The 72,089-nt window shown below is 40.0% G+C and overlaps 1 protein-coding gene across 1 annotated transcript; it reads left to right on the top strand.

The window, feature by feature from the left end:
• The first annotated feature begins 16,793 nt into the window (after positions 1-16,793).
• LOC137267555 (uncharacterized) lies at positions 16,794-70,132 on the top strand. The gene is made up of 2 exons (XM_067802031.1): positions 16,794-18,367; positions 65,738-70,132. The coding sequence occupies exons 1-2, from the start codon at positions 16,794-16,796 to the stop codon at positions 65,862-65,864; spliced, it is 1,701 nt and encodes a 566-aa protein (XP_067658132.1). The 3' UTR covers positions 65,865-70,132.
• Positions 70,133-72,089: the final 1,957 nt, after the last annotated feature.

Raw genomic sequence — 72,089 nt, 5'->3', positions numbered from 1 at the left:
TTACAACTGCGTCCCACAAATTTAAACTGTTCACTTAGCACGTTAACATCGACCGGTAGGCTCTAGGTTTTTCATAAATCTTCAGCACATTTGTTTGATCATTGTGTTCCTGGAGCACTTACACGTAACCTTATTACAGAAAACATCAACTGTTCCAGCTTGGCTGAAATGATTGGATCAAAGGATACACGCCTTATTTAAATCATCAATAATTCAAACCTGTGTTCCCATTCCGTGGCTAAATTCCAAGTGATATTCCATATGTGACACTATCACGCTATATTTAACCCGTAGTTTCAACAATGATTACACTCATTATTGTTGTCATGTTGTCAGCAACCACGTATGTTGCTTTGATCTCTGTTGTTCAAAGATCGTCTGTAATATAATTGTCTTGTATTTACATAATGTTCAAACAGCAAATTAAAGCAATTGAACACACTTCAACATTATAACATTAAAAATAACAGTTTTTCGTGGGGTAGACGAGTGAGCGAGTGAGTGAGTTGAGATTTACGCTGCTGATGTATCTGAACCTACTCAATCTGAACTGGAAAGGCACATGCGATCGGATTCCAGCTGTTATATCATCTTTTACCAAAGAAATTTTGAAATTTGAAGAAGAAATGTTGTGGCATCATGAGAGACGGTGGTTGGGTGTCACATGTATTCCATTTAAAGACGATTATAACGGGTAATGGTAAGTTCAAATTAAAATCAAATATAATGTATGATGGCTTTTGTAAATGGCAATGCAATGGTCGGGAATGACCCACAGGAGATTCCTACAGTTTCTCCTTTAATTGTTTTATGTCGAATGGTTCTAATTTGTTGCTTTGACCTTATTATATTTCTAACTTACAGGTTGTAATTTATCTAATTCAGATCTAGCTTATGGAGATAATGCACCTTGGTCAAGGGTTATCTTATGCTAAATGATTAATTTCAGATTTACATTTTTATCACTAAACAACTTTAAAAGTTACCCAGTGGACTGTACGACCCTGCAGCCTTCCACCTGTAATCATCACTTAGTCTATTAAACTGTTCTTTGAAAACTTTATGCAATAATCTAGAAAACACGTTTTCCTTTAAATGGGTGGGTGGGTTAAAAGTTTTACGCTCAATCTGACAATATTCGAACAACTTTATGATTAGGAACACCACGTGTTTATTATGGGAGCAAAATATCCTATGCGATCAAGGTATGATGTCACACAAGTGACAAATCATAACCACCAGATCCATTCACTACCTCCTTCGTCCAATGTTTGTTGCTAGCACCACGCCTACCATGCAGTGCCCACGGAGGCACAGAATAAAAGCAATGGAAATGAATGCTGTTAAACGCAATATACATCTGGAAAACGTCTTAATTGTCGAAAGACTGTTCCTCCATACATGGCAATGAAAACATGGAAGGAGCGCAAATGTAATGAGTAATTGTTAATCCAAACGGGAAACCAGTCTTGTGATATGGTGACCATTGCATGGGGTTAACTGACGCGGTCGGTATTGGAATAACCATTTATGTCTTCTTTGACCAGTGTGTAATGCCTGCTGATTAGACGGATAAAGGTGATGTTAAACCTGCATGTAACTCATAGCTGGAGCTAAAATAGCTACGGTCTCATTAGCCAGAAAAATGTATTATGTCACTTTGGCATGGCAATACATCCTGCATGGTGGCTAATAGAAATAAATGTCTTCGACGACGTTGAGTTTGGTCCCTGTTCCACAGTAACAGGATGCAGATGAAAGGCTTGAGGGTGTGTAGCCATTGTTATGATGCTCTATGCTCTATGATGCTCACTTGCGTCTGTCCCTGAGACCTTATCTTTTATGCATGTCTCTAGGCATTGAGTTTGCTGATTAACACATTCCATCGTGAGATCGGCTGAATACCTTCCCTAGACAATTACATTTGGACCTCATCAAAATTAAGGGGTTTTCGATCACAAGGAAACTTTCAGAATTCTCCATGGGATTTCTGGTACGAATATAATATAATCCTGTAAGGTTAACTCTTCTGGAAGAGGATGACCTCATCAAATGAAACAGATGATCCCGGTAAGGGTAAATGAGTGAGGTTGCTTTTATGCCGCTTTTAGTATAATGCCTGCAATATGTGCTTCGCATAAATGCATCCCGTATTCTTACTTATTTTTTCATAACGATAATTAGAATATTATATTATGCCGTAATCGGCACATGGAGGTCCATGTTCGTGATATGGTGCGTCTTCAGTTTGTCGTTGTAGACGGCAGTCACCAGTATTACTGCTATATCAAGACAACATGTATTGGATCGAATCTGGACCAGAGAGACAAAACTTATTCACATCATCAGAGCGGTTCCTATGACACAAGTCCACGAACCTATTGATTCATGATTCATTGTCTTCGACCCACCACAAATCTGGTTGTGGTATGGCTCGGCTCTTAACTGATTCCTTCTTCGAGATGCTCACAATACATCATACCTGTCGATTAATGCAATAATGAAGATGCTGTTGGGGAGCGTCTTGGCATTTATCATCATTATCACATAGAACCCATCTCGTGAACATCAAGTCCTCAGCTTTGGACGTTACAGTCTACCTCAGCTGTTTCAGGAGTGAACTCTATGTACTCTCATTCACGGACAGATACAACCCATTTCTCTCATTCTCTCTTTTTGTCTCTCTCTCTCTCTCTCTCTCTCTCTGTGTGTGTGTGTGTGTTAGGGGTGGATGGTAGTAGGTAGATGTTTATCAAATTTGAAACACAGTGGCTTCTGTGCACTAAACTAACAGCATAACAATTTCAATTGAAACTTATCAGAATTTTTTTTTCCATTTTGTTAAAATATAATTCATTATATATTCTACTCAATAGGAGTGACAAAACACTTTCACAAGACTATAGTATTCTGGCAAGCTAAATGTTTGCTATGAAAAATTAAGATTAGAAATGCGAAGGAATCTTGTGTTCCTTTGAGAGAGGTGTAAAAAATAGTGAGTGAGTTTAGTCTTATGCCTTACTCTGGCTAGACAATCCAGTGATCCAAAACATGGGCATCGGACAACGCATTTACGTACGATGACATGTCAACCAAGTCAGCAAGCCTGATCATCTAGTCGCCACTAAGACAAACATGGGTTACTGAAGATAAGTTCGAACTTGGATATTCAAGGGTCTTGTAAAAGCGATGCCAGCCGACTCTTAAACTGAAATGGAACATGCTACGCTACAAAATGATGCATACAGTTTTAAAATCTACAACTAAAATGACTAAGGACCACCTGACTCTTTCACATTAGTATAGTTAATCTGTCTTGGCACAAGAACCTCCCTATTCTCCCCTACCACTAAATACTACCCATATTTCCATGATAGAGTCGCCCCGGCAACACTGCAACCACATCGTGACTGTGATTATATATATACTGTAATAATAAATAACGTTTTTCCCCCGATCTGTCAGTACAGTAAACAACCAGGCTATTGTAGGCAGAAATTTGAAACTAGTATTTTAGCATTAAAACATTTATTGCAATAGAGGATTATACAATATAAAACCAAGGCTATAGGCCATAACAACTGAAGGTAGATCACCATTCTAGTGGTAAAACTGGCGTGCTATAAATGTCAGATGCAATCGGAAGACTAAAGTGTTGTATGTTTAACTAACAGGTATGCGTGACGACAGTACTAGTGATACAGGACGAACAATACATCAAATATCTGTGAGCATTGTGAGCATTTTATACACCATTGTTTGAGGAGGCATTCTTGATAAATGACCCGTCCCCAGCGGAAGTGTAGGCATTCGTCTTTGTTACTGCACCGTGGTCGATCCATCTGTCACGTGATCCAATCTGGGAACTAGTTTTTTCGATACTGGAATGAAAAAAACATTCCTAAGTCAATGAGGGAATACGTTCGAAAGCTGGACACAATAAGTTGACAACTCGGGCTTTCACGTTATAAGGGTAATTAACTGATGTAAACGCCATATATATTTGGAATCATAAGAAATACAAAAGCAAAGGTGTACATTATGTCATTGTGACTTGTCGGTAGTTTAGCTTTCAATCTAAATATCGTCTCTGGAGATTTCAAAATGTAATGCTGAACCCAACACAGTGCCAGGAATTAACAGAACAGCAGCATGAAATTAGCATCGTGATTTAGACATGAGTGTTAATCTTACATGAAGATATGGCGATTTTGTCATGGCACTGTGGCACAAAATTTCTACAAAGTAAATTTGGGTATGAGATGCGGAAGGGTTAGTTTTTTAGAATAATCGCTGCTTTGAATGTGAATATATAAACTGAATTGTCGCGTTGTGTCAGTTGAACTGCCACCGAGAAGACCAATATGACGATGATGCCGTTTCCTATGGCAAAGTTAGTGGTGCTGACCCTCGGCGAGGGATCTCGTTGGCGGTCACAAAATGTGGGAGATCTTCTGGAACGTATGTACGTCACTTTTAAAAACTTACTATTCATATCCAGTGGACTCCCCACGCCCATTAAAAGATAAGACAATGAAACAAATAAATTTGTAATCAATGAAAACCACAGTATTTGCTGGACTGTTTGACCTTTGTGAAAGCAACATTGGCTGAAGATGTTGGAAAACACCGCCCCAAAGATATGTTATCTTTAATAATGTGTTCTGCGAAGACTTTTCTGAAAAGAAATACTTGTTGTTTGATGCACTCAGCAATATTCCAGGCGACGGTCTGTAAATAGTCGAGTCTGGGCCAGAGAATCCAGTAATCAACACCCCGAGCAATGATCCATGCAATTGGAATACGATTGCTTGTGTCTGTCAAGTCAGTGAGCCTGTTGGTCGCCTCTTACGACAAGTAATTGTTGCTAAAGGTAAAAGGGTGTATCGCAGAAACTTAACGATGAGGCAAAAGAACGCTCATGATGACGGAGAGGTACGTAACAATGACGCAAATATACACGAACGATGACGCACAAGTCCCGCACTGTGAGCCAAGTCTACATTAAAATAACGCAGTAGTTCAGAAACAATGACGATAATGTACGTGGACAACGACGGAAATTTATAATGACGATGAGGCAGACAGACTTAACGATGATTTACTTTCGACGACGGTACACTACAGTAACGTACAGAAAGATACACGACACGGGCTATCAGCGGCGAAGTGCACGCGATCGCACGGAGCCAGCGCATCATCTCAGAAGCCTTGCACAAAGCGGTTTGTGTCGTTGACCTACAAGAATGCCACCTACTCGTCCCAGAAACAAGGACTCCAGCGACCATCGTGTCTACCCATGCGACGTAAGTTGACATCACACGAACGTACGTCCAACTTCCAGAATCACCAAGTCAGCCACTTATGTTATTGAGAAACAACGCGAACAACAGAAGTCTATGGGCCGTGTGTCGATACTGCCCGACTGTTTGATCAAGGCTGTAATCTCCAAAGCGAGTTTCAATTGAACTGCTAGCCTTATGTTCAATCCAATATGTCCTATTGTAACGGTTGATTTCACAAGATCGTTTCGAGAGTGTACAATTGCCGTCCTGTGCCTTCAACCGTTAACAACGCCGGGTCGATACAAACTTATTGAAATCTGTCCTCCTGGAGACGATCGTTATGACCAAATTGGGCTCTACTGGGATGTGTTTCTCGTCGTTTCAATCGAATGTGGTTAAATAAATACACATGTAGGAGAAACCTATAGCAAATAAAACCCCATGTTACAGCAATCTAAACCGGGCATTTGATTTGACGGTTTGAAATGTAGATGCGCTACCGCCATATAGGGTCATAAGGGAAATGGTATTGAGGAAAAGAGCACCATCGTGTTTAATAGCTAGCAGTGGAAGGAGGATGTTCTTTTGTGGCAGAAACCTTTCCAGTCACTGCCTCAGAAACGTTTTCGTTGAGGATTTCTAACTTTGGCATGTGTTTTTTTTTAAACTTTAAATTCATTTTTTTGAAATTATCAATTTGAGATAATAGTTTTCTCACAGGTATCACTGTGGACGGAGAAAACGTTTGAGAACTCTGGGGTTTTATACAAAAGAATATATGGGAAAGATAAATCCAAACCATGAGGATTGATAGTGTTGAAGAGTGTGATATGCGCGTTTTGAGCATACACAAGAGAGTCAAGAAAACTAATAATATCAGATGATCACAGAGGAAATTGAAACTGTCATCTTCGTTTGATGTAAAATACTAAACATGCCTGGAGACCGAGGAAATGAAAGCGACAAAACGTATTTAAAATCATAAAGAAATGTTAACTGCAGTGCCCGAGGTACGTTTCTGTTTGTTTGTTGATAAACGTTGCACCAAGCAGTCTTCCAAAGAAATGACGGTGGTCTGTAGGTAATCAATCCATGATCAGACAACCCAGTGTTCGACATCATGAGCACCGATCTATGCAACTGGTATTAGGAGGATACACCAATCTACTCTTACCACTCGATCCCTCAGTTGCCACTTTAGCAAGTCAAACATTGATTACACACCAGTCTCGTTTCCTAATGACTGGGATCCGTCCTATTTCGCAACTTAGTGCAATAACCCGTCCAGAACGTTTAGATTAATTCACGTAACTGGATACACGAATCTTACTCAGTATGATATGATAGATCTAAGCACTTATATATTGCAACACTACGCTCCTGGTCCTTGCATACACATCGTACAGTGTGCTCTGTCGTACAGCGAGCTCTGACAAACGGAAACCTGGATATTCTGGAAATCTGAAAACAAAGCTCTGCCGCTAAAAAGGTTTGGAGGTCTGGAACGGAACGGATATTATATCAGTCTCATAGAATATGCTCAAACAACAGGTGACAGGTGTAACTAGAGAGACATAATTATGAGACAGAGTCATTGTCTGAATAGACCCGTGAAGGTCCGGGGTAGAATAGACCTTCAGCAACCCATGCTTGCCAGAAAAGGCGACTATGCTTGTCGTAAGAGGCGACTATGCTTGTCGTTAGAGGCGACTAACGGGATCGGGTGGTCGCTGAATTGGTTGACACATGTCATCGGTTCTCATTGCGCAGATCGATGCTCATGTTGTTGATCACGGGATTGTCTGGTCCAGACTCGATTATTTACAGACTGCCGCCATATAGCTGGAATACTGCGAAGGCGACATAAAACTAAACTCACTCACTCACTCATTGTCTGAATAAGTTAATGAGATTCATATTTCGGTATGGGTTGCTCTGTGGGTTTCTTCTACCCACTCCAAATTCCAAGTAGTGATAATAAAATGTGTCTGCGAGAGAGACAATAAAATATCAACATATCATTTCCATGTAATCGAAATGCCAAATTAGTTCAAACGCTTTCAAGTTAAGCTGTCATAGATACGTACTCATATCGTTTATCTCGATGATATCAACAGCTGTAATATAACATGTTGATTTCAAGATCGAAACGCAAACATTTTCTTTGAGTTCCAATCAGCGGACTCTGATAACGATTAAGCAACAATCTTACAATGTATACTTCCACAGAAGACGCCAAAAAGCGATTTTCATTCTACGTCTGGCATATTCGTCTTTCGATATTAAACCATTAGCATAAATGATTATAGGTAACAGTTCACTAGCAACATTCAAACAATATCATTGTGGAGGACATCAGGATTGGGTACGATTCGTACTAGTATTAGGAATAGAACATAAGTATTCTCCGAGCGAACGCTTTAACGTCATGGATGCCACAGCGCTCTCCAGTACGAGAATATACAGATGAAGGTATTCTGCTTGCCGTTGGCACTTGCCTAATGAAGGCCCGAGGTGAGTCGACATCAAAAGCGATTCGCAGCGGCCGATATTTAGTCTCCGTTGGCATCTCTACACGATTCTGATATCTCTCGCCACATTATTGCTAACAGTACAATCAAAAGAAACACGCAAAACTTAAAGCGACAAACATGTAAGAACTGGTATAAGCAAACTCATCAGATGCCAGAGATCTCATTACATAGATAATTATATAGTAGGGTTGAAAACAATACTTGAAGTCATTGGATTTTTAATAGGTCGAATTCACCATTTAGCCGGAGGGAGATGAAGAAAGATAATGATAGATCCTAGATTTGACTTCGCTCCAAGAGGTCGAGCAGCTGATTTGACAATGATATGTTGGTTCCTTCCTCCGGTCCTCTAGTAGTCGATTACATCTAGGAGGGTTGATCTGATTGCTTACGCGTGACACGGTCAACATGTGCTTGGACACGACCAGACCCGAGGGCCTGAGGAAATGAAATTCTGGGTCTAACGAAGCCACTTCTTTGCAGGGTCGAACAGGCTCAACTCAGCATGGCTTGATTGGCCTCTTATGACCGTGGGTCATTGTTTTCAGACACGCTGAATGTGTTTACGTTCCATTTATACCACCCACTCCTCGCTGGAATATTTTGTCGATCGTCTAGTCCTTACACAAACGTATAAACCTTTGTCTGTGCTTTGGACAAGCTGTTTGTGCATTTTTGTAAGTTGCATGAGTTGTAGATGTGTTAAAGATTAATCTGAAATTAAATGAGTGTGAGTGAGTTTAGTTTTATGCCGCACTTAGCAATATTCCAGCTATATGGCGGCAGTCTGTAAATAATCGAGTCTGGACCAGACAATCCAGTGATCAACAACATGAGCATCGATCTGCACAATTGGGAACCGATAACATGTGTCAACCAAGTCAGCGAGTCTGACCACCCGATCCCGTTAGTCGCCTCTTACGACAAGCATAGTCGCCTTTTATGGCACGCATGGGTTGCTGAAACCCTATTCTACCCCGGGACCTTCATGGGTCGAAATTAAATGAGCGATGCGAATAATAGTTTACTTATATATCATTGTGTAGGAAATATGCGAAACGAAGAAGCTGACGTTCGTACAAGGCTGAATATATAACATCAGTGGATTTGGAGCATATATAAGAAGATTGAATGAGTGGGATTGGGGCAACTGTAGCAGTATTCTAACCGCTCGTGTTCCCCGGATAGAAAGATCTGAGTAGATGAGTTACAACTGAGAAGCGGATCCAGATATAAACTTAGCTACACCAGATACCTGGAACCCCAGAACTACACAACTGCCTAGATACAGTGAGTGAGTGAGTTTAGTTTTACGCCGCACTCAGCAATATTCCAGCCATAAGAGGGCGGTCTGTAAATAATCGAGTCTGGACCAGATAATCCAGTGATCAACACAATGGGCATTGATCTGCGCAATTCGGAACCGATAACATGGGTCATGCAAATCAGCGAGTCTGACCACCCGATCCCGTTAGTCGCCTCTTGCGACAAGCATAGTCGTCTTTTATGGCAAGCATGGGTTGCTGAAGCCCTGTTCTACTCCAGATCCTCACGGGTCCTGAACGCAGAGCTTTACTTCCAACAATATATACAGAATTAGAATACTTGAGATTCTTTTGAATTTTGGTATTCTATAAATATGAAATTCCAGCTATATCTATGAAGTTGAAGTTATTTGTGAAAGTCATGGTCAAGAGTGACCAAACTCTAGTGACATAAAGACTGTGCTGGGACACATCAATGAAAAGTGTTGTGAGATCTTTAAACTGTATCGTTTGGGTAATTAAGGAAAGAACTCAAAATACTGTCACCTTCTGTCCAGGACGTCACGCATTACCAGTCGTTAGCTAATGGCCTTGTAAAAACCCTCACAAAGGAAACACAAAGCACAAAAAATGTGCTTCTTTCTAGGTGACACACGGTATGTTGTCAAATTTAAAGTTTACGTTGTTGAATACTTTCTATCGCCTCTTCCGACAAGCTTAGATACAGTACACAATGTTAACAAAGGCAGCGGGTCTACAGAAATACAGGATTTCTAAATAACAGAGCTACCACATTGGGGCGGGTCCACTGAGCTATGTAGTGGATTAAACACACCACATAGTAGCGAATCCACAGACCTACATTATGTTTTAAGCACATTGCTGCCATGGAGTAGTGGGTCAGCAGAGCTGCACACTGCTACCACGAGTAGTGGATCCGCATAGCTACACAGAGGCTTAAACACACTGGTGCCACAGAGTAGTGGGTCCAAAGACTCACAGAGGGGCTAAAGACATTGGAGCGGGTCCACAGAACAACAAAGCGGACGAAGCTTGCTGCCACGGGGAACCGGAACACCAGTTCTGCTTGGTAGTTTTAGCACAGAGCTAAAACCTGCTGGCAATCTCATCGCCTCTGAAGCGGTCATAAAAAGTCATATCAGTGTACACATTTGGAACTTGTCATTAAAAAAGGGGTTTTTCACATAGAATGCATGTTCACGCGTCCTCATTAACGAAGCACTAAATATTTTATCGAGGGGCCAGCCTTGGCAGTGAAAAGGAAATTATATTTCAACATGGATATCAGCAAAAAAGAAACACGTTTGTCATCCAGCGTACTGTCATGCTGAAATCCAGAATAACACTCATATAAACAGGGCTAGCTATCCGGCATACTAAAATTCGAAACCCATTCATTGTAAATATCATGAGTGTACATGACTGATTCAGTTTGTATCTGTCAATTAAATGTCATTTCATGTCATCGCCACACCGAAAGTGACATGCCGTTTCTTTGTTTGCACGTGCGACAAGGATGGCAGTTGACAGGGCCCGCCCTTAACATGTGTCAGTCTATTTACACATGGCGCTAGAGGGAGACAAGACTAATTTGCGAAAGAGCACCTGCTGCTTCAAAATATCTCGAGATACCCTTGGTTTTCAATGGAAGAACCAACATCTATGGTCATGTCACTCTAATTTACTTGCGGTAGTGTGTGGTCTTGTGCTCAGGTCGCAAGGTCGCAAATCAGTTGAAGTTAGGCAACGTTGGTCTTTGATGGGTAACCGTGTTTGGCAGCTTGGATCGAGGCAAGTCATACTGCAAGTTTCAGTTCACAGTGAGTGGGTACCCGGTGGGATAGGTGGTATTATGACTGTTAACCTTTTGGCACTTTAAAGGCAGGTTGTGGTAATAAGATGATCGTGTGCTTGCGCCTTGACCATGTACACGTTCGTGGATAAGGCGCTTTATACACTTTATCATAATCATTAGGCAAAACAGATGGCTTACTTTCCACTCCTTATAGTATATGGCATTCACGAGTGATACACACACCGGCAGGTAGGATCGCTTGGCGATTATTTCCATCGAATTAGCAATCTTCCACGTCTGTTGATACCTTGTCAGACAGGAGAGTTTCAGAAGTATGATTTTAAGCGGGTATTAGCAATATCATGGCGGAGACATGAGTAACGGGTTTCAAACAGTGCGTGGATTCGACCTTGGGTCTAGGGCACGGCTAGCGAGTACTACAACCACTAAGTAACCCCATCGACACCATACGCCGAGAAAGATGAATTTTGTAGCTATGTTTCTAATTAAGATGATGACCTTTAATGTTTGTTTGTTTCTTTCTTTTTTTGTTTTGTTTTGTTTGTTTTTTTGTTTTGTGTTTTTGTGTTTTTTTTGTTTTTTTGTTATGGTGAAACAATCCATTTCAATATCATATCAAACTGTCATTTGCATTATCGTCCAGGTACCTTATTATCATGGTAAAATCAATATATAATATAAGGAACTGAAAGTAAACTTTTAAACTGCTGCGTGTTTCAACAATGTTCTGCAACAGTATATTCATTTGTAGTCACACATTGTAGGTGATATAACACTGTTCATATTTGCTAATTCTGTCGTACTATATACATGTATACTGAAAACACCACAAGAGTAACCCTGACAACACCTACTGGTATTTGTTTGTCTGTCGTTATGCTCCAATTTTGGTTACCCTGATGAGTTACAGCGTCACGACTTGTGTGTACTAATGTCCTATAGGAAAAAAAACGGTTACTAGAGCGAATAAAAAATATGTGTCATACATTTACCTGACTGGAACATCGCGTGATGACTCATTGTTCAAACCACAATGCTGGTTCTCACGTAAAGGGACGCTGAGATAGCACAGTGGTTAAAGTGTTTGCTCTTAATGCACCGGTTTGAATCCCCGAATCGTTTCAATGTGCAGTTTATTTCTGGTGTCCTCCCAGCGTGATCGTATAGAAATATCACCCAAAAGCGGCCTAAAACAACGCTCATTTTCCAGATTTCCCTCCCGCGTATACATCTGAACAAATCCGCCAGCTTACAGTAGGATCTACTAATCATGCTTACTGTCTGGAAATAACCGCCATACAAGAAACATATGCAAATCCTATTTGGGTGTAAGTTAACATTTGCGATCAAGCAAATTAGATTTATTTGCACTAATCTCTCCATCCCTCCATCAGTGCAAAGGATAAACGTAATTTCCTCACCTTCTCGGAACCAATAGAGGTTAATTCCGTCTAACCGACTCGGTAGATGTGACCTGGAAGCCTCTTAATGTGACCTCATTACTTTGGGTTCTTAGTGAAAAATGTGTAAATTGATAATTACTTCATAGCCAACAGGGCGATTTACAGATAAAAAGTCTACGAGACCACTTTCCCTGTAACAAATGAAATTAGCCAGTCACTTGGACAGCCAAATTGTCCATTTGAATGGAGGACCATCAAGATAATTGACCGAAATTTATCATGCTTAGCCGTTTCGATTTTCGGGACCGAATTAACGGAAACAACCGGAATTGTCCGGAAATTCTGTTTTAGATACACAACTAAACCATGCTGCACAAACTGATGCTTATCTCATGCTGGTTGTTTGCATCTCGAAGTAATGGTTTTAATTCTGAGTGGGAGGATTTTTCAAACCATCCAAAACTGGAACTTAAGTGTCACACCAACCGTCAGCGGAATATGTTTTTTAGAGCAAAAAATACTTTCCCATCTAAACAGATAAAAATTGGGCGATTTCTTATATATATATTCCATTAGTTTTTCCCATCGGCATGAACATTCTTTAACTTTTTGGTAACAGTCTAAGATATCCTTAATTTTCAATAACCCTAAACAACATTCCTGTTTGTATGTGTGATGAACATGTGAAGATCCAGGTTAGAATGGATCTTCAGTAACCCACGCTTGTCGGAAGACGCGACTAAGGAGGCCGTCACAGGCTTGCTGACTTGGTTGACACATGTCACTGAATCTCAATTGCGTAGATCGATGCTCATGATGTTGATCACTAGAGTGTGTGGTCCAGACTCTATTATTTACAGAACGCTGCCTTATTGCTGAGAGCGGCGTTAAACAAAGACAAAAACAAATACACACAACCCCAAAGCTCAGCTCACTCGTACCTGTGACGAAATAATAGTGAGTGAGTTTGGTTTTACGCCGCTTAGCAATATTCCAGCAATAGCACGGCGGGGGACACCAGAAAATAGGCCTCACGCATTGTACCCATGTGGGCAATCGAAACCGGGTCTTCGGCGTGACGAGCGAACGCTTTAACCACTAGGCTACCCCCCGCCCCGACTAAAAAATAACGAAAAGCAAACGGATGTGACCGACGTATGTAATCCATAAGTCACTGATGCAGGATTATGATTTGTTGTAAAACGATACCATCGTTTTGCTGTGATGATAAATACACGGTGTATCCCCTATATCCTTACTGCCAGTGTTTCGGCTGTTTTCGTTGTTTTTCACAGATGGAAACTGTATATTTCGTGTCTTAGTTTAATTTACCCTTAAATCTGTTAACATCACAGGTCCGGTTAAACGGGATCTTCACAGAGAACGTGATCCGTGACGATCCGACTTTGAATTGATCTTCAGCAACCTTGTCGTAGACAGCAAATTATCCGGATTGTCTGGTTCAGACTCCAAACTCCAATGGCCCTGTCAAATATCTGGAATGCGTCATAAAACAAAGAAACACCCGTGAAGATCCAGGTTAGAACTGGTCTTCAGCAAACCATGCTTGTCGTAAGATGCGACTACGGGAATTGGGTGGTCAAGTTTGCTGACTTGGTTGATTCATATCATCATATCCCGATTGCGTCGACCGATGCGCATGTTGCTGATCACTGGATTGTCTGGTCCAGACTCGATTATTACAGACCGCCGCCATATTAATGGAATATTGCTGAGTGCGGCGTTAAACAACAAGACAATAAAAAACCAGGAATGTGTGCAAATAAATATGAAAATAATGTCATTGTCTAAATTATGTATCTAAACATACAAAGACGTTTGTGTATCAGAACATGAAAGCATTACGTGCAAGCTCTCCTTATCACACTAAGTGGTCGAGTAGCTGATATATTTTTCCCCCGTCATTTGCATACACGATTCCTTAACTCATAATCGTTTTTCCGTCTCTCGTGAAGCTTAGATGTTGCTACAATTCCATTACCATTCTCATTACACCAGAACGATGATTTATTTAAAGAGGTTTTCTGTCCTGATAATCTGTTTTCAGTTTCCAACGACGGTAGTCCATAATGTATGGTATTCGTTTCCTATTTTCGTTTCGTATTTTAGAGTCAAGGCAAGTATACTTTTATGCCTGAGGTCAGATACAATCAGATACACACCATCATACATCTAATTCATTTGCGGTTCGCCAATTCCGACGAAATATGTACCCCTGCACCTATTCACAGGAGTGTAACACACACACCCCTCCCCGACCCCACGTTGAAGGCGTGTTACCCAGCTACCCTGACTTACTTTTCCACCTCACTTGAAATTCCTTCGGTGTATACACAAACACTAATTATGTTTTATATCTTGACGGTGCGTCTGAAAGGTATTCTCATGTTCATTTATATTACCAATAATTACCAGAATATCATGTAAGAATTGTAGGTCTAAGAATATGATTAGTGTCAATGGAATGAGTACAAACAGATGATGCTTTACAGGGAGCTTTGTGCGTGTGATCTGAAGGTAGAATATTTCCCTTATTGGCTTAATAAGCTCATGCTTGTAGTTAGCCACTTGAAGAGAAATTCTTAATATAGAAAGCAACGTTCGTTAAAAATTCAGTGCTATATGTTTCTGCCCAAGTGGAGGCATACACCTATATAAAACTTGTTATCCGAATGCCTTGGCTCCAAAACATTTGATATAACAGATTCTCTCATATTCTGTTTTTCTGGCCTGCCGACCTGAACTGAAGGACCAAATCAAAATTAAGCCTCAGCCATATCAGAGCTGACCAGGAGCATAAAATCGTGAATCGGTCGTTGTATCATCGTGTGTGGAGGGATAGGATTGTATTGTATTCATTTTGACCTGGACGTGTCAGTTGGTCTTCGAAGGAATTTCCAAGGCATTACAGGGCGTGATGTCTACCACGTTCGTCCGACTAACAAGAATAGGAACGTTGTTGTCAGATTATAGGTTACAACAAGGGCGGACAGTGAATTCAAACCTACGCCCAGCGAGCCCTGGGCCGATAAGACACTTACGCCATCGAGGCAAACGTTACTGTCACCATGTGAGTAAGCATGTGAATATCGATGCTTTGAGCGCCTTGAGCATGTACTTGTTGAGTGGATATGTGCGCTTTATAAATAAACTAAACATATTGTCTGTCTTATTGAACAGAACGCAAAGAGGATACATTAAACGGACCCATATCGTAATTATAAACAATTTCCCGTAGTTATATTCACAACACAAACGTCCAGGTCGATAGTAACATTATCCAAACAACATTAATCTAAGGGCGTTATCCATGCCCCACCCAGTGCCTAATACTCACCTTCCGACACAAACTTCTCACTTGTTATCTCATTACACATTGGTCGAACCGCCCTGGTAGCATTAAATATGAAGGAAGGATTTTCCGACTGCTTGGAATTGATTTCAAATGGATTTCCCTAGTGTTTTAATCCAGGTCGACACGAGCTTAAATAGAAAAGAATTGTGATGAATAAATAAATTCAGTAATCATGCTGATTGGACTGAGTCTGTACCCAAACCGTTGATGAGATATCCACTGACTAAGCATAAACCAGACCCTTGTGTTTAAACTTTCAATTTTAGCAGCACCGGTGTCATCTTATTTTCACCAGGAACTTCTACTACAAACACGTATGTGCTGACACAAACGGGAAGGGAAATTGTATTTGACTTCGTTCATAAAAGTAAACATTTTACCACTGACTGAATTGTAAGACCTTTCTCTAGCACACAAATAAAGAGCCGATTCAGACGATGAAAATAAGCATTCTCAGTGAGTAGCTGTGAGCATAGGGTGAGTGGCGGATCGATGAGAGTCAGGGAACTGGAGTCTGCTAGAATCGCCGAGGCTGAAGTGGAGGCATGGCATTGTGGTGCCTACACAGGGGGGAGGAATATCGCCGCCGAACCCACAAGCACGCATGCTGTAAATTACGTTACTTGCCTCACACGGATTGTCTTTCCTTTGAAGTTCAGTCCGCTTTGAAAGAATTAAGTGGTTAAGCATTGTGCTGGAAAGCCCTTGAATACACACCATTTTCCACGACATAGCGCCGGTCAGCTATTGAGTTTTATCATTTGGTTTTGAAGCAGCCAATACCATCGATACCTGTGATTTGTGGCCGTCACGCACACGAGGAGATGCGCCGGTGTCGAGTCGTGCCCGCACACGGTAACTCGTGCCTGTGCTGCCGGTCAATACAGTCGACGTAATTACAGGGTAACCAACATAAAACCATGACAGTGTTTGTGCGGATCAAATCACATGGGTGTATTGATTGGCCAGACACCGGCTAATGAATGAAATACCTGTGCAGACTCGACTACATCAAACGAGACACCGGATGCTTGGGACCAGGAAGGTGTCAGAGCACGGAGTTTAGCTTGTTCTGAAAGTCCACGACTTTTGTATGTTTCTCGAGGACAATGGTGCTACATTTCACTCGCATCTGCCCCGACCACTCGCTGCCACCGAGAACAATGTGAACGGGAGTTTGAGAGATGCACGTGTGGGCAACCCAGTTTTACCTGTGCCTGAGTGGAACTTGGCGTCTCGACAGTGGGGACGTGCATGGCCATTCCACGTGTACGGCTTCTCCCTCCTCTTCCTAACAGTCTCCCTGCTCTCTGTGGGTCTTGTGTTCAAATTCTATCAGAGGATCAGAAGATCGAAAATTGTCCTGAATACAACGTGTTTGCTGTGTCTCTCGGGACTGTTCCGGATTCTGTACCTAACCGTTGATCCGTATGGGTATTCCAGGAACTTCTCCGGAGTGTTCGTTGGTGTGTTATCGCAGATTATTTACCCTTTCCTGTGTGCCTCGTTCGGACTCATTCAGATCATGCTTTTACGAATGACCAAGGTTGACGTGGGAAAAAGCAAACTCCGAAGTTGTACGTATCTCTTCGCATCGACTTTATCCTACCTCTTTTGCATAGTTTTAGCAGAAGTCATAGTGTTCTATGAAGTCAAAGCCAAGCTTTTGCTCATTATTGACAGCGGGTTTTTTATTGTGTTATCGTTATATCTATGCATCAGTTTTATCTGTAATGGATTTAGGCTCTCGCAGTATGCGTCTGAGACTAAAAGGGTTAGAAAGGAATTGGGCAATTTTAGCACGAGGAGAATCCAGCCAGGGGTGAGAACAAGCAAATCGTCAAGCTCATTACGATTATCCCGTCCAAAACTTCGCATAACTGACGAGAATCATATGACAATAGCCATCGCGACTGACGTAGACACGACATCGTCATCGGACGAAAATGGAAACGGGACAAAAAAAGACAGTAGGATACAAATTAAGAAACTGACTACATCTGATGGCGTGGAACCCCCTCAGGAACATGGGAGCGATCGGTCGGAGACGGAGGTATTGTTATCTGACGATGAGACACCTCCTCAGGCAAATTCGGAGTCTTCAACGGGCGTTGACGGTTTACCAATTACACACCCCCTGCAAACATTTTCCGATTTCCAGTCATTATCTGACGACGAGGAGAGCAGACGACCTATGATCCAGAGGCAGACGACAGAAAACTGTGCGTCAGACCCAGACTCCGAAGATGACTGTAAAAGGATTAGGCGTAATCGCACACCTGGAGCTACAGGAACTCTGGAGAATGGTTACATGGCGGACACGGAAATAGTTTTCCATTCTCCTAAATCCAGGTGTAGGAACACAAGGGATGTTCGAGATAAACAGCAGTGTAGGCCAATCTTGGAGGATTTTGACAGTACCGACCTTGAACGAAACAGCAGTACATTGTCAGTGAATTTCAGAACCAAACCATCCTCAATAAGTTTGTTGAGAATTCGGCAGAGTAAGATGATTCAGAGGGCTGTCCATATTACTTATTCAATTACCTTCCTTTTCATGTTTGCGTGTCTGTTGCAACTGTATACAGTGTTTGGAGTGTACGGAGTTCTTAATTCCTCCTTCGTTCCGGATCCATGGCCTTGGTACACGTTCCAGACGCTTTTCAGGTGAGTCCAAGTTTCATTTGAAGTTGTAGAAATCAACAGAGTCCTCTCCATAAAAACCTGTCAAGGAGTCTTTCCTGACAGCAGAGTCGATCACGACTCTCATAACATGCATTAGTGACTCAAGCAGTAATGATACCAGATACACATACAAAGGCAAGTAAATTCGTCTTTACATATGGTACAAGTCAAAATAGGAAACGAACAGGACATGAGTTTTGTCACTGATACGTAAATGGAAATATCCACCGCATGTCTACCATGTCACCGTTTGAAAGCCATCTTGAGGGAGGACAGAGATAGTGAAAATGATTTTCTTCCACGGAATCATCTGCATTCAAATGTAAACAATTCAATCAAACATCAATCAAACAACTTCGTAAATAATTCAACAGTCAACGTATTTTAGAACTGGGGCTTGAAGGAGAGCGTTTAATAATCGATGTTATGGGGCACACGTAAAAAGCAAATTAGAATAACAACGTAAAAACACAATCGTTTGGGGATTTCTGGAAGCAGCCTTTGATAAGAAATGTTATGAAGCAAACGCGTTGCTGAACAAGCAATATTCATGATAGAACGATGCTTGTTTGGCAGTATAAAATGTAAACCATGATGATTTCCTTCCCATCGCTCATGTTAAACAATTTAAATGTCGAAAAACAGAAAAAAAGATTCCATTAACAGAATCTTGATATGCATAAAAGCAATATAAATGCATTAAACTAACAATGCAAGAACCATCCATCACAAAAACAAGTCAAACAGATGCTTCCTGTAGCACCATTATATGTCGATAAACAGAGCAACTATCAGCATGTACCACGACAGGAAACGATCATGCTCTGTATACAGATAGTGTTGTCACGTCATATCAGTGACATGTCATACAATGTTGGAGTTTATGTTCATGAATCTTTGGTAAAGGCTGAAATTTCGATGTCATAAACCTTCTGACATTAGTACTAGTATAAGTGTTGTCACGCCATATCAGTGACATGTCATACAATGTTGGAGTTTATGTTCATGAATCTTTGATAAAGGCTGAAATTTCGATGTCATAAACCTGCTGACATTAGTACTAGTATAAGTGTTGTCACGCCATATCAGTGACATGTCATACAATGTTGGAGTTTATGTTCATGAATCTTTGATGAAGGCTGAAATTCTGTCAGTAGGATTAATACCACACAATGGTGCAATCTCTGTACATACAATCATTGACAAAGGTTTGAACTCTTGCATTGTCATATATCTAGCTACATCAGTACTACCTTCACTGTTTCACGCAGTAACATGTTGAAAGCTAGTCGGTCTGTGTTCATACAATCTTTGATATAGGCCTTACATTAGTTTTAAGATACAATGTCTGTGTCATGTTGTATCTGTCAGTATTGTTAATAACATACAATGGTGCACCCATGTACGCATACAATCTTTGATGAAGGCCGAACGTCTTGCTATGCATTAGACCCACTCACGTTACTTTAGTACTACGATGCAATACTTTTGTCCCGTTGTGTCAAATTCTGTCCGTGCCATTAAAGCATACAATGTTGCAGTCTATGTAAATATGATCTTTGATAAAGACCTATCCTCTTGCGACGTATTAAACCAGCTGTCATTATCACTGAAGACATGTTTTGTTTTGTCATGCTGTGTCTGTAGGCATCATTAATGTCATAGTATGTTGCAGTCTGTGAACATAAAATTACAATCTTTGAGAAAGGTCGAACCCCTTCCAATGTCATAACTCTAAATACATCTGAACTGACTTCACACTGTAAAATGTTTAAAATGAAGCGATCTGCGTGTACAATACAATCATTGTAAAGGTCGAAACTCTTGCGATGTCATGAACGTACTGACACCAGTACTAAGAATACACTAATTTAGGACTCAGTATTATTAATATCATACTGTTGCAGTCGTATTCTTTTGTAAAGGTCATAAAACTACCCATGTTATTAATTAGTAAACAATATTTATCGTAACGCATTCAGTGTCTTTATTGCCACACGTTTAAGGCTGCGAATAGGCAGTGAATACTTATGTGGTACAAAATAAAGGTATCACGGAAAAGGGGCTTTGTTTACTTAACTGGTTTTTGTGATGAACCAACGACCTTTGAATCTGCTTTTGTACTTTTTCAAGTCACAGTTACAAGGACACTTATTTCTTTGAAATGAAGGAAATGCATCTAGATAACAGATTTTATCCAATTATCAGGAATAATATGATGATAATTTTATAATCAGTGTGCTAGAAACAAAGGGAAGTATTTACATAAGAGTTTTTTCCACTTACTAGTTTTGCGAGAATTAACTGTATAAAAATAACATCTTCGCACTAGGCACACTCTTCAGCCACGAGAACCTTCTCATATTGGTATAGATCGTGTTTTGTGTCAAACAGTTGGTCCATCGGACATACAATATATGGCTCCACCCTTATCCGAAGTTGATGATAATATTATTGCGCTAGCAGATCACTTAATAGTAGGCGACTGAGATGTTTATTGTATCAAAGTACAAGCATGGTAACGTAGCATGATATAATTTATATGATGCACTACTGGCCTCCAGCAACCACGCTTGTCGTAATAGGGGACATGTTGCCAGGGTGGGTGATATTCACGATTCGTGGGGCCGTGCCCCAATTGTGCAGATCACTGCTCATGATTTCAATCACTGGTCCAACTTTAAACTCTTACAGATAGCTCAGCTGGAATATTGCATTGAATGTTTGGGTCATAATCATAAAGATATAGGCTTTGAACATTGAAACAGTACTTTCAATTTATTCATATAACTGACACAACTTTATCTTCATGGACAACAAAATTTCAAAGCTTATGAAACAAGATTCAAAACGAACGGTGGAAAAGGTATTTCAGTTGACGGATTGTTAGGTATCTGAACTATTTCATAGCGCATGGGACTCACGATAAAATGTAAAATGATATGCATTATTGGAAAGATGAAGATACGGTAGCATGTTGTCAGTGAAGAATACGAGCCCACACTATTTCATATGAACCAACAGCTATTCCTATCTGAAGGAAACAGATGCACATTTCCCTAATGATGTGACGAATGTGCATCTTGAGAATTGGTTGTTTCTCAGTTGTATAAAATAATTTATAATAAATTATCAATAATGTTGGCTGAATGAAAACTAAATCTGACAGAAATTTCTGCAGAGAAACAAAACAAAAAACATCTTTCAGAAATTTCTGCAGAAAACAAATTCTGCCAGAAATGTCAGTAGAAGGGTATTTTCAGAGCCAGTTTGTGAGCTTATAAACACATGAACACACATGGACATTATAGTCTTGGATTCATCTCCTTGAGATCCTTCCAGCGATATTCCGCAATCCGTTTTTGTAGTGTATATCCTTCTGGGTGTCTAGCTTGGACAAGCTAGGACTACCTTGCCATTCCCAAGTTGCCCCGCCGGCCGTATGGGTTGCGAATAAAGTAAAGCGAGTCAAAATAAGTTGTATATCACACTATGATTTTTATCAGGTTCTTTTATGTAAATTCAAATCATGTTGACATCAATTACCCAGAAGATATGGATCGTCCCATTATGATTATCTTGTGTAAAGTCATTACACGTTTGATGCGTTTGTGAGAAGATTACTAGCTAAAGCCATCCGATCGTTGCACCAATGGCCCATGCTACGTGCTATGCCCTACATGAGTACTACATGGGTACCACGAGAAGCCCATTTCTTGTAATGTTTAATGATGAATAATACTACACGCAACTGAGAACTATACTTATCCTCCTTCACTTAAGGACCCGTGAAGGTCCCGCTGTAGAACAGGCCTTCAGCAACCCATTCTTGCCATAAAAGGCACTCACTCACTCCTTCACGTAAGTATTTTTGTAACCACCAGTGTACAATGTGGTTTAAGCCATACTCAGCAATATTCCAGCTCCACGACGATGGGCTGTAAATAATCCAGTGATCAACAGAATGAGTATCGATAGCCGCAGTTGGGAACCTTCGACATGTTAGAATGAGTGGATGAGTTTAGTTTTATGCCGCACTCAGCAATATTCCAGCTGTATGGCGGCGGTCGGTAAATAATCGAATCTGGACCAGTCAATCCAGTGACCAACAACATGAGCATCGGTCTGCGTAAATGGGAACCGATGACATGTGTCAACCAAGTCAGCAACCCTGACCACGCGATCCCTTTAGTCGCCGCTTACACCAAGCACGGGTTATTGAGGATCAGTTCTAACCCGTATCCTCACGGGTGTAGCCTTCATGGAGGCGTGCATTCAATTTTACATCATAAGGCTACCCGTCGACATGATGCGTGTGACATCGTTTGTTATTTAACTATTAAATTTACTTCACCATCGATTAAAACTTCGTTTCGTGGCCTCAAAACAGGTGTATCCTTTCTAATGCCAGACAACCCATACCATGTCTGGAGTACACTGCAATCTGGTGATGCCATACATTCTGAAGTGAAACATGATGACTGAAACTACAATCGACTGACGAGACAGTTCTCCATGCCTATATCAATATCCAGATCAGATTAAGGTAGGGGTACGAAACAATTACATGTTATATTATTAAGTTTAACATGTCTGGTGTTGCGGCAGACCAGACATAACATTCGCCAGAGAAAATAATCTGTGATTACAAGTAACTAATAGATTAATCTAGTTATGGGGTGACTTTCTGAATGCAGTTAGAACTCTGAAACTCGCTTTTGGCAGCATTACAAGTGTACGATGTGGGTTTGAAATGGGCAGAAATCGAAGAGATCCGCTAGTGAGTATAGTTTTACGCCGCTTTTAGCAATATTGCACTGATATCACGGCGGGGGACACAAGAACCCAGACCATCGGCTTGACGAGCGAACGCTTTAATTAACCAACTAGACTACCCCACAACCTTGTAAATAAACCTCTACGTATCCGCCATTAAAACGTTGACTATTACATTGTTACTATAACGTTAAGTTGAACATACGTATTCTATTGATTATTCGGATTATGACAAGCTAATCGGTTGTATACAGTTATTGGCAGCAGCTACTGAAAGGTCGATATATTTTCCATAATACTTGCCCGAGTTTATAACATTTTTCAAAATTTATAACTGTAAACCAGCATTTAATATAACGTAAGGATTACTGAATAATTGATAGGGAAATCAAGAACAGTTTGTTTTGTTCAGTTCATTGTGATAATGAGAATGTAACTTTTGTGGCTCTTGATTTAATTGACAGTATGGACCCTATTCCGCTACTCACTTTTCCGTCTTTCCTATTGTTTTAACTAGTAAGTGAGTTTAGAGATTAAGGCACACACAACTACCGAAAATATGTTTGCAGATTAAAATTGGTGGCACATCATCCATATATTTGCATTTACTATCAGTTCTCTTCTACATACTCCGGTATTAATGTGAGGAAACATTTAACATGAGTAAAACAAATGAACAACTACCTACATTTTCACGTTTATGGCGAGTTCATGCACCTCTAGGGCGGTGGGACAGCGACGTGGCTAAATAGATAGTTAGTCACGTTGACGACCCGGGTTCGATTCCCCACGTGCGTAAAATTTGTGTAGCCTATTTCTTGGTGTCCCTCGACGGAAAGGACTGGAATACTGATAAGTGACTCACTCATTCATTCAGTGTTTGGCACACTGACCTATTTTGTATGACGCGAGTTCCAGTTTGGACCTTAGGTGAACATTTGCCTTGTCTCTGCATGTGTTTTCGAAGGTTTTCATAAATGGCGAAGGTTATTATTATTATTATTGTTTTGCAAACACCCGGTGTCAAAAATATTTGATAACGGTCCACTGGAACATAACTGAAATCTGATTCGTCCTCTGGACTCAACTGTATTGACTATTTCTTATAATGATATATAGGGTATGGTGCTCCTATTCTGTTTCTGTGTATGGCCAAGTGAAAGCTGATCGCTTATTATCACATCAGTCTGGCTGTGTAAGATGAAAAAAGTCGTTTAAGCCATGTCATTACACGTGTAACTCAGGTCAATACCGTGGCATGGAGGCGTTGTCGGTCTCGCCAAATTGATATCAGTGCAATACAAGTGATCTCAGGGACGGCGCTTACTGACTAATTCGTCAGCAATTGAGACAGTAATTAAAGAAAGGGCAACACGAACTGGCTACGCTGGAAGTTGCACTGGGCTTGGTCTGAGGGGCAATGGATCGCCTCGTGGTTAAGCGTATGTCTGATCATGGATTGAATCTACACACTGGACAAAAGAACGCTATTTAACATCCGGGCAGTGGCCTGAATAGCGGTCAGCCTTATTGATCTGAGGACCACAGTGACTGGACTCATCAGTGGTGACATTGGTCACGTACAGCGTGGGCAGAAACTTGGACAATATATTGCGATGTCATGTCATCTAACGGGATCGGGTGGTCAAGGTCGCTGATTTGATGGACATGTCATTGTATCCCATTAGCCTAGATCGATGTCATGCTGTTGATCCCCGGAGTGTCTGGTCCAGACTCAATTATTTACAGACCACCGCTATATAGCTGGAATATTGCTGAGTGCGGCGTAAAAGTAAACTCACTCACTTATGTCAGTTGCTCATGTAATCAGTTGGTATAGTAAACTACCGGACAAAAGAAGTATCCATTCCTTGAGTGTCATGAAAATTTGGGAAGTGCAATATAGACAAACTATAAACAACATCTTTTTAAATTTTGCGAGTGCAACGGCAGCGGTACACAGTATTGAAACGTCGTACTCACGAAATAAAGGTGTTATCCATAAAATTTGTCTACACTGAAAAGAAGCTTACGCTCGAAAATTGGATGTGACCCACAAGTTACAAACGACATTAAAACGTTATAGGTCGTCTAAATTCTTCAAAACTTCCAAATTGGATTTGACACCAAAACTAGAAGCGTCATAATAATTATTGCCTCTACAAAGCTAAGCCCCGAACGTCACAATTATACTTGCGTCAAATATATCACCATCAAACAAATGTGTTTTTTTTATCTCATTTTCAGCCACTATGAAACATTGGTGTATACGTAATGCGATATTTGAGTCAGCTTTAGACAGTAAACGTCAGGAAACATTAGTAGAAATATGGTTATGCATATTCACGAGTGACCTACCATGACAAGGATATTCCTACCAAGTGTTGACTTGTAGGTCATTGTTCTGGTCTTTCCAAATGTCCCTCCTTCTCCAAACATGTGGCTTTTTACAGTACTGTAAGGGACCGTTCATGATTTATGGCCATGGGGTGATGATGACAATGTAAATGACATCACCACCCCTAAGATTCATGGATGTAGTAGGTGACTCCCTGTACGATATTTCAGCATAATTTTGAAGTATTACTGAGTACGAAACTGCTGATTCCCACTGATGATCCCTACCGCCCCAGAACAAAATGGTTGACCCGTCCCCCCTTAAAATCATCATCACCCTCCCCCTAACCCCCATAAATTATGAACGGTCCCTAAGTGCAGTTCATGAATATGGATGCCATGAGCATGTGTGTTCAGAATGTATTTCCCTTATGATTTCTGACTATCATCCTTTGGTACAGCAATTGTTCGGTTTAACCTCAATTCAAAATTGTATTCTCTCCCTTTTAATTATATACTTATATCATATTAATATGTGTAAAAACATCATTTGCCCTTCGTATGTATGTATGTATGTATGTATGTATGTATGTATGTATGTATGTATGTATGTGTGTATGTGTGTGTGTGTATGTGTGTGTGTGTATGTCGTTTTGCATGATTTACGAGTGTAAACATCCTGATTCCTGATTCCTGAGAGAAACATGTCCGTCCTTTTGTAAATCTCTGATACTGGGATACAAAATCTGATTCTAAGAATAGAAAAATAGCGCCAGGCCCTTAATTCTTGCCATTACATAACCCCTGCATCAAACCTGACAAGTCTGAAAAATCACTGCTTCAGTAACACTTCGATTACTGATTAAAATCAATACATTTTGCTTTAAATGTTATGTGAATATACTGGGCATTCCGGCAAACTTCAAATTACAAAACAACAGCAGGCGTTTGTCCAACTTCCTCTTATGCTGAAAAGCGGCAATGTCCGAAAATAGGACACAAGGAAACAACTAATAGCGTGAAGTTAGGTAGAAGTAGACTGGGAGATTGAGTGAATTGATATTTTGGTTATTTTCGTCGACATTTAAGTAAAGTGGCGTGTGAGTGAACATTGATTTAGACTGTTATTATTATAAAGCACTCATGCAGTTATTCGCGTTGACATATACGTGAAGAGTAGGATGCCAGGGAACCCAAAGATCCATCATAAATTATTTGACTTTTTCGACCCATGGAATCTGTTTTTCGCCACAGTCGAGATTGATGATTTAATTTCTCTATTGTTGAGGTTTTGAAATTGTTCAAGGAAACTCGGAGAAACGAAAGACAGGGCAAGAAAGCGTGAAGTCGAAGCCTCCTGGGCCCTTATTCTCGAATCGGCCGTAGTCCTATGAATTATTATCTTTGATGTCAGGGATGGGCGTAGGAAGTTCGAAGGGCTACGAACGTTTCGAGAATAGCTAGCCTTACTAGCCGAGGAGTGGTGGGGTAGCCGAGTAGTTAAAGTGTTCACTCGTCACGTCAAAGCCCAGTGTTTGATTCCACATATGTGGGAAGCCAGTTTCTGGTGATCCACGATATTGGTGATATATTGATAAAAGTGTCGTGTAAATTAGACTCACTTACTCATTCACCTACTCAAAGTAGACACGCCGTGATATAGATAACTATTGATCATAGGACAATCATTCTGGAAGAAATTCAGCTCAGCTCGACTTCATCTCTTCACCATGGGAACAATACAGGGTGAGGGTAGAGGGCGCGATGCTGTAATCTTGTTCCCCGGACAAGATGGATGATCTAATCAAGTGTGCTTAACAGACAAAAACTGTGCTTAACAGACAAAAACGGAATTATTCTGCTTCTCTTTACAAATTTCTGAAGCAGTATTGAAACATCTCAGCCATGTTATGAAATCAAAAGATACGAAAATATCAGTTTCCAAATTAGCATTAAACAAGCATTATTGGGGCATCTGGTTCTCTCTCATAAGAAACCAAATTGCATTTCACACGTCTGGTTACGTTACAGAAGCATGTCTCTGCTCGCCTTAGTATCGACGCGAGGAGGCTCCATTCAATCCTGTCTCCTTTCTTCTTCGCAACGAGATACAATACTGCTGACTCAGCGATTGAGAAATATTGAAAAAAATACATAAAACAAAACCACACACAATCAATGTCCATGTTGTTAGCTGTGCAGGCTGGACCAGCGTCTATGGGCCATGTGACGGAACCGATCCTTATACCGGCTGTTAAATTAATGATTGGCATCAAAGAAAATCTATGGAAATAGCGTTCAGTTACCTACCAATTGAATTAGACTCTAATGGACAGTTAAGACCCGGATTATAATCAATACCTTCACTTCCCTAGAGCTATCGCTTTGTCAGAAGGCAGTTTCTCCATCGACGCAACTTTCTTAATAACACGTCCGAAATTTCATATCTTAAACCAAGTATTGATTCTGCACCTATTGTCAAAAAATGTGTTCATTAGATATCTCATTAAGATTTTCCGACCCAATGATCAAACGGGCTCAGTTTCGGTTCTGACTATCATGGATCTAATAGCTGATTTCCTTCCAATTCAAGATCAGTGATCAAACGTGGTGCATTTACATTGAGCGTTCGTAACCGTTTCCCGTCTCGTCTCAAATACCATCCTCTCAGTTGTTGAAGAGAAGCCATCACGCGCAGGAGGGTTGACAGGCGTTATTTCCTGTGCAAAGCTCGAATCCAAAGATTATATCCCGGCAATTTAACCGTCAATAGCAAACTGTGTTTCTCCCCGCGGCCTGGTCTATATTCGTTCGCAAGACGTGTTTTATAAAGAGAACGAAGAAGCTGAGAGATGCGCGTCCTGGATTCTTATCGGAAACAGTTAAAACAGTATTTGGTCCAAAGGTTTACATATAATGCAACATAACTCAGTTGTAATATTGACACTGGATGGTAGAACAGCTATCTGCATTGCGGAACTGTAAGGAGACCCATGAAAGAGACATTCAAGCCACCAGATGAGTATCGCTAGAAATAATACAATTACTCCCTGTTGTGACACAAATGATAAGTTGCGGTTCTGCCATCGATTTTTGTGAAATAACAAAGGTGATGTTTGAAGGGGACATATGCTAGAAGTGATGCAGCTCAAGAGCATTGGCAGAGATGTTACAATATGGTACTAAATTGTAGATAAATACTTGATGAGCCTCAAACAATCGGGGCCGTTATAGGCTGAGAAAGAGAGTCACATCAGGCATCTTACGACGTGCGTGTGGTTGACAGTGCTTCTTCGTGTAGGCAGTATAAGTGCTATTGTCTGCAATGCCCCTTGACCAAGGAAGCATGATGTTCATGACGAAATCGGTCAAGATTCCTTCTGACCTAAGAAGTTAATATAAGACAGGAGAATAATCTAGTAACTTCCTTGTAGTGTTAACACAAGGCAGCCAGTTTTGACACAAAGGCTTTTGACAAGGATCAGACGATTTCCATCAAGGTCAAGATTTCAGAGGCAGGCCACAAACACCCATTGCCAAACAATATTCCAGCATTATTCGCATTGATGAATTACAGTATGTAAGTTATGTAATCACGCCGAACCGTACAGTTAAAATGGTATTTTGTATCAATGGCACTGGATTCGAATGTGTGGAGTACTGCTTACGACTGATGCAGATACATATTACTAAGGATTTTAGGCCTTAGAGGATGTTAATGGTCAACGTGTGCAATTTAAGTACCGGGTTTGATTCCCACCCTGATGCTGTTGGGCCACATCTAAAAGTACAAGCACCAACCAACTGGAGAATTCATTTTCCCAGGCTTTGTCTTTGTTTATGACGGGTGATCCCTGATGGGCAGCTCTCAATCACGAATTTTACATACAACTTGTATCTTCACTGAGTGCTAGTGATTTATCAATACATGCTCATAGTGTAGCAGGCATCGTAAAATGAGCTGTGCGTAACAGTGATATCTAATAATTAGAGAAAAGGGTTATGTCGGTGGGTATTTATACAAAGACGTACATCAGAAACATGACACTGGGTTCACCGCCGTTATATTGATTGACTATATGTAACCATGGCGAAACACCTTTTAATCAACTCAAAGAACGAAATATTGTATAATGTTACATGCGATGTGTTACATGCGATGTGTCCGTGTTTTGTCGATAAATCTTGTTTTCACTGTTTGTTGTTTAAAGCAACAGGTTTGCTGTATGACGAAGACCTGTAAATGATCCAAACAAATGAACCAAACAAACCAGTGATTGCCACGAGCATCGATATACGCAATTGGAAACCGATGACATGTCAACCATTTCAACGAGGTTGACCATCAATCCCGTTAGTCGCCTCTTACGACAAACATGAGTTGTTTTGTTTTTTGTTTAACGCCGGACAATATTCCAGCCATATGACGGTGGGGGGTAAATAATCAACTCCTGACCAGATAATCAAGTGACGAACATAAAAAGCATCGAAATATGCAGTGAGATACGATGACATGTGTGTCTGTCATTACGGTGAGCCTGACCACCAGATCCCGTTATCTTACGACAAGCTTGGCTCAGTCCAACCCAGACCTTAACGGGTTATCGACAGCATTGATGACAAATATAATTGAAAGCGATGATCTGTTTGAACGTGTCCAAATCTACACTTAAGGATATGCCAATCTGTTGAACGTAAACGCTAAACCAACCTTCAGAAGATATCTGTTAACTGATTCAATCATCAGCAACTGATCCCGATCTAGAAGCAAAGCATCTTAAATAAACATCTCAGATGCAAAATCAATTTAATTTTTCATGCCCCTCTTGTGGATTTGACAGATTTACGGCTGTTACAAATGTCGGTTCTTTTAGGTTTTATGAGGGATTATCACCCCTAGGTCAATCTCTCTGGTACGTTCTCCGTGATATATTGTGCTCCGACTCAAACAATACCTTTAATTTCCGTTCATTAAATATTGATGAATATTTGTCTTCCATACTTCTAAGACAGGGAGCTGTCAGAGATTTCTGGCAGGACCTCGGGCCACATTAGAAGGAAAATAATTACCACAGTGAAACACTTTTTGCTTGTATGTCGATTTGAAAATGGTTCATTTTGGAACTTTGTATGGCTGAGCTGCGATCTGTTAGTTCTCGAGTCTCTACACTGACAACACTGAATAAGTGAGATATCCCATGGGCAATAGTGACAGATCATGAAACGAATTAATCTGTTTCTATCGTAGTTCGCTAAAACTGATATTGTAATTTTGCTTTTATGTGGATAAAATACAAGTGTTCCACTCCGTTAACTGCGATGCCAGAATATGTTGCTATGGAGATGAAGCTACAGAGTATACAGGAATGCTTTCTGTGGTTAGTATTACACTTTATGACTTCCGGATGAATTGTCATAGCAACTGGTTAAAAGCAAAGCTGAAACACAGACGAGAAAGTGATTCAGAATTTTTTCAACATAATACCGAAAGCTGAAAAATACAATTTATATGCTGATAAAACAAAACCAATATTCACTATACTGCAGGTTTAAGAGACACAAACTAACTTGCTTTCATTAGAACAGCGCTTACCTTCACTTCGTAATTCTAATAAATTCTGAACGGATTCAAAATATCAAATTAAAATTAATTTGATTTCACTTTAAACAATCTGAAAATGAAAGGTAAGTCACCCGTCGTTCTTCTTTACAAATGAAAAGAAATGAAAACGTTTCAAGAAACAAAGGAAAGTTATAACAATTAAAAGTCTCTGTCAAAAGGAGGCAGTAATTGCCTACTTGTAGAACAGACAAGAACATACTCTGCAGGTCAACGTACACTTTTCGTTTACATGGCATGGTTTAATCTCCTAGTCTGATATCGGTGTTGTCAATAGGGATGTCCAGCTTTTCAATTTTAGTTTTCACATTAAACAAGGTGACGCAGTATAGACTACAGGTTAAAGCTTTCGCCAAGCCGAAATCCGGATTTGGTTCCTCAGATGTGCAAACTGTTTGAAGCCCATTTGTGGTGTCCCCCGCCTTTCTGTTCCTGAAATATTGATAGAAGCGGCACATTGTCCACACTATATGAACATGACATGGTTTAGTATGTGAAATACACATCCCGTCTAGATATCTCTGTCAGCTTTCCTAATGTACTATTCTTTCTCTGTGTTACTTAAGCAAAAATGCATGTGGTTTCCCTTGAAAAAAATACTCATGTGCTCCTTTTTGCAGACACGCATCCAAAGAACAGAGTCCGTTGTATTTAATTCTTTTAAAAACACGACCACTTGTTCATGTTGTTACAAAATTTACAACACACCCTTTGAAGATATTACTGTTTAATAATTTTACAAAGTTCGGTTTTAAATCAAATTTAGAGCTATTATAATTTCGTTATATACCTCTGATTTCCCAACACAGTATGTTTATCTCCATTCTACCATTACCGTGTTATTCAGATTTTAAACAAATACTTAACGTGTTGGAAAATCAGAGGTATATAACGTGATCTTATACCTCTGGATGACTTTGATTAACCAATCACAATCCAGTATTTACTGAAGTCATAGTAGAATGTGTAATAACACCGCGTGATGCCGTGTGTATGACGTCAACCTTTGACGTCACAATGCTAATATCTCTGTCACAATAGTATTAGACCTTGCTTGACTCGCGGAAAGCTGAGTGACCACAGTCGTTGACTTCTTATGAAAGAAGTACTTTGCTCGATGCTATTTTGATAATGTTGGGTGAGTAAATAAAATACTAAACTATGTCCCGTGTAATACCATATGTATGAAACTCGTGAATGGTATCGTCATCGCACTCGCTTTCGCTCGTTACATACCAAACCATTCATTCGTTTCATAATTGTGGTATTACACGGGACATAGTTTAATATTCTCTACATACAATATCACGAATGATTAAAGAAGATGTTCATTCCAAACAAAAATCCCCAGCCCCAGCCCCAGCCCCAGCCTCAGAAAATCTAACAAGTAATGGCTTTAATGTTTTGTGGGCCATGAAGGCAAGCACACACTAACACTTCGACATTTGTTATTTTTTCATTAAAATATTAATGACTAGAGTTGAAATGATCTAGTCTTGGCAAATCTACCATGCCATTGTTTGATCTGCATTTTAAAAGTTGGTAACTCAATAATGAAACATTAATGACCGCGTCTTGTTGACAAGACTGTGTTGTATTCTTCATCGCAGCCAAGACTTGCCCTTGTAGAATGATTAACCAACGTCCAATACCATCTCATAGAAATTGTTCTTAGATTAGAATATAGACTACCTGTGGAAACGTGATATGAATTGTGCCTTCAGATTCTTTGGGGGGCAGTGTTAAATATATCTATTGTCATGACACTTTGCCCATGCCATGCATGATTCCATCCCAACGACTCCCTTTAACAACTGTATCTTTGACATTTGACATATCGAATATACTGTGCAGTATATGTGAAAATCCAGACATTTTATGACAAAACGGCATGTCGATAATGTAAGTTTGACTTAAGCGGAACTAAGAACTATCAGATAAAATGCATAATATGTAAGAGCATCCAGACATTTTATTACAAAGCTGTTTGTACGTCAATGTAGGTCTGCCATAATGGGGTTTGGATGGCGTTGTGAAGTATGTATACATATTGACATTCCACGGAGATAAGACCTGCATAGGACGAAATTGAAGTGTCCTGGGAGATGATGGCAATAGTTGGTTTGTTCACTAATGGCATCAACCATGTGTGACGAAGCTGTGACATGCAACAAGCTTGTGTCATGATTATCTTTGTTCCTGATTCTCGTTGCCCAGGAAACGATGTTGATTGTTTATTTGATCCCTGGTGTGATGATCAAGTGAATGTGTGACATGTTTAATCATGTTAGGATTGGTTTATTTGTAAAGGTTGGATGAGTTGGAAACGCGTTTCGCGCATGTTCGAGTATAAGTGAACTGATGCGTACGTGCGTCGCAATTATATATATAATGAGTGTGTGTGTGTGTGTGTGTGTGTGTGTGTGTGTGTGTTTGAGTGTGCCTTTAACATGCGTGCATGCTCGAATGCAAGGATTTGCGTATTAAACTTCAGTGCGTGAACGTTTGTAAGGATATTCCAGTCAGCAATCAGGGCCGTGGGGTAGCCTTACGGTTAAAGCGTCACTACGAAGGTCCGTGTTCGATTCTCCAAATGGGTTCAATGTGTGAAGCCCATATCTGCTATATCCCGCCGTGTAATAAATGAACTTAATCAATCCATGATTACACAATGCCATTTAGAAAGCGGTCAAATGTAATTAGAAAGCGTAATCCCAAATGTACGATATGTAACAATCACTCAGTCCAAATTGATGTACGGACCTGCGACCATAGGTAAGGCTCATGTGTGATCATAACTATACATTCCATTTAGGTTATTAGATAAAGCAAACTCCTTATTTGTACACAGATCACGATTGTGGGGGGGGGGGGGGGGGGGGGTATTATTCTAGTTACAGATTAAAGCGATGAGCAGAGTTTGATGGAGATTTAACTGTCGTTATCAATTTACTCTCCATTACACAGCGTAACGGATTCAAAGCTAGTTTCGTTAAATCTGAGACAAGAGCTTGAAGAAAGCCTACTTCTAATAAAGGCAGATAATCAAGACGGCGAACTGAACACGGGTTTTATAACACGATCAATGCCGATGTAATTCAAGTACATTTGTAATTTGGAGAAGGATGGGAAAGTTAAACATGCAACGGGGCAAAAATAGGCCACCTCCGTCAATAATACCCTGAACAACAGCAAATTAAAAAAAAGGCTTGCGTTAATCTTAAAAGGAGCATTATAAGGTCATGTGGAATTATTGAATGAAATTGGCTATTAGTCTGTTGAACATGAGAACGTATGGCTGTAATCATGACGAACAAACACCGCGGTAATGAAGGTACTGGCTAAATTTTTTTTTTATATATTGTTTTTCAAGATTTATTTGATATTGGAGTTTTTTTAGGTTTCTTTCGTTGTATTTCAATGATCCATCCATATACTTTCCACCAGAATGTTGCATTATTGCCCCGATCGGAATCTGTATCGACAGATAATCGATAATGGTTGTTCCCTGGCGTTGAGAGACTGTCTGTTTTCTTGTTATCTTGCAGCGATCCCCGAAAACGATGTCCGTTATGTGCATGTTATCATGCATGTTATCTTACGTCTACAGCGGTGATGGGGACGAGTTGTGTAAAGAGTTGTTTTTTCACCCCGAAGGCCCGAGTTCGATCCCCCACATGGTATGGTGTAAAACCATACTAACCCTCCTTCCCCCCCCCCCCCCCCCCCCCCTCCCTCTCTCGTTTATTTGTCAGTGTAATGTGCCCAGACCCCTCAGCATTACAAAGCTGGTCCTGCGTTTGACATGGCTCGGTGGTAGGGTAGCCAAGTGGTTAAAACGTTCGCTCGCCACGCCGAAGACCCGAAGTCGATTTACCATATCACTACAATGTGTGAAGCAAATGTCTAGTGTTCTCCGTGATAATGCTTGGATATTCTTTAAGACGCCATAGAACCAAACCCATTCAATCAACCACACGAGGATGAGACGTGGTGATGCAGATAACTATTGCTCACAACAGCCAATACAAACGAAGTATCAAGGGGAATCAGGATCCGATCCAATGAGCACAGCTTTCCTGTACGACTGAGGCCTCCATTTTGACAACCGCATGAAGATCCGGGTGAGAATTAATCTTCAGTAACTCTTGCTTATCGTAACAGGCGACTAATGGGATCGGGTGAGCAGACTCGCTGACTTGGCTGACATATGTCATCGTATCACTGTTGCGTAGATCGATGCTGGTGCTGTTGATCACTTGATTCTCTGGTCCAAACCCGATTCTTTACAGACCACCGCCACATAGCTGGAATATTGCTGAGTGCGGTGTTAAACAACAACCAACCAACAAACACCCATTTTAAGTCAGCTCAATCATATTGAATTTAAACTGCAGAAAATATAATTAACATGAATATTAGACGATACAATTGGCTTTATCGTGTTTTCTCCCCCAAAAATATACACAGAGGAAAATACGAACTGACATCGTTAAAAGATCTAATCAACATCATATTTTTCAGACACTTGTGTTAGTGAGATACTCCAAAACAGTATAAGGCAGCAAATTTGTGTGAATAAGTACACAAGTCATTGAAATCTACGTTATGAAAAAGAAACAAAAACATCAAAAACACAAACAAGCAAACAAACAAACAAAAAACAAAAACAGGAAAACGCCCAAAGCACAACAAAGCCACCGATGGAAAGAAACACGAACGACAAATTCGCAAAATCTATTTTTCTAGGTCAGGTGATGTGATTTATGCTGCTTATCAATCATTGTTTTGCACGACAACAAAATGTAATCTATAACCTGAAATTCGTATGCAACAAAAACGAATTCGGAATAATTAGCAAATAATGTAATCAGTATTTGTGAGCTGTTCCGATGTTTGTTCTCACAGAACATGGATTCTCATCGTCCTGTCTCAGATAAGAGTGATTGCGTTGTTCTGAAGGATTGCATATTGTAAAAGAGCCAGATTGTCCATAATCTGAGCAACTTCAAGGGACGTAACGCGCCCAATTCCTCAACAGACGGATAACTGTCAGAGATTCTATCAGTCTTACGCCTGGTTGGGACGAAGCAGAGGTTGATCAGTGTATTACAATTCAATTGTACTTTTGATGTAGGCAAAATGCACCAAGATAGCCCGTTCAATAATAATACAGTTCGTGTGTGTGGATTCTCTTATGACATTAAGTTTTCTAATTCCCTTTCCTGGAAACGGTTTTTGTAATGCGCAATGCGGCCGGTGTGAATCTGATATTCACAATCATGGATTACTTGGAATTAGTTGTCAGGAAAATATCGTCCTATTTTTTTCCTGGCGCGAATTGGCTCGTGCCCTGTCCCTTCAATGGGATTAAGGGCAAAATAATCGGGAAGTATCGGTGCTTGATCAGCTCCATACATCACCGGGGAGCATGAAGTGACATTTTCATCGTCGCTGATGGTTAGATTACTGCCTTGGTCGCAATGCAGATTATTTCTATCATAAGTGACAGCGAGGTATTGAGAGCACTGGCAGAGTCTTCTATATGGTAAGGTGGTCACTGGAAATGATAGCGTATACCTTACCAGAGCAAGGCGATGCATTGAAAACATCTGTGCTCTGCTTTCAAAGTCTTATTGATGCTTAAACAAATATCATCTTGAAGACTTCAGAGGAGTTCCTTGCGACGTAGGACTTGTTTTGAAGCACGCTTACACTGGTTGGGGCCATATTGCCTTGGAGTAATGGATTGTAACGTAGTATGGTTGAAGTCTCCGAGGCGACGTGTTGTGATAGCCTCCCTGGACAAAGCTTGATAAATACAATGGCTCCCATTTTTGACACCAAGCCATTATAACCCGATCCATTGTTTCCACTATTGTGAGGTCTTGGTCGTGTATAATCATCAAGTACAGGGTCGGTCTAGCGGGTTGACATTGTTATTGACTTTTATGCCATGGCGGCGAACTAGCAAGGTGGAAAAACCCAGTCACGTTAGCTCAACGTCAACCGTTTCATTCGCTTTGATGGATTTTGCTCAAAATGTGAAATGTATCTTCCGTTGGGGATACTAAGGAAGGAAACAAAGCGGTTTAGGTTGTAACGGTGTTTTTTCCTTACAATGTACGAAACGAAACAAACTTAATGAAATAACTAAAGTGCAAGCCGCTGTATTGATATTAAACTATGCTGAGGCCCGAGGTTTCGGATTGACTTCAAAGTATTTTGTTTCCTAAATTCAGAAGGTCAGGGCACTTGTAGCATTGTGATATGTGTTTTGATCTTTAACGCATCACTCAGCTGCATACAGGGTATTTCACCGCAGAATGCAAATATGTGAACGAATCTGGACCAAGGAAACCCAGTGATTGATGTTAAGACAAATGCCGCCTGATAAAATGACAAGTAATGAATTTAACGAGCATGCCATCCCGAAACATGTATTACCGGACATACATAATCTGCATGTACATGCAGATTGCTTGGGCTCACACGTGAGGATCCGGGTTAGGATTGGTCTAGAGCAATCCGTGGTTGTCGTAAGAGGCGACAGACCAACAGGATTGGGGAATTTGAGTAGATTAATGCCCATGCTGTTGATCATTGGAAAGTCTGATCCAGTCTCGATTATTTACAGACAACCGCCATGTAGCTGGAATATTGCTGAGTGCGGCATTAAACAACAAATCAATACCAGCTAATGTATGCGCTGCTAAACTGGAACAACAACGGGGCTTATGTTAAATTTGCCCCACATGTAGTTACCACAGTGTTGCGGTTTAGTCAATAGCACCAAGTTTACATAATCACCTTCACACCATCATTACTATGTATCTCCTCCATGCGAGGGGTCTCCTCAGGAAGTTGAGGAAATCAGTCGTAATCAGGTTGATGAAGTGTACTACTTTAATTGTCCCCGATGCTCATCCCAGACGCTTCACATATTTGGTTTTCGCAAAACATGAAATCAATTTAATGCTTACATTAAATCTAAAGCTTTATAATGGCAATAACTAATGTACCGTATTCAATAACTCCGGGATAACACACACCTTCTTCAAACACCAGTGCAGAATAACACGCTTTTATCATGGGAATCGATAGCGCCTGAAGCGAATTCAATCTGCGCTGTTACTGCATACGTACTGTTGTCGTCTTCATATTAGTACAGGATATCATATCAATAGAGGCCATCGTATTGATACAGATGTTCATCTAAATACAGGATATCACATTGAAACAAGGTATCACATTAATACAGAATATTACTCCATTACTACCGAGCCACACATTTATGGTAAATGGTAACATGTGGTTACGGAATATCACACTTATACGGGATATCACATTGATGCAAGATATCACATTGGAAGGACCTCACGATATGTATCACACTGACTAAAAACGGATATCACATGAGGATATTGCAGGATATTACACTAATAGAAGATGTCACATTGATACCAGTTATCGTATTGATAGAGGATTTCACACTGGTACGGGAGGTCACATTGAAACAGGATATCATGCTGATGCATAGCATCACATTGGTGAAGGATGTCACACGAATACAAGATACCACAACAAATGATATCTCATTGATACACAGGATATCATACTGATGCATAGCATCACATTGGTGAAGGATATCACACTAATACAGGATATCACAACGATACAGGATATAACACTGATACAGGATATCACATAGATGGAGGCCCCTAATATTCACTTCTGATTAATGGCACTTTGTACATCTTCATTTCACATTTATTTCTCAGGTTTCTTGCGCTGGAATCTTTATCCCTTGGTCCTTTACTACGTTTAATATTACTAGAAACAAACAATTCCTTATGAAATAAAAAGCAGTCCCAGTGAGAAGAGAGATCCTGACCTGAGGAATTCTAGACTTCCTTCATTCCTTCATTCAGCATTGAATACAGGGCTTGGAAGAAGCAAATAATGGTTCAGGGACTGTGGGACAGGCTACCATGTTGGGTACGTGAGAGACTTCATTAAATTGCCTTGGTAATCAGCTGGTCTGAGATGACCAGAGTCTTTTGCGGTAAGCTCCAGCAATTACTGGAATGTGTGCCTTGCCACCTCGATACAGTCTTTAGTGTCTGGGTCCTCCCCAATGGGATGAAAGCAGCCGTGTTCTCAAACATCACTCCGTGTGCTCCCCTTTGTATGTCTCCGGAGACGCTACGTAGCTAGACTTGCAGACTTTGTGAGGAGGAAATCAAACGTAAAATATGTCTTTGAAAAAATCATCAGTCGGTGTTTTGTTTGTTGTTCACTTTGTCAGTAGGTTACCGATCAATAGTTTCCCGTTTCACGAAACATTCAAGTAACACTTCAGAATGGCAGATCTACAGTTGGTTAAGGTTCTGGAGTACCGACACCGAGTCAGCCTTCTGTTGTGAATAGATCTGTATATATTTGTGCTGGAAACATCGAGGATCGTTTATTCTGAATGAAATTTTTGTACAACTTCTTTTTCCGTTGTTTAACGCCAATCTCAGCAGTAGTCGTAGTATATGACTGCGGTCTGTGAATAATCAAATTTGGACCGAAAGAAAACACACACACACACACACACACACACACACACACACACACACACACATCGTATATATGATTATGTGATTTATCCTTCTCTTTAAAAGGGTCTTGTCCTAACTGGTAATGTGATATAGCGACTTACACGTCTGTTTTGAATGGAACTTTAGTACACAGAACATCATGTTTTGAAATATTTTCAGTATTTTACACTCCCTTCGGTTTGATACAATTTATAGTATTACGAACACTTAGCTATCTTTCTGTTTAGAAAGAATATTTAGCATTGTGTTGTCCTCCTGTTCGGAAGAGAGGGGCTTCATAAAAAGAGTAATGAACGCCTTTGACCCCATTTATGACCTCTCAGATACCCATAAAGATCCGAAGAGGTGAAGGGGATCGGGTGGTCATTCTCGTTGACTTGGTGGACAATTGTCATCGTAGCTCAGGTGCATAGATGGATGTTCATGCTGTTGATCACTGGACTGTCTGACTGGTCCAGGCTTGTTTGTTTATTTAAAGACCCGATATAGATTGACAATATGTAGACCATTGTTAAGTGTGCCGTAAAATAACATGGAAGCAGACCGCGCTTCCACCTACAGTAAGACTATTTTAGGTGGTAGGTGTATTCTAGATCATCAAAGCTGAGTTACATTTCAGCTGACACACTTGTGAACTATTCAAATACATCTCATAAGATACATCTCAAAGAAAATATTTTTGTCTTTGATCATTATCTAGATTAGTCACGATTTCATGTTCGGATGAAGAAAACATATTGTTGTAAGCAAAAATAGTCGTGCAGTTGTACTTTCATACCAGTAACAATGATAGATTATTGGTACGTTATGTCTAAGTGTGCCCATAAATAGAGCCATTACGAGAAAGTCGGTTTATAGTTCCGAGGGATCAAACTCTGTGATGCCGTTTTAGAATCGCACCTGCTGATCTGTTGCCAAATGGCATCGCTTAACAATGCTTTTGCTGATACGTTCCTTGCCGCGATGAAGCACATATAGTTTAAGCTCTTCTCTCATAAAACCGAGTTTTGAATGCTCATTTTCCTTAATACAAGTTGTAAAATAAGGTTTCGCGGTTTCTACACTGTCTTAACCGAGTGCTGAATACAGGGTTTCCAATGATTTATTCCGATAGCGCGTGTGTATTGCCACAACGCCAAGGACAGGTGGAAGGCCCGAAAGACGGAGGCCTTCATCAGTTTCAGGAATTGCACAGCCGTGGGTATTATACTCGAAAAACAAGCATCAGAATAGCTTTACGTCTTTCCTCGGCAAACGGACCCTGCCAGCGAAAGGATGCAAATCAACGAGTTAAAAATAACCTTTCCACGAGTAGAACCAATCGTCCACCAGGACTTCAGATGGGAAAGCGTCATCCTCATAAACGTCCAGAATTGCCTGTGCCCTCTGACAATAAATATATAGGAGTCGTGGATAGCTAAACCATTTCAAAGGAGTCTGGATGTACAGAACAGGGTAATGCTTGCTCATGGAAATTGGTACCACGCCAAGATCAGGGATGTCATATCTTGCAGGACACTTGTATCAAAACTAATATCGCTGCTTCAGACTGTTTAGCTAAACCTAAATCATACAGCGAAACTTTTTTCACGCGTTATCTTAATATTGAGATCTTACCGAGTCCTGAGGGAAATTACCGTACAGCGTCGCTGTCTCACTCTCCTCTGGTAAATGCTCTGGACTCTGCATCTTCTTCACGAACACTTTTGACGATAATTCCAATTCAGTTGCTGTGTCTACAACTTGTCGCTGTAGTCTCCCCATTACTGCAGCGTTCCCCAGGGTATGGGGGTATTAGTGGGTACAACGGTCTCCTCCCCACTCCATCCCCTCGAGTAGAACTGCCTTTGCTGTAGAGTTCGGAGAGCGATAATTGAACATGTCATGGTCATTGACTTTTGATAGTTTTGTTTGCGTGAATGGTCTCGTTGGGGGCTGACTGTAGATTAAACGTCATGACATGTATGTTAATCGAGCTGACTACAGAATGTGACGATGAGTCATTTAGTTGGATTTTAATGACGTGAGTTAGGTTTTAAATCCCGAAACGATGAAGCTCTCAGACACCTACACTACAGACTCTCGAGTACAGGGGTACTGACAAAAGTGAAGCATAATAGTAAAAGGAGATTTAAACCCACTGTCATAGGTTACTGACGGACCCAAATGACGCAACTCTGCATATCGAATTGCAGCGCTATAGAAGACAATAACGTTCATGGATGGGCCGAGATATACGGCGGATTCACATGTTAATATATTTATGGATTACGGAGAGAAGGGGTGACATCATTGATTATTCTAGGCGAGTTGCAGTTTGGGAAGGATACTCTTCCAGGTTTTGGTTTAAGCAAATGTCACTCGCATAAAGTGTGTGGAATTAGGTAAAATTTCTCAAAGGTAGGGCACCTTCTGGTTACTTCTTCGTGAACAGCTCATTACTATTTGAAATGATAATTTAAAATCTTTATGGCGTATATTTATATTCTTCACTAGTAAATATCCAAGGCCAATTGTTACGACACATAGCATACAGCCTTACATGAGAACCGCCTTAAGTCCATTTCAAGCGCATAATGTGTTATGGATCCAACTGGACAGGAAGAATATTCCATGTATATGAAAGAGATCTGTAAATAACCGAATCTGAACCAGACAATTCAGTGATCAGTAGCATGAGCATCGATCTACACAATTTGAATGCGACGAACAAGGGTTACTGAAGAACAGTGCCCTCCTTCACGGGATTGAAAACTTATGAGTGCATGTCCAAAGACGTACAAAGGGATTTGATATCAGCCGTTTGTGCGGTTTTTCACACGATTTGGAATTGGTTATATGCTCAAGGAAATAAATAAGGGAACACATAAAAGCACAAATGTTCCTTTCTTTATCTCAAGGTTTCTGCACAAGGTATTTATTGCACTGTGAATGAAATTTCGGAAATAAAGGAGGGAAGACATGTACTTTCATGTGTTCCTATATTCGATTCTATGAGTATGTAATTCGTTTTAGCGAGTTATGAAAGGATTACAGCGTGTTTGGATTTGTGTGCTACATACTGAAGTTACAGACAACACACTGTTGTTCGCTGATTTATGTCCTTTCTATGTCAATATGCTCACTATACACCTACCAATAAACCTTTGATCAAGATCAAAGTCGGTCACAAGCATTTTGTCGATAATCACATTCCTTGATGTTCTTAATATTAAACGGTTTTATCGCTAACATAACCGTACCCTATATCGAGTCTTTTACTTCTGACAAAGTTACTCATTGATTGAGGATAGACATGAAACACTATAAAAATGATCTGGTTTCCTAAAACCTGGAAACCATCCGTATTGTGGGTAATTGGAGAATCCAGTTGGTTTCCATTCACTGAAACCGACTAACTGAGTTTCTAACTAGATTCCATTTTTCATTCTGTGATTTTGGTATTTTTGTAAATGGAAGCCGAAAAGAATCTAAGGTCAGGGGTTTCTTGCTGGTTTCCATATGTGAAATTTGCAATCAAAGATTTCATTAAATGGAAACCAACATACAACAGAAAACGTAGTTTCATGTTGGTTTCCTTCACACTATTTTGAACTAAGTAACATAAAATGTGTTAATGTCTGGCATAAACTTGATCATCCTGATATCCAGGCGCCTTGTATGTATATTAAATAAAAGAATAATCGGATGATAAAACTGAATATTGGATGATAAAACACTACCAAAACACCACCATTACATTAGTTTGTGCCTGTTGTTAAGGAAGAAATACATCAACTGAAGAAGTACGCCACATAAAATTGGTACCTCTTTCAGGCGAAAAATTGTGTCATTTCACGAATCGGGTTACGAAACTTTAATCTCTACTGGACGAAGGAAATCGAGAGGAGAAATACGGCGAAATGTAAAACTGGTATCTTATTCGGGCGAAAAATTGTGTCATTTGAAGATTCGATTGGAATTGAATTCAGAGTGCCTCAGTGAAACGAACCTTTTTTACAAAATTGTCGAATAAGACAATACAAAACGTGAACTCCAGGTAACAATCAGTGTTTCTGTCGAATTAGACGCCATGTAAGGAAACTGTAATAACTAAAACAATTGTCCTTTGTCTTTTTTGGTCAAACAGCATGTTTATCTCATGTCGTTACCGGGTGAAATGAAAATTTCTCTGTGGCTGTGACAGATCTGTCGACGGGATACAATGTTATTTGATCAGATCCAACCCATCGCAGGCACAAGGAATACAAAGTCTCACAAATATAAGATAAAAAAGTGTTATTTTCCTTTCAAAATATAGATTTTTGCTTTACTTTTGGTGATATTGTACAGTGTTACGGTTATGTTATTTTTGTTAACATGTAATACATGTAACTTTGATCTGCGCAGACAGTTTTTGAAATTGAATATGTTTTCAAGTATTGTAGCTGCATGGTCTGACCTCCTGGATTCGACTTGTGCATTTCTAAAAAAATGTTTTACCCTTATATTACCAGGTACAAGTATTGCGTGTAAATGTCGAAGTGGGACCGCCAACTTTACTTTATTAAGTTGTTCTTGCTTTAACTTTCATGATATGTTTTTAGTTTTATGAAGATGGTAAATTGACTCGCCTTGGCGTGTATTTATGACGGTCAATTGACTCGCCTTAGCGTGTATTTATGACGGATGTGACCATCAGAAAAGGCTACCCCTTCCTAGGACGTATGGTATCAATAATTTCTTTTTCTAGCACTTCATAAGCATGTGCTTATTTGCTACTCCATATATTATTTGGCGGTGAATCCTATCATCCTGAATATGCCGCATTAACTTAAAGTCTAGAGGCAATACGTCGCTGACGAAGAGAAGTACCAAAATAGCATGGGCATTTGAAAACAAAATTGGATTATTCAAATATTCCAACTCCTCTACTCCCAAAAAAGGAATCTTCCCAAAATATATTCTACTTTTTTTAAAGGGGAATATTCCCCACAGCGTGGCGTTCATTTTCCTCCAAGATCTAGACATTGTAATTGATACCATATGTTAAACTTAGACACTGTCTCTGTGAAAATAGGGCTTTCATTAACAGCAGACTGGGTATACATAATAACATCTGAAAACGCCGACCAAGGAAAGTCTTTTTTTAAAGGAAAGTGAATCAAATTTGCTGGTATGCCAGTCAGCAACGCCATGTCCCCCTGTAAATAGCTCCCCTGTGAGTTTGTATAATGTATCGGCGTGTCTCGATAACAGAGGCGGTAGGACAGCGGCTGCCGAAGTATTCTCAGTCGTTGTCTCGGTACTGCCTTCCAATTGCCATCTCTGTTATAGTTGTCACAGGGAACAGTTTTGTCTGTAATTATGTTACTTGCTACAGTGTTGTCAGTGTTGTTGTAAGTTTCAGTTTTGAATGTCATCATTATTACGTGTAACTGTTGCCTCTGTCAAAAATGCTACATGTTGAGGTAATTTATGTGAATTTTGTCTGTCAGTATTGTTACATGTTGCGGTTGCTACTGACAATACAGTGGCATGTTAAAGTTTTGTCTGTCAGTATTGTGACATGTGACGGTTGCTAATGACAATACATTGACATGTTAAAGTTTTGTCTGTCAGTATTGTGACATGTGACGGTTGCTAATGACAATACATTGACATGTTAAAGTTTTGTCTGTCAGTATTGTGACATGTGACGGTTGCTAATGACAATACATTGACATGTTAAAGTTTTGTCTGTCAGTATTGTGACATGTGACGGTTGCTAATGACAATACATTGACATGTTAAAGTTTTGTCTGTCAGTATTGTGACATGTGACGGTTGCTAATGACAATACATTGACATGTTAAAGTTTTGTCTGTCAGTATTGTGACATGTGACGGTTGCTAATGACAATACATTGACGTGTTAAAGTTTTGTCTGTCAGTATTGTGACATGTGACGGTTGCTAATGACAATACATTGACATGTTAAAGTTTTGTCTGTCAGTAGTGTTACATGTGACGGTTGCTAATGACAATACATTGACGTGTTAAAGTTTTGTCTGTCAGTATTGTGACATGTGACGGTTGCTAATGACAATACATTGACATGTTAAAGTTTTGTCTGTCAGTATTGTGACATGTGACGGTTGCAACATAAAGCCTTACGTGTCATTATTGTTGACTTCGCTCGTCACGCCATAAATCAGGGTTCGATTCCCCTCACCCGTTCTGTGCTTGAAGCCCCTGGTTTCCCCTGCCGTGATATTTGCTGCATTATTGCCAAATGCTGCATAAAACCGTACTCAGTTCTCCGGGGACGGAGGACACACAATTTTAGAAGTATGCCAGCTTTTCTGATGTTTGTTTAAACGTCAAACGTACGCTTGCAAATGATACGGTCATTGCATATGTACCGAGCAAATACGTCACGGGGGTGCACGCTACAAGGTTCCCAGAACAGTCGAAAAATGTATCACCTTGTCATCTCACAGTAATGCAAAATATCGATCAGGTCCTCCTGATCCACCACATGCCTGTCGCTCGTTGACCACGGTTATTAATCTGATGGAACTGACCTCCACACGTAATGAGTAACGTCACAGGAATAGGAGCCTTTATACATTATATATGCCACCATTAGGAGACGCCATTTTGATTGTCATGGTTTACGATAACTAACTTACAAAGCCAGAGAAGCAAAAAAATAATAAATAAATAAATAAAAATTAACAATAACATGCATTCATATGGATAGCATATATACTTTTGTGGATAAAATGTATTCAGTATTAGTTCAATACAATGGATTTTTTAAAGATATGCAAGACATTTGTCATGAGACACGGCAACATACGGCAGCTCCTTTCGTCTTCTGAATGTAGTAACACATCTACAGCTGTAGGTCAACAGTTTTCGTCAGCAAACCATGCCCGTCAAAAGACGCGACTACCGGGATGGGCTGGTCAAGCTAGGTGACAAAGATGACTCACAAAGATCGCTGTCAGGTAACTGGAATACTGTGACTGTTGCAAAAATAAAAGCGAAAAAAAAAATAATAAAAAGAACTCACACTATTCATGAGCTTGAAGGACCCGTATCCCAATCGCTTTTCCAGTGGGGTGGAGTTCTCCATTTTGTAGTTCAGGCAGGATTATTGCAAACTGATGTCACATTGGTGGTACACTGTTGGGTGTAGTGTTAAGAAACAAAAGTTAACGAACGTACAAGCGTGAAGCAAGATATGAATAACTGAGATCTTGCAATAACTGAAAACCTTCTGAATAACCTCTGGCCGGTGGGGTAGCCCAGTGGTTAAAGCGTCCGCTCGTCACGCCGAAGACCCGGGTTCGATTCCCCACATGAATACAATGTGTGAAGCCTATTTCTGGTGTCCCCAGAAACCTATTACTGGTTTCACCGTGATATTGCTGGAATATATGAACCATATTCAGTTTAAATAACACCATCATGATCAGTCTAAAACGTCACCATCACAATCTGAATAATGTAAACATATGCACTGTATGTTAAAGACGACAAAGTGCCTCGACTTCAATCAAACCAAGATAAATGTGCATTTAACATTATTTGTTAGAAAACTGGAATTCAATTAATGTAAAAAAGTGCATTTCAGCCATAGCCGCACTGAAAGTGTGTCACGAGTACTTCAACCCATTATACAATAAATTATTGATGTCCTTGAAAGGTCCAAACACTTCTTTACGACTCGGCTATAACACTATGCTTTTGTAAGACCTAGCCAGTCTTGAGGAGAGAAATCCGAGTTCAAAGAACATGCTTTATAAGAGCTCCGGTCATCATTATGAATTCCCACAAGCAGTTCTCTCCGACATCGCGGCGTCTCTAGCTCTTTCTGAAGCTCCCCAACGTCGCCCCTTTCATACTCCTGACGCGAAGTAGAACAAAACGAACCCAACGAGCATTTGCCAACAGCAGTACTTCGCTTCAGCATCAGAGAGGTTAGTGCGGGCTGGTCCAGTGGGTATATGATACAGGACAGGGGTATGGGGGCCATCTGTTGGGGTTGGGCATGTGGAGAGGGGTATGCAAACATAGAATCACCAAACTTGGACATTGCAAGAGCAGGTACCCAATGTTCTTTCGGCTCCAAGTTTAGCATTGATTTCTTCGTTCAATATTTTCTTTAGCTTTCAGAATCTATCAGTGTAACTGCTAATCAAATTTTCTGCTTTTCTCGCGCATGTTTTTTTTGGTTTTTTTTGTTCGATTCTCTCGGAGGAAAAGAGATTTCTATCAAGGACGGCCTTTCGTTCACGGTGCTTTTCCATTGCCATCTGTTATATTCGGCATATGTCTGGGACTTAGCATTGTTAATATCCGCGCTTCAGAAACGCCAAGTGCAAGAACGCAATAAAAAGGAAGTACGTTGCTTTCGTTGAATCACGTTGCTGATACGTAATTTAAATATGTTCAAGAAATTGTCCGTCGGCAAAGTTTATTCTTAACGATAATGCATTATTCACGTCTATGAATTTGTTTACATCGTGTATCCTTTATAGTTTCAACAGTCATTTTTTATTCTGAAGACATCTGTAGATTTCATAATACTCATAAAATCGATTTATACCGAATTAGAAAGGGACAAGAAAACTTGCCGGATTAGGAGGCTCGCTGACTTGGTTCGCACATGTCATCGGTTCCCAGTTCCACAGATCGGTGCCCATACTGTTGATCACTGGATTGTCTGATCCAGATCCCATCATCAACCAACCTCCCCCCCCCCCCCCCCCACACACACACACACTTCACTCACTCACTGCACAAAGATGACGATCCCAGTTAAATGTGGTCTCCAAGAATCCATGCTTGTAACAGATGAATAACGCGTTCGGCTGGTCAAGCTCGCTGATTTGCTCACTGGGTATCCCAGTTACGCAGATCGACCTGAAATAGTGAAAAACAGCACAGAATCCCCCGAACATTATACTCTTAGAATGTAGGGGACTTCATTTTCAATTTGCGATTGCAAAACAATGGAGATCACCCGGGGCAACCAATCTTGATGATATAACAATGAATGCTTTGAGAGTGAATCACCACTTGCACTTCCTTTTGACCATTGTTTGTACATTACAGAGATGATTGGTGTCTGACGCGAGATTGCATTATACGATTTTCCTTTTGAAAAAGTCCCCGGGTGTAAACAAACGCTAACATCTGTGTGATACAGGATGACTGTCAAAATTAATGGTCTACAGTGATTTATCGACCGTTTTGAAAACCATCAAAATCAAGAATGATACTCCATGCACATCTATAGACTACTGCAATGTGCATATGCATGTTATGGGTTGTGTTTAGGAGTGGGGATAATGACATGTCTGTATTTGAAAAGTTTCTTAACTTCTAACATAATTGAAAGTTCAAGGTCCCCTATTTTTTTAAAAAAGCATATCTTACATGATGGTTTCATGCCTCTGGGTGAATCGTCCTCACAATTTCAGAACAAATTACATCTAAATGTATTCCCATCCATGTCTTGAGCTGGCCCCAAGCCAACAAATCCATACCGATCCTTCTTCATGATGATCGGTGTAGAACAACAGACGGAAGTGAGAATATCAAATAGCAATGCCATATGTATACATGTGGATAATTAAATGTCAAGCACAGGAGGAACAAAATGCCAGTGGACATATCGCTGCTAACTGCAAGTTAGGTTACAAATCTTATGTAACGGAGAGATGTAAATGTTCAATCTAAACGCCAAATGGTATTTTAGGGCTGATCTGGGAACCCAGTTGGATATATAACACTGAAACATGAAGTTTCCTTTTTCAAACTGGGAATTGGGATACAGTTATGATGGGATGGGACAAATTCACTGTATCACTGTATCACTTTTCGTACCGTGAGATCAATCAGTGTATTGCTTACCATTTACATAATCCTGACATGATTATATATCGTATTACCAGCTACACAGATCACTGTTTTGAAGGAATTAGACTCAAAAAGGTTTTGAGGACAAACGAATTACCAACACGAGTACTATATCCTCGCCCATATCATGGAGGGATTTGGTTATAGTGATGAGACAGTTCACCTCAGAGCATTGTTAATGGCCCGCTAACAGCCGATGTATGTAATGCCGTGTCCTTAACACTGACTGTTGGAGAAGCGTTTTTGTCGTTATTATTGGACAATGTCTATCTGGTTATGGAATCTATATTGGGATAATGTGCTTACAAAACATGGAGCTGTTTGTTGAGAGATAATTATACAGTCATCGACGTATGCTTACACGATAATTACGTGAATATTTACGTCATTATTATACCAGGATCAACATAGAACATATGTTCACAAACAGTGCGTTTGGTTTATCACTAATGAGAGTTACGGTTACGGTTAAAAACGTGCCGTGACAAAAGGTTTAAGAAATTCCCTCGGAACCAGCAAAATATAACACTGACAAGTCTGAAACTTTCAATATTATGTATTGACCGAAGAGCAACATACAATGATTCACAACAGATATTTCTAGTACAATGTAGTTGAGTCAAATCTGAAGTAATGGGTCACAAATATAATATCAGCTCAACAAAGTCTTGGTTTGAGAGTGCGGAACAGTTAGACTGAATGTAACACGGCGATGCTGGATGAAGGTCAATGTTGACAATCAGACGAAGGGGTAGACAGATGTAGAATTGACAGACAAATGACAATTTCTGTAAACCCGTGTAAAAATCCATGTGTGTGTGTGTGTGTGTGTGTGCTTTCTTTTGGTGTTGACTGAGTGAGATAAGATGAGCACCAGAAGGGGTCAATGAGTGGGGATCACATGTTATATTGAATGTTACTGCTTAGAGTGAGTGATATTGGTTTTACGTCGCACTCAGCAATATTCCAGCTATATGGTGGCGGTCTTTAAATAATCGAGTCTGAACTAGACACTCCAGTGATCAACATCATGAGCATCGATCTACGCAGTTAAGCTACAATGACATGTGTCAACCAACTCAGCGAGCCTGACCACCAGATCCAGTTAGCCTCCTCTTACGACAAGCATGGGTTACTGAAGATCAATTCTAATCAGGATCTTCAAGTGTCTGTATTTAAGTTTTATAACGGCGGCACAGATGAAGAAGGAAGGCACCTATCAGAGAATTATTTTACAAAAAATATTTTTTTCTAAAATCCACGTGTTGAATGATCCAAACCCAATGTTCATAGTTATAGCCTTACACCGCAATGTACAATGATAATATCCCACTTTGCCTATGGTCCACGAGCATTCAGTACAGTTCAAGTTGCACGCCCATAAGGCATGAGATTTATAGTGCTCCGTCTGAACACGAGGTATCCTCGAAATCCGACCTCATTTTTTCCTCTGAGATAAAGCTGATGACAAACTGCAATGGCTCAGTCTACATCCTCATGCTGCAGGCCCAAAGTGATCTGGCAGCTGACAGAGTCTAACTTTATACTCCCCAAGGTAACGAAACATTGCTGTTGATGTTGCTTTCTACAGAGTGTTAAGTCATGAGGTAGACACAACTTTCCCCTGGTCGTATTTACGGCCATCAACCAGAGGCTGAGGCTTAATTCTGGTATTGGATTTTATTATCCAATCAGCAGGCACTAACTGCCTGTGTGCGGTCTTCATTTACTTTATGGTACCCAAGGGAGACAACTAATACCCCTATATGTCCTCCATAGCGATAACCAAGGGAATGCAGGCCTGATGGGTAAATAACGAAAGGTTAAAGGTGACTTCTATGAAAATTTAACCCGTTAAAGAAATGGTTACGGACACTACTTTTGTTACGAACATTTTGTTTGACGAAATGTCGGTTATAACCAACCGTTTATGATATATTTCTCTACTTAGTAATTTCAGTCGAAATGCAAAGGAATGAAGTGAAAGTTAGACGAGCCAGTTATGTTCTGTAGAAGCATACGTATTGTCAGAACAATGTGATAACATATACTCACGAAAACAAATAAGGGAACAAGTGTTCCTTTATTTATTTCCAGTGTTTCACCCACTGTGCAATATATACATTCTTAAGAAACCTGGAAAAAATAAAGGAACACTTGTACCTTTATGTGTTCCCTTATTTGTTTCCATGAGTATACGTCTATGCCTATGTAACAGCAAAGCGGCGTTGCAAATACACGCTGCTGTGAACATATATCTTGTAAAAAAAGTCATTGTTGTGGTTATGTTAAATAATGTAATATTTTAGTACTTGATGCCTTTCATGTAATGTCTCGGGTTAATGCACCGTTGCTTGTACTGAAACCAGATTAAACTATATTATTTTAATGTCACACAAGACCAATACTTCAACAGGAACACCTGGCGTGACTTTCATTCGTTGTACAAGTATTGGAAATCGAACATAAGGTCTTTGATATGGCATGGCAAGCCAAAACTTTAAAGTAATTTACAGGTTCCTACAAATCCATATTAAAAGCAAAAAGCAATTTTTTCCCATATGCTATCGTTTTTAACATAACTTGATCAAAGTTGATCAGAAAAAAAGAAAAAGGCGTGTTGCAAGTGCATAAGAAGTGATAGGAATGCTTTGTTGGGAATATTTACGACGATGGCCCCGTCGTCTCGAAGTATTAAATATAGTGCTGGGGTCCGCCTCAGTTACCATTCCTGCAAACAGGTGTCTCTTTTCTACATTGATTATAGTGGTCACAATGGTAATATCAGATAAATGGGGATCATTTGCTGAACATACCACTCAATTTATGATCACTGCCAATCCAGTAGGGTTCTTCATTGATTATCGTAACCAGAATGGGAGCCCGTATCAATCGTTAAACATACCACCCAATTTATGATGACTGCCTGTCCATTGTGGTGCCTGAAGCCAGGTTTACTCAAAGACTGCATTAGTAAATTTATCCACTAAAAGCCCGTCTTTCTCATGTGCATATGCGAGGTACGTGGTGTTGCGAGTATTGATTGGTAATGCTCGGGTTGGAATTCAATGTGTGTAAGCCATCGTTACGTCTTTGCTGCAGAATAATGAAGGTGATTATTTGGTCTAAATATTGGATTTAACCAAGGTCTTTCAGCAAAGCTAGATTATCACAAAAGCTCCGCCTGAAACAATAAACGAATGCACATGCACAAAACGATAAAGTCAATAGCGTGCTTGGCAACTGGCGTTGTATTGACATTCTGTTAATGCCATACAGTACGGCGCGCTTTGTTGTTGCCAGCTTGTCAAATCACTGTACATTACTTACACAATGTTCGCACTTCATCAGCAACGAAATACGATAAATATTTAAACAGGACATGCATGTCTGCATGTTTGCCCTTGTGTGACATTTTATTATCCGATTTTGCACCATCGTGACAATGTATGAACCACTAATGGATCCGTGACATGCAACCTTTCTAAATATGGAGTATATATTAAGAATTATGTATTCATATATGGACACAGTGTTGTCAACATGTCGCTGCAAGGTTTGAATTTCAATTTGCAAATGAGATACAATTTCAAAAAAGTCTTTTGTATGAGTCAAGATGATAATGCCGAGATTGTCCTTTGAATTTGCAAGAAAGTCAATAATGTTCCACAGACATATTATTTAAAATTTATTATTCCTGTTTTCAAAAACACCCCTTAAGCTATGTGATCGTAGTGGACAAGAAATGTCTTGAACAGGTCATGTAACCTAACACTTTATGATCTTTCAATGTAAAAGTAAATAATTTCTATAAATTATGTAGGCCAATAAGAAGCTTATAGCATGGAATATATAAAAATAAATATGTAAATAATCCAAATATAAATATTATAAATTGTCAATGCAAGAAAACATTAGGCCTTCGTTATTTCTTGGACACACAAAGGGCAAAATATCCTGTGAAAAGTATATGAGTGATTTGCGGAACGTCAAACACTCTAAAACACCCTCCAGACAATTTATACAAAAAAGTATATATTCATTGATTGAGGCTGCTAAACAAAATACTACTGCCATGGGAGGGCTGAATCCAAACAAACCAGGCATTCAAGGTATGGAAACCCACTGACTCTATATTGTATTTGTTGATTGAGCTGAAACTAAACACTTAGTTATTTTAATTAAGACTGATGGTTGCAAGTGCAGAAATTCTGCAGGGAGATTCTTCAGAAAGCAAATCCAAGTTGTGTTGGAGATGGATACACATTTCCGTATGCATGCAACACGTATTAAGCTTTATATACTCTTCAAAAAAGCCAGTGGAACTTCATTATTTTTATTTACGACTTAAAATATTTAGGAGATTTATCGGAGTCAGTCAATGTTGATATAGTAATGTTAAATGTTCTGAGAGTGCATCACCATTTGCACTACCTTACAGCCATAATTATTTGGTATGTAGTTGCTTCTGAAAGGTGATTAGTGTATGGCATGTAATTTGCATGTGAAGGATTTTCATTTTAAAAGAAACGACTAGAAAATGTGTGATACAAGATGAGTGTCAAAATCAATACTCCAAATGATTTCTCGACCTTCTTGAAAAAACGTCAATATCAAGAATGTGACCCCACGCACGTGTATGGGGCTACTGCTTTGTGCACATGCATATCATGCGTTGTATTTAGTAGTCGTAATAGAGGGAAATGGTGGTACGCTCATAAGATGTCTGTCTTTGAAACGTTTGTTAACATTTACACTTCCTATCCAAATTGAAAGTTCAGGTTCCCCAACTTTATTTGAAGAGTATACATCGAGTTAGTGAGTGAGATAGTATGTTTTAAGGCACGCCCAGCAATAATCCAGCTATATGGCGGCGGTCTGTAAATAATCGAGTCTGGACTGGACAATCCCGTGATCATCGCTCTGAGCAAATGGGAACCGATACGTCAACCAGGTCACCGACTCTGACCATCCGATCCCGTTAGTCGCCTCTTACGACAAGCATAGGGGACTAAAGACTAGCATTCTCTGCTTTTCCTGTGTATATCAATGCCTGTAAAGCACGTCAAAGTTACCGAGTAATCAGACTAAATCAGACGAAATAGATTCCATTGTGCGTAACGTGTATGTGTGAAGCGTTTAAGAGGAATTCAGTATTAACCAAGGAGATCTAAAAAATATAAGGACATTTATGTCTTACCAACTGCACTTGGGACTCAAGTATACAACGGAAGTGGAAAAGAATATCCACGCTTGGGTATATTTGGAAACAAATTCCTTTTGGTGTGAAAGAAAAACATGTAAAAATTATTTGAAACATTTTCCATTATGCGACTGACGTGGATACCTTAGATATATATCAAAGGAATCAGTTTTAACCCTCTTCTCTAAGTCCATATTAGGGTTTGTAATGATCATGTAAAATCACCTTTTGAAATGTTTGATTTTAAAGTGATATCGGGTATTGAAAGGTATGCACAGTTTCTAGTTTTGATTTGATGATGTTAATGTCCATAGTTTGGCAGTGAAAAGGAAATTCCTAAAATTCCTAAACAAGGATTGCTTCAATGATACATGTATTTTTGGGATATTGGACACACCTGCCTCTTCCGTACCTTCTGCGTGTAAGTACCGATCACACTTAACATACATATCACTATGCCGGTGAATGTTCTTGCATCTGTAAATCATCCGTACCTTTATTCATATAATATTACAAAATAACTTTTTGTGTACATCTGCATGACAATTTGCTGTAACAATATAACATTTCTGAAATGTATTTATACTTTACTGCAGGAAACAAATCGATATTCTGATACAGATCTTGTACCTTTCCCGTGATTCACTGCTTCATAACATAATAAAAATAGAAGATAACGATTTGAGATCACCGTGAATACCAAACTAAATGTTTTTGCCACCAAGTTCAGAATATGTTTCCCTTGAGATGGTCATATTCCTTACAATACATCATACTCCCTATGTCACTGGTGCTCATGGTAACCGACTGTCCATGTCTCGTTTTTCTAATATCTCCATAATCTATTACCATTTCTTAGCGCTTTAGAGACATCATACCGCTCACACATCCATCAATGCCTCTGCAAAATCTTTGTTTAATCCACTGAGTGAACTGTGAATATTTACAGTATTCGTTTACTCACCCAAGTAACCATTATACGTATTAACTCCAAATATCATGTACTGACTATGAAAAAGAGCGCAAAGAGTAGTAGTTTCAACTATTCCCAGAAAAACACCCTTGTGGATGTAATGATACATGTAGCTGTATTACAGGAATAGGTCCGTGAATATCAATGATGGCACCAGGTGTTCGCGAAAATGGTTTGCGAAAAAGTCTTGTCACAACCGTATAGTGGTATCGGGTTTAACGGATTCATAATAGCAATACATTGCCGATATAAATAATAATAACTATTACTCCCCTAAAAAGAGCTGAACACGGGACGGACATGCTGTTAACGCGTACAGCATGACTGACGTTATTCTTAATGGGCAAGAAGATTGATAGTCATATGATTTAGACCACCGGGTACCCATCTTCTGGAAGATTGATAGTCATATGATTTATACCACCGGGTACCCATCTTCTGGAAGATTGATAGTCATATGATTTATACCACCGGGTACCCATCTTCTGGAAGATTGATAGTCATATGATTTATACCACCGGGTACCCATCTTCTGGAAGATTGATAGTCATATGATTTATACCACCGGGTACCCATCTTCTGGAAGATTGATAGTCATATGATTTATACCACCGGGTACCCATCTTCTGGAAGATTGATAGTCATATGATTTATACCACCGGGTACCCATCTTCTGCAATTTTGAACACAATCTCTTACTATAGATGCTATTAACAAATCAAAATTGTGTACTAACCAATATATATTAACAAATAGTTATATCTCTATATTCTGATTACGTTTACGTGACTCATAATGGTAAAACAACATGGTTAAAAAAGATGGTATAGCGGATTATTTTTTATAGAGCAAGGGCTCACAATGGAAACACAATACTGTCGTTCACGTCCATGTTGTAATGAAGAGGATGCGATTTAAGCATGGCTCCGTCAGTGAAAGCGTCGGATTACCGGCTGACTGGAAACAGTTGGAGGGGATCTGGTGCTTGTCTTGTCAAATTACGGCTGTTGTGGACGAAGGTACTACTTACGCAACGACACTGACATATGGTGCGAGCACTGACTGGCATCATAAAATGTCATCTAGGTACGGCCTATCCCTGCATGCAAAACTACATAATAAGTTGCGTCACGTTTGATGGATTAACGTGTCAGCTGATGTTTAGACTAAAGATTCTTTCTTCAGTGTAATGTCGTCTGAGTTGGGGTCGACTTGCCAGACCGGTATCAAATGACGGTACTCATTGTATTTTTGGTCATGGTGCACAAGAGTGGTTCAAAATCAGCTACCGTTACCTCAAACGGCATTGGGCGACGAGATAGCCTAGTGGTTAAGTGTTCGCTCATCACACCGAAGACCCGGGTTCGAATCCCCATGGTCACCCAGGTACACGCTTTGAAACCCATATTGCTGGAATATTGCTGAAAGCGGAGTAAAATTAAACTAACTCGAGTTTCGTTCACCAAATGACCAAATCGATGCCTGTTCTTATTTTGACTAATACATTACTTGTTAAGTGAAGACTTATCCTGTCTTTGCATGTGTACGTGTCAGTAGCGTAGGGAACTCTTGACATTTCACCACTGTGTGAATGTATGATATCTATTACACCGAAATGAATAATCGTGTCTTTCGGCAATATAGGGACGGTGTGGATGGCGGTAGATGGTTAAACTCGTTCACTCGTTACGCCGGTGGAACGGGTTCTATTCCCAATATGGGTACAGTGTGTGATGACCATTTCTGGTGTCCCCGCCGTGGTATTGTTAGAATATTGCTAAAAGCGGTGTACCTTACTTACTCGTTCACTCACTCTCTCACTCACTCAATCACTCACTCACTCACTCACATCAGTATCATAGCCTCAGTTTGAGGGGCGGTGGGGTAGCCTAGTGGTTAAAGCGTTAGCTCGTCACGTCGAAGACCCGGGTTCGATTCCCCACATGGGTACAATGTGTGAAGCCCATTTTCTGGTGTCCCCCGCCGTGATATTGCTGGAATATACCTAAAAGCGACGTAAAAACAAAACTCACCCACTCCCTCAACCAGAAATGACCTTCACTTGTGCCTATGTGGAAACAGAAAAAGGCACATCATCTTAATGAGCGACCGCACTGACCACAAGGCCACCGTCCAGCTTATGCATGAACAGCTTGTCCTTTTGTCAGAAGCAGTTACTTTATTTACCGTTCTCATTCTGAAATATTTCAAATGTTCCATATGTTTCAAAGATATACTGGGTACGTAAGGTTTAAGTACACAAAAAGAGTTTTACACACACAGTCGGTTTCCAATGATATCACACGTTTATTATATGAAATATAACGTCACAGTCCAATTTATTGATCGAAATGAAAATCCGATCTTTGTTACATATTGTATATGTGATTCTTAAAAAACACACTCCCCTGTTAGTTACAAATCTGGAGTAAAGAAGGCTTACGTTTTTTTTACTGTTTCCGTATATTATTGAAATCATGCAAGCAAGAACCCGAAACGCAATGAATGATGGGAAATACACCGGCCAGCCACTATACCACTGATCCCAAGGGAACCATTAACAACGAATTCATGTTAACACTCTCTGATTCTCCAACCAAGCTCCAGCTAATAGCCGCTATGCTGGAATCACATTTTGCACAATCTTAGAATAATGAATAATGTTGATCTCAAAATAAGAAAAGAGGCGAAAATATCTTTTTTTCACATTGACAATATGTCGTTTTATCAGCGTGAATATTATTCGAAGAGCTCCATTTTTATGCTGCGCAATGCTTTGTCGCAATGACACTGCCTTTTGTAGAATGTATTGTACATTCCTTTGGGTTTAAGATGACATGGTTGTTATGTCACCATAACTGTATGACGTATACGGTGATGCTAGAGTCTTTGGAATGGGAGTGTGTTTTTTACGCCGCTTTCAGCAATATCCCAAGAATATCACAGGACTGAAGACTAGAACCGATCTTCACGCATTCCACCACATTGATCTTCAACAGCTATAAGAGGCGACAAACAGGGTCGTGGTCATTCTCGCGGACTTGGTTGACACAAGCCATCCTATACTAATTGCATAGACTGATGCGTGTGTTGATCACTTGATGTTCTGGTCCAGATTCGATTATTTACAGACCGCCGACATATAGCTGAATATTGCTGAGAACGACGTTAAACAAAGACATACAAACAGTCCAATGTGGTCACAAACCCACAAACCGGTATGGGCAAATCGAAGCTAGTTCTTTGGTGTGAAGAGCAAACGCTTTGACCAATACTGCAACCAACATGGCTGGAATATAGCTGGTTGCGGCATAAAACAGCAAACAACCAACCCAATGTGGGCACAAACTCACAAATAATTGTGGGCAATCAAACCCAGTTACGAGTAAATACTTTAATCAACACTCCACCCGACAACTCTCCACCCGACAACCCTCCACCCGACAACACTCCATCCGACAGCCCTCATGTGAGCATCAACAGCTCTTTCCCCGTTCTCGCGGTTTGTTGTTTGTTGAATTGAGTGGTACCGCATCCATCAGTCGCCATACAGCTATTAGTGGCCAGTAATGGCGCCTTGTCACGAAGTTGGTATGAGATTCTCATCGTCATTACCGCAGTTGTAGTCAATCTGATAATGTGCTCTTAATGGAAGGGGGATATGGGCCTTAACACGAACGCATCGTTATTTGACCTGTTGATGATGTTTTGTAATGCGTTTAATAAACTCATGGGTTTAGTTGAAGTGTTGGATTATTTTATACAATGAGGATATCTCTGACCGAGTGGGTCCAGTTTATCCTTTAAAGGAGCGTCCAGTGCAGTTATTGATTTCCGAGGTTCCATTCATATATATTTTATATATCTTTATGTCTATGTTGCGGGAGTCACCATAAGGAGTCCGTTTCTTTTTCTTAGAATTAGTTGGAAGCTGTGCCTAGATTTTGGAAGTTCTCTTAGCGCTAAGATAGGTTTATGTTAATCTGTGGCACTGACGACTATCCTAGCGCAAAGTGCTTCGAATATCAAGGCCTGGTGTCTGGTGAGCCAGTGTTACACATGACAGATCCGTTGATTATGGGTGTTCGGATCCCCAAACCGTCCTGTTCATAATCCATGGTTTGTCAGCTCCACATTGGAAGAGGAAACTTTCTTGAAACTGTATATTGAGATATGAGCATAGCTTGATGCGATGCAGCACTCTTTGTTGTAACCAAGTGAGCATAGGCTGGTGCTAGAAATTGAGTTGTGCTGAATCGTGAATCGAAGCCACAGTCATAGCTTACTGCCGTCCGCAAGGGAGGTAACTGTAAACAGAATAATTGTGGTGCCTTATGCAACTAAGTAACCCATAACCTAATGGTGTGATTCTCTCGTGATATATACTGAAATCGGCTAGCGTATCATTTCTATGTACTCACAGTGAAGGCAGGTAATTAATATTTTCACTGCCCCTAGACGTCTGTTGCGATTTCTTATTATTGGCAATGTTAATAACAATGTATATGACACATCTTCCGTTGATATTGTCTGGTGATTGGCATATGACATTTGCTTTGTTGGCGACACACTTACTGGTCAATGGCTGAAGCTCGAGACGCACTGTTTCTGCTTTAACAATAGCGGACGAATTCAGCTGTCCACAAGGCCATCACAAATGCCATCTCAAACCGCCAGCAGGAATTGCAGTTAGCACGTAAAAGTGACTCTGCAGAATTGAAAATATTAGACAAGAAATGAATATTACTCTTTTGGCACTCTTCGTTAACGACTCTTCGAGATGGCTGATTGTACACAATTACCTGCATATAACGAGAATGGTTGAACATTCATTTACATACAACAATAAATGGAATCAGTTGTTGTCATGCTCTATTATCTGCAGAGTCAGGGAAGAGGAGTAGAGTTATAATCTACCAGTCGGAACATTCAGCATATACCACGGTTATCATGTCTGTCTAGCAAACGTGAGGGGAATATTCGAGTTTGTCTGAAGCAATCCATGCAACTCGAGGCGACGACGGGTTTGCATTGTCAGACTTGTTTGTTCGTATCGTCTAGTTCCATGCTGATGTTATCAGTCACTCCTTTGTGTGACCATTTGGGAACTGTTTACAAACCGCCGCCATAAAGCTGCAATACTGCTGAGTTGTGTGTTAAGGAATTCACAAACAGGAAAACACATTAAACCTACTCAGGATCTTTAGAAAACAGTTTTCTATTTATTAGATTTTCACTCATGATAACAGTTATTGGACTGTCTGGTTCAGACTCGATTAGTTAAAGACTGTCGTCACACAGCTAGAGGATTGCTGAGTGAGGCGTGTAACAAAGACGAGGCAAACCAGAACACAGCTGTGTGTTGCGAACCATACGTAAAATCTCACGCAATCATGTCACGCTCATATCAGTCCAAAGACTGAAGTGTTCCTGAAACACTTTGTAATAAACCAACGTCGTGATGACGGTGACCCCGGATGTTCACGAAGTCAGAGAGTGTGCCCAACGTCTTGGATTACCACAGTAACGTGCATTGCCATAAATGTGGCCATGGTGAATTCTGGATTCCTTTACATGAATTACTGAATAAAAAAGACCTACAAAACAAAGTAAATTCAATGTCCATTATGTGTTTTATACGACCAGAAAGGCACTATCTCTCCAAGAAGAGGAGCAATTCCCCGACTACTGTTCTAAGCCACTCCTTTCAATCATGCAAAACTGTCTCTTTCTCCTTCATCATTAGAAACTCGAGAAAAGCAAAATGTTCAGGTTTGACGTTAAAAGCATTATTATTGATCCTTGAACTTCTTGCAACCACATCTAATAGCCCAGTAGCGTGTTGGAGCTCGTCGTTGCCGTTGATACATCTACCGTCGTTGATGATGCTACCGAATGCCGTGTAATTGCTGGACGTTGTGGTCGCATATCACATAAACCGGGAACCTGTTGATTTCTACAGCTCTTTATGGAATGGATGTTTTTCACTGAGTTTAATCTTCTGTTGTAACAAGGGCACTGCTAAGCATTTCTTGTGTCCCCGGTCATGATATTGCTGTATTATCGGTTAGAGTTATGTGAGTTTAAAATGCCGACTTATCTACTGCTGTGGTACTTATCAACTGTTTTAAGTATGAATAACATCAAAGGAGGGAATGGAGATGTTATCATATCATTCGTGTTTCATTTTCTAGAATTATTCTTTGGTGGTGGTGAAGTATGACATAGATGAAAATGACCTGGTTGATCACATATCAGCATATACCCAGGATAAGTGCTCATGATATCAACCATTGGTTCAGATATGTATCGACCCGTGAAGGTCCCGGATAAATGTATCACAATGGAATCTATTTCGTCAGAAGATTTAAACTGATTACTCGGTAACTTTGACGTGGTTTACAGAAATTGATTTATTCAGGACCCGCAAAGGTCCGGCATAGAATGTTGTCTTCAGTCACCCATGCTTGTCGTGAGAGGTGACCAGCGTGATCGGGTGGTCAGTCTCGCTGACTTGGTTGACACATGCCAACGGTTCCCAATCGCGCAGAGCGTTGCGCATGCTGTTGATCACGCAATTGTCTGGCCGTCGTATTGCGGAACGTAACTCGAACCTTCGCATCAACACAAATGCCTGGTGTTGGATTACCGTGAGCCTGAAAATGTACCTTAACATGAAAAGTTCTAAATGTCCTATCAACGATGCGGGACTGAGAATCCCTGCGCCATTTCATTGCAAGCCCTTCACTTGCGTGGTGGACGGATTAAAACCAAACGAGCGGTGCCATGAAACAAATAGTCGTTAGTCGACGTCAGCAGGAAGAACAGAATATGCAACACGTGCCCAGTTAATAAAGAGACTCTGGGATGGCAACCACAAATGTGTTTTAGCTGTGTATCGTGCAGACAGTGAGGACAGTTATGGATCGACACACTGATGGTCTATACGACAGCCATGCTTCATAGAGAGACGTAATCGTCAAGTTAATGTTCTATTTTATACGTTGGCTTCATACGTTAGTTCGCTCAATCTAAGGACTGGCAGCTGTGTATTGACACCACTTCCAGATCCATGGGTGAGGTAGGCTAGTGGTTGAAACAATTGCTCGTCATACCGGGTTCGATTGCCCACATTGACACACTGTTTGTAGCCTCATGTTTGGCGTCTGCCGCCGCGAGATTCCTAAAACTAAACTCACTTACTCATTCCAGATCCATCCTAACCACTGTTTGCCCTAGACCCCTGCATGTGATTCCGTTTGATTCATTAAGCGAAATGTATTTTGGGGTATATTTGGTTACCGTCGACGTCAAGCACCACCACCACAATATTCCTCCATAGATGGCTGAGAGCTGCGGATGGTAACCGAAACACTGCTGAGGTCTCTAACGTTCATACAGCAAAAATACCACGTCAAACCTTCTCATTTGTCTTTGTCCACTTTTTACCTATTTAGTTGTCAGGATTTCCCCTTACAAAAATCCAGAAATAATGACACGCGTAAAAACCTATCCCATGCAACAGAGGCAACAAATTCAGATTAAATGAGGTAATTGGTTTAGTTCGAAACTGCAAATACGTCAATGTCAGATGTGCCAAATACGCGAAATTCAATAGAAACACGTCCGGATATTGAGTTTATGATTTAGTAGGTTAATGTACATTTGCTTGCAAAACATACATTCGTTTGCAGAAGAAAGGTAAATTAAAAACTGACCTCTAGAGAAGGCGAAAAACATTCCCTTTCAAGACATGTATTTCCTCAAGAGCATGGTCCCGGAAGTGGCAAGAGGGAAAGGGGAGATTGCGAGATGGGAAGAAAGGGAGTATTTAACACGAACGCTGAAATGGCTGGTTATACTCAGTACCAGGAAGCAGTTACGTGACAAGGGCTCGTATTTCAGATGGAGCGATGACATTCCTGACACGAGAGTCAGCGATAGGAAATAAATAACGAGACTGATAAATTTGTAATTAAGTGATTGGATGCGTCTGGTATATCTGGAATAAAGCGATCGACGTTAAAGTGATTGATCAGAGTGGCGTTAATGAAGAAGAATTGAGTGGAGGTTAATGTTCGCATCTTTTTGGATGTTTTTTCAGATTTCGAAACCAATTCGAATACGCCAGAAATGTGTCCTAACGAACACAAGACAACGGGAGTTATAGAGCTATATGATCGAGAAAGCGTTGCCATATGTTCTGTATGATTGCGAGATGCGTGAAGAGGCATTGTGGAATTCGTCTTCAGATGTGACTAACCGACAGGTGGTCCGCTTGCTGTTGGATTCTAATAGCATAGATCCATGCTTATGATCTCATTATTATTTCCTGCTGTGCTAATGCTGACTAATGTGTTGAACAACCAGCAAGCAACATTTGTAGGTCCATTGTCGTAGCATGGTCTTTGGTCCTTCAACATTTAGTGAACTGAATGTTGCAGAAGCTTCACAGTTGCAAACATTCACAACTGTAACCACTGGTTCAGGCTCTTATAAGTCACGGAGAACCACATCTTCCATATCTCCAGAGTATACGTTCCAATGAATCTCCACAATGCCCTGGATGCATCTACAGCTCAGCCCGATAAATGTATTACCTCCCTTGGCTGGCTTTTTCTTCAGTCAGGTGTCTACGCTTGGGAAGTTGAGAGAACCAGTTGCAAATCACTTTCGCTTTTTAAACTAATCGATTAAACATGGCAGCACAAGCCATGTAGATGTTCTCTGAAAGACGAAGAAGGAGTTCTTGCATATAGTCTTTCAAAGTTTCGGACTACCAGTGTGTCGGTATGATTTCCCTGAAATCTGAGTCACACTGCGAACCAACCTTTGCAGCCGCGACCGCTATATTTGTTGACACTGGCGAGCTGGCTTGTCACGGTGGGTTAGCTGATTGGTACTGAGTGAATGCGAAGCCACAAAGAGAGGTAACAAAATTATTGGGCCGACCTGTAGATGCATCCAGAGTATAGTCGAGACTTATCGGAGCGTATACCCTGGAGATATCGAGGATGGGAGAACCGGTAAATATTTCTTCTGGTTGCACGGAAACACACTTTCTTAGAATCTAAGGACAAGAAGAAGCAGCGAGAAAACTATTCACATGACATCCAATATTGTTTTAGTTCTACCTCAGAGCGGACACACACACCGTGACTACAACGTTACTAAGTAAGTGAGTTAATACTAGTATTTATCGTCACATCGGCAATGTTGCAGCCATATCGTGACAACAACAATTAGCAATTATATTGTATATCAAGAAAATTAGAAACTAAAACCCTGTTGACGAAGAACAGTAAAAACACTCGTATATCACAGACATCCAGTAATACGCTAGTAATTAAATCTAAAACAGTTAAACTATAGAGGACAATACAATATAAAAACGGGCGAGAGATTGCCAACAACTGAAGGTAGATCACCATACTAGGGACGCAACGTCACTTAAGCTTAGCTATCGTGTTGATTTATTTTAAATTCTTGTATTCCCATGAACATTTAGTTACGTAGTATTTCAAGGTTGAGTTTTAAAGATGAATTCAGTTCACATTCAGATCCCTACCCGTGAAATCCGGTGTGGAATTGGCCTTCAACAATCCATGCTTGAAAGAGACTAGCAACTTGCTCGGGTGGTCAAGCTCGCTGACCTGGATGACATATGTCATCGTATCCCGTTTCCGAAGATCGATTCTCATGCGATTGATCAGTGGATTGTCTGGTGCAGACTCGATTACTTACATACCATCGTCACACAGCTAGACTATTGTCGAGACGGCGTAAAACCAGACTCACTCACTTTAAGAAGTAATAATCAACATAACACTTGACGTTTCGGACACCTACACGGGTTAACGCACTTTTATGGTGGCAGAATTGAGATGTATTTTTACATTTGATATGAGATTATGCACGTACAAATTATATTTCTGTCTTTTCAGATCGACAGAGGTGGCTATTGGTCTGACGTCAACAGGGGTTGTGTACATCATTCTCAGTCATCGAACCGCCAGGGGGCGTCGGAAGGTGCACATGGCACGTGACCTGGTGTCTGACTGCGTTGTGTGACGGATCCTCCTTGAAGCCAGATTCTGACAAAGGTCATAGTGTGGAACAGGGTGACCTTTCTCAGCCTGAACTATACCTTTATGTGTGATTTCACGTGACAAAACCTGAACAGTCTGCAGCATGGCCAAGTATTCTCTTTTCGTGATATAAGAATTGGCTACAAGTGGAGACGTTTTATGCATTATTTTTATGTCATATATATAGATAGTTAGATACATGTAATGGTTGTGAACTCATGCACATTTTGGAAACTACTTTTGTACGACACGTGATCAGTGAACCAGGTGCCAATATTTTTCTAGAATGATTTTAACCTAAGTTAGCAAAATGTTTTCTTTTACTATTTCTTCATTAGGAAAACAGGGGTGGACCTTATACACAAAGAGAAGACAGGACGTTTTCACTAGGGTCAATGTGATTCTTTATAACATTAAAGTGTATTTGTTTATTTATTTATTGCAAGTTCATTACACCGACCGGTCAAGTATTGTCGTGTTGACCGTGTTGTTTAAGACCATGGAAACATCTGAGTAACCATGGTCAACGGATTTAATGCGTTATTGGGTTCTAAGATGTCACTGTTCCTAGGGGATTATTGTTACCAACGTAAAGCTCAATAACTCCCTGTACGAACTCAGGGCAATTCTCATACTGTAGCAACGTATCCTTTCTGGGAACGTTTGCAATGAATATCTTGGCAATGGTCTAATGATATTTGTCATTGGGTTTCTAAGGTGTATATGTCTGCAGTAGAATATTCTTACCAACGTAATGCGCAAGAACTGCCTATAACTTACATGATGACATATCTATCGATGGAATGTTTGTATTGAATATCTTTACAACGTTTTAATAATATGGGTCTTGCATTTTTGGACGTGTTTTGAGGCAATATTCTGGCAATGTCATGGCAGGAGACATAAGACCCGGACACAAAATATAACCATGTGACGATTCGAAAACGATGTGAGACCAGGAAACGCTGTTAACAGTGGACCATCCAGTCGGAGGTGAAACGAGTCAGGTTGCTAGTAGAATAGTTGGAATACGACACAATACTAATGTCATATGCGGAGGAAGAATAGGCAATATTCTAGAAGTATTATCTGGTCCAGATTCAGCTGTATGCATGGCTGCATCTTTGGCACAATCATTGTTGAATGAGCTGTTTGGCACCATGTATGATGAAACTTCGTAAGTGGTAAAGCAGAACATGATTTCTCAATATAGGGATATCTGGTGTTATAACTGATTTGCAGTGATCCATTCGTGTAGTTTCACCTATTGATGGAATCTGCCTTCCAAAATCGAGACACTCTGAAATACAGTCTCAGATGAATTTTTCCGGTAGGTTACAACGTTGGCATTTGAAAATGGAAATATTCTAATCTGGAAAAAAGCGTCATTTGATGAAATATTTTTACCTGTATTACTAACTTCATTATCAACAAGGGATAAAACACAATGCGTTATGTGACAAGAGTGAGTGAGTGAGTTACTATTTGTCGTCACATCGGCAATATTCCAGCCATATCGTGACCAGAACAATTAATAATTACACTTTATATCAAGAAAATTAGAAACTAAAACCCTGTCAACTAAGAACAGTAAAACCACCAGTATATCACAGATATCCATTTAAAATTAGTAATTATATCCAAAAAAAGTTAACTAGAGAGGTCAATACAATATAAAAGTGGGCTATAGATTGTCAACAACAGAAGGTAGATCACCATAGACCCTGGGGACTTCACGTGACAAGAAACTAAACTAAATGTGTTAACTCATTAAATACTAAACCTTAGAATACATATAAAATATATACATAATAAGACATTAATTTCACATGCAATGTTGTCTGTTAGGAAAAGAAGCAACAGAATACCAACGCAATCATAACTGAAGTAATGACACAAGCAGGCAGACGTTTACAAATCCTCCGACGTTGTTGATTTGTGAGATTCCATGTGAAAGTCGCGATTGCCATTTAGAGTATTGGCCAATCTACATACAAACCTGAATTCAGATCCCATTTCCTGCATTTGGTTTTTGTCGTCCTCAAAGTGTTCATTACATTTCCCCTTAGTGAAAATTGATTTGTCCAAGCATATTCGAGTCAACGCACATCGATCTGCGATATCAGTATCTCCCATATTCTGAGGAAGAAGCCTATCTCAAACATGGATGTTCAGTCTGACCAGTCAGATACAGTGTGACATTATAGGATAGTTTGTGATATGTCCTCAATGGGAAGATCATGTCGTTCTTGTAGCTATGGCAAAACTTCATTCTTTGCATATTGTATCTGCTTCATCCCTTCTGTAGATAGTTGTATTGGATTTGTCGATAGGTAGCCCGATCTGAAACGTATTGCTTGCTGTGACAATTTACAGATAAAAATATTATTCCATTAACATATAAAGTGCACCGGTTCCTGTTACAAAATCCCCTATTTACGTTTACATGTCTTCAATCGTGTTTTGGCACTTGCAATATATATCCCAGGGACACTTGCCATATATATCCTTACTATCCTTGTCATTTCAAATGTATATCAACCGTGATAACTAAAGGTATTATTGTACACATGTAAACGTGTAACAATTAGACTAGAGTAAGAGTAAATCATTCATTCATTCATTTCGTATTGTCCACAAATACCTATTGCATTACAGTTCTATACAGTTAGAACGTCATATAATTTAGTATTTATTCTTCGATCACATATTCTGTCACGATAATTTATGATATTCATTTTCATCTGCCAGTACACTTAGAATAATATTGTTCACATACATTCTTTAGTGGGATGAATATAAAGGTTGACTGCAAGATCTGGTATCCTTTTCAACAGTACTTCACTTAACATGGTTCTCCTGCCCGTATAGGTCATAATGTGGACGAACCTTTATAATTTTGTTGCATTGTTGTTTTGCAAACAGAATGTTGGAACACCTTACGTTATTGCTTGAAATACCTTTCAAGAAGCTGTTTCATGCTGTCAGGATATTTCTTTTCCACAAGAATAATGAAAGACTTCTTAAGCCCATTTTTTGGCTTTCGTGACAGATTATCCAGTTATTAAATGTGGTCGTTTGATCAGGCAAAAGTGTCAACATAACATGGCAACTACTATTAAATGAGTACATTTCAGTAGTTCCATCAAGTTACGATTTTGGCACGATTTTCACTCGATTTTGACACGATTTCTTTGCACCAGAAGGTTGATAAATATCCGAAAACCCTTAGTTGACGGGCAAATTGGCTTGTCTTTCTTTGTACCACTTTGAAAAGAAAACACAACAACACAAACGTAAACATCATCAAATGCAGCGATTTCCACAGATGTGACACCTGGTGTTTGCGAACATTTCCATGATTACTGTAAGTGTCAAAGTCACGTATCACCAACACAAAAGTACACTGAAAAAAGCAGGATTTGTTTGAAGTTTGCACAGACTGCTTTTTGTGCAGCTGTTCGGACTTGAAACAAAACCTGTCCAGAATTAGCTTTGATATCAGCCATTTCAGAAGAAAGAAACAGTTAGTGTTTTTCAGATGTTATCTGAAACGGAAGCATTTCTGTTTGTCAGTTACAACTCCATTACGGTTTATTTGCCGACTCTCTTTTGAAGGACAATAAAGCCTTTTTGCTGAGTCAGCGTTTAAACACAAATAATTAGGCCGCAAGAGAATTAGGACTTGAAGATGGCGGTTCCTTGTTCTGAATATGGCAGACCTTGTGACGTATGTGCAGATGTGCTTTCGATTACTTGTAGTTTCTATTTGTTCTTTGTTAACAAGTCTTCTACACAGCGCTGATTCTATGACTAGGATGGCAGGGGATAACATATAAGCCCTGGGCGAGAAAACCTGAAAAGCGAATCTCGATAATGCATATGGTTACTGATCGTGAAACGATAAATATTGCATGAATATCATGAACAAGTTTATTCCTGAACATAAATGTAGTATGTTTTAAAATGATCTTTTCATTTATACATGACAGCTTGGATTGCATTTATGTGCCACTAATTATCAGTTGTTTGTACATTTAAGTTTTCATCTTGTTTCATTCTGAAGATATAACGAGATATCATCATGGACTGTTCTAGACATTGAAGTTTGAACGATATGTTGCCATTGACATGGATTATATTCCCTTCTGATAATTTGTCAATAAAATAATCAAAACAAAGTTATCTTGTTTCATTCTGGAGATGTAACCAAGTATCACTATGGATTGTTCCAGACATTGACTTTGGAACGATTTGTCACCACTGACATAAATTTTATTCGATTCTCATAATTTGTCAATAAAATTAATCAAAACACATTGAAGATGTCCGTTTACATTATCTCGATGTCCTCCACCACTCAGAAAAATAATAAAGCTATTCATTACAGTTGGTTATTATATTATTCGTATTCACGCCTGTCTTAGGAACATGCATTGATACAGCTTGATGTTGCACTAGATAATCACTTATGAAATCTTTACATTTGTCACACTCAAGGAAAGGAATACATGAGCATAATGAATCTCACGCAAATGTCCCATTGATATGAATATGTCAATTGCAACGTGAATTGGGAAAGTGAGAACTTTTGTGGATGGCATCATCTGAATTGCATTTGTCTACATCCTAGCATTGTTTCACATGATGGATGAGTAAGCGGAAAATTTCGCAAACTATGGAACTTGATGTCCAGTCATTCTTTCTCCGTTATGTGTAACACATAAAAATATATGCCACTAGTTAAAAAATGTTAAAACATTTTTACAAATTTGGAGAATTTCAAGTTGCTGTGACGGTTTTCTCGATTACGAAAAATAACCAAAATATGCTTGTTAAAAGAACTTACTAAAAACAACAAAAAGAAATATTATTAAAGAAATGGCGAAAGGTTTTCAATTTTTAACTTGAAATAATGAGATATTCGAACTTGAAATAATGAGATAATCTTCAAAGCAACGAGAATGATAGAATCATAGGAAGAATAGAAACACTATAATAAAAATAAATGATTACCCCAAATTCAGCGATGATCCCAGGTACACCAGTACAAAGTATGCAAGTACACCAGGTACACCAGTACAAAGTATGCACATCCCGAGGATAACAATGCTAAATTCAGATTCAGTTTCTCAATGAATATAACATGTATCTGTCTTTGGAATCTGCCTCTTTCGTGGGGGCGCGGTGGACGAGCTGTCTAAGGCGTGAGGCTACTAATCCAGCGAGCTTGCAGGTACCAGGATCGAGCACACCTGTGATCGGGTGTAAAAAACCTTGGAGTCAACTTTGTGTGGAGACTCTTTCAGTGTTGTCACAACCCCTAGCGTGTAGTACACAACCCTGTACACTTAAAAGAACCCACGAATCCGTTGGTAGATGGTGGCCACACGAATACGTGCAGACACCTAGTTGCGGGTACAGCAAAGTACAGTGAACATGATCAAAGTACTGTGACTATGTGTCCCAGTCGCCCAAGCTGTGAATGGGTACCTCGTAAGGATGGTAAAGCCACATGAAATCGGTGCGCCTGGTAAGGCTGCAAGAGTTGTATGATCCCCAGGGAGTTGCGATTGAAAATACGATGTGCCGTTGCTAAGGACATCCAATGATCGAGGGGGAAAAATGAGGCAGTTGAACTAACTGGATATCGGCGCTAGACAAATATCTAGTTGTATATCGGAGACTGAATAATTGACGGATCAGCCTTTCGTTTGTCTCTTTCTTTGTTTGTTTATGTGCAATCAACAATGTTCCGTTCCAGCCATACGGCGACAGTCTGTAAATAATGAACCAGGCAGTAAAGTGATCAACATAATGAACAAAAATCCTTTTTGCAAGACATAGAATGTTTGATGCATTTGGGACGTACCTCCGGTAATATATTCCATGAACCCAGTTACCATAGATATCCTTAACTTCCATTAGGAGATCCTCTGCAGAGGTAAATGCTGATGATGATGTAAAGCTGATACCGAAGAGAAACACTACTTGCGGTCACTAAGTGGGGACAAAATGAACATAGGCCAGTTGTTCTTCCAGGTTCACACATACACTGATTGGTATGGGTTTGTTGTTCAACACCGCGCTCAGCAATAATCCAGCTATATGGCGTAGATCTGAAAAAGTCTCGTGATGAACAGCATGGGCGTCTAACAATCCAACTGGGATAAGATTACATGTCAACCAATTCAACCAATCTGACCAC

This window comes from Haliotis asinina, chromosome 16, assembly GCF_037392515.1.
Source record: "Haliotis asinina isolate JCU_RB_2024 chromosome 16, JCU_Hal_asi_v2, whole genome shotgun sequence".
Taxonomy (NCBI): Eukaryota; Metazoa; Mollusca; class Gastropoda; order Lepetellida; family Haliotidae; genus Haliotis; species Haliotis asinina.
The sequence above is the reverse complement of the archived record's forward strand: the minus strand, read 5'-3'. Positions and strand labels throughout refer to the sequence as shown.

What these genes read in the sequence shown, in the direction of transcription:
- LOC137267555 (XM_067802031.1), top strand. Translation starts at nt 16,794, where the DNA reads ATGTTTCTCGAGGACAATGGTGCTACATTTCACTCGCATCTGCCCCGA. An exon ending in ACGTTCCAGACGCTTTTCAG is followed by an intron (nt 18,368 to 65,737) that starts GTGAGTCCAAGT and finishes CTGTCTTTTCAG; the next exon opens with ATCGACAGAGGTGGCTATTG.